Here is a 72,089-nt window from a genome sequence, read left to right as displayed (position 1 = left end):
AAATAGAACAAGAAATGTTGGCAAGGACATGGGACAACTGTACTCTCAGCTATACCTTACTGCTCGAGATGTAAACTATTCCAACCACTCTGCTGAATGGCAAACAAATTGTGATATATCCATACAATGAAACACTCTTCAGCAACAAAATGAAATGGATTACATCCAACAATGCAAATGAATCTCAAAAATATGCTAAGTGAAAGAGGCCAGACCAAGGGATACATGATATATAATTCTATGTATGTGAAATTTTAGAACTAGACAAATTAATGTGATAAGTGGTTGACTAGTCAGGGAGTGGGATTTGAACAACTACAAAGGGACAAAACAATTTTGGGGGTTAAGAAAATGTTCTATCTCTTGATTGTTTTGGTGTGACATTTGTTGAATTTGTCAATTATTCACTTAAATTCTGTGCGTTTTGTTGTGTGAGAATTTTTCCTCAATAAAGTGTGTCTTAAGAAGATACCATTAACCATAGCCCCAAAAACATCAAGCACCTTGGGAGAAATCTAATAAGTAATCTAATGCAGGTACCATAAAACTATAACATATTATAGAAACATAAAGAAAACCTAAATATATGCAGGAATTATACCACTTTCATGAATTAGAAGCCTTAATGTTTTAAAGATGCATTTTCCTCACATTAGATTTATAGATTCAATGTTATCCTAGTTTAAATTTCTCCAGGGATTTTTATGTTAATTGGAAATCTGATTTCAAAATTTATATGAAATGCAAATAGTCAAGAACAACTAAGGCCTTCTGAAGAAGAAGGATTTAAAGAACTTCTATCACTGGATTTCAAGCTTCTTATAAAGCTACATTAATGAAAACAGTGTGCCACTCAGGCAAGAAGAAACTAATAGACCATGGTGCAGAACAAAGAGTCCACAAACAGAACCAAACATGTGTGGATGCTTCAGGGATGTGGGAGAAAAAAGTACTTCCAATAAATGATATTAGAGCAATTGGATATACATATAGAAAGAAGAAGAATCTTGACTCTCCTCACACTAAGCACAGAAATCAATTCCTTGAGGATTATATGTCTAATTTCAAAAGGTAAGACACTAAAGTGTCCGGAAGATGATGACGTAATAGGATAATTTCATGATTTTGTAGCAGAGAATACTTCCAAAAGAGTACACAGAATCACTAATCATAAAGGGGAAAAAATAGCTATTTATCTATTATTCACCTATTGTCTATCTATCTATCTACCTATCTCTCTCTCTCTCTCTCTCTCTCTGTCTGTCTACCTTAAAATTAGAATCATTCTGTTCATTAAGGGACAATATTGAGTAAAAAGAGAAACCAAAATGTGGGGAAAATGTACAGCAACATGCTTAACTGACAAAGGGGTCTTGCTTCACTCTTGAATATTAGTGTTCCTAAGGACTCCATCCCCACAGGAGCCCCGAATGCCTCCATTCATTCCTGCAACATGCATTGGTTGCCTTTGAATGTTTATTTTCAAATCAAGGTCACTTAAATGACGCTAGACAGAGCACTTTCTCTACACTCAACGTATTCCTCTAGGAGTAAAATCCTGCTGTTTCTATCTTCTTAATAGATCCCATTTGGTGCTTGTTTCTGCTGCCAGTAACCCTCGCTTGATTCAGGACCGTCTGTGTTCTTGCCTAGATGAGTACAGTAACCTTCCAACTGATATTCTCTAATCTAGTCTTACTGTTGCTCAGTAAGTATTTTTTTCTAACTTAAAATGCATCATGTTATTCCTGCACAGTCCTCATTATAATGTAAATCCAAAACTATGGAAGTCCATGATCTGACTCTTGCCTATTTCTCCAACTTAATGCCTCTACACTCTCTATACTATTCAGCATATAGAACTACTCCTAATGTATTACTCTCTTAATACCTCCAGGCCTTTGCATAAATTACTCCCTCTGCCTGGAGTCCTCATGCCTCCTGTCTTTGTTTAGAAAACTCTCACTCATTTTGTACATAGTAAAAGACTTTCATTGGCTCTCCTATCTGGGTACCTTCACAGTACCTTGTGCTTCCTTCATTATATAACAAACCAGAGGATTGTAATTACCTTTTCTGTCTGTTTCTATTTTATCTCTCCGCTGTCAGCACCTATGCACATTGCCTGGCAAATTGTAATTGCCCTGTTAATGCTTGTTAAATGAATGAATAAGTGGGAGTAGGCACATATAGAAGAGACCCAGATGATTGGCGTTAAATTTATGAGCAAAGAACTTTGAGAAAACCCAACTCTAATTAAACTGACTTAGGTACAATATCAGGGATTCCAAACTGAGAAATGCTTTTAAACGAGAAAGCTTAGCTTCTTGACAAGTCTGTCTCTCAGTAGAAAATTATTTCCATAGTGAGTCACAGATTTCCTGCTTCTGTATTCAGCTGCATGGAAAATGGATGGAAAGCGAATGGTCATCTCAAAGGCAGGTTTGGAGTAGGGCCAAGGAAGACTTTGTTGGTGTTTTCATAGTTCAGGGATTCTCAATTATAGCTAAGATTAAAATTATCTAGGAAGCTTTTAAAAAATATCTATGCCCATGTCCTATCCCTGATCAATTCAGTCAGAATCTCTGGGAGTGCCTAGGTATTGATAGTTTTAAAGTTACCCAGGTGGTACTGATGTGCAGCCATTACTGAGTACCATTAATTATGCCACTGAGAAATCAGAGCCATGGATTTTGCAACTTCCAATATAATCACCAGGTGGTGCGCTGTTTTACGGTATTTTGAACTCATTCCATGATTTCAAGTTGCGTCTGATCAAATCTTTTTAAAGGCAGCTTAGAATAAGCTCACCTGTCTCAAAGACCTCAATTTTCAGTTTGCAACTATCATTTGAAAAACTCTTCTGAACATGGAGAGACGATGGTCTCATGGAATCTGCATGACCAGGGAGCGAACTTGAAATACTTACTTGTTGACCTGATGAAGATATTGTTAACCTATTTTAGTTGTGCATAAAGCTTAAAAACATGTTCAATGCTGGGAATTTGAGTACCCGGGCACATGTTGAAGGCCTAGAGTTTAAGGCGGTAGTTTTCAACCTTGGTTGCAGGTTAAAAATCATCTGGGGACCCATTGCAAGACATTCCAGATTATTTGGTGTGGGATGAGGCATTACATAAGTACTTTTCAAAATCGTCCAGATGCATCCAAGGTTGAGAACTGCTGGTTTAGGAGTGTTGTCCTCTTCTTTGTCTCTTTTTGTTGTTGTTGAAATGTATTTATTTTATATTTTTCTAACTTTTATTTTAGGTTCAGGGAGTACATGTGCAGGTTTGTTACATGGGTAAATAGTGTGTCACGGGGGTTTGTTGTACAGATTATTTTGTTACCCAGGTAATAAGCGTAGTATGTGATAGGTAGTTTTTCAATCCTCGGCCACCTCCCACTCTCCACCCTCAAGCAGGCCACCGTGTCCATTGATCCCTTCTTTGTGTCCATGTGTACTCAATGTTTAGCTCCCACTTATACTGTAAGGTTGTGCTATAAGACTACAGTAAGTTATTTTTAACAAAGTCTTAAGAAGTCTTAAGAAAAGTCTTAAAGAAGTCTTAAGGCAAGTACTTGCCTGCATTTGGCTGTTTCCAGTGCTGATGTTTTAGTTGTATCAAGAGTTTCTTTATCAATTTAAAAGAGAAAGGAAACTAACAAAATTAAGGTATCTTTGCATTTCTTTAGTATATTTTGGTATTCAAAGTTTTTTTGTTCTTTTGTTTTTTTGTTTTGTTTTGTTTTGCTTTGAGTTTTCTTTCATTACTCCCCCTATATTTTATCTTCCACCTTCTTTTGAGTCTCTCAAGTTTCTTGATTTGAAATTCCTCATTTTTATTATTTAGTCATTTCATGATTCTCTTCATATCTCTTATGTCTTATTTTAAATTCTCTCACAATTTTCTGGTTTATCATGATCTAGTTTTTCATAATTTAAAACTTTATAAATTCATTATTTGTTTGGGCCTCTTAACTTTTAGTGTCTCTGGTATTAGCTTTCTTTATCCCTTTTTATTCTTAATTATTTAAAATGTCAATTCTTACTTTTTAATCACTTTTTAAAATGTTAATGAATTAAGATCTTGGTTTCCTGAATCTTTTATTACAAATATTTTTACTTTCTTTTGCAACTTTAATACTTTACCATTTTATTATTATTTTATTTTTAAATTAAATTTTATATTTTAATTTTTAGTATATGATTTGTCTTTATAATGGTAGGTAATAAGTATATATACAAAAGTCCCAGCCCACACCCAGAATAAGATATGAAACATCTTCATTGTGGCTGTCCCTTCATATCCCATTTATGGATTTCAACCTGGTTAAATGTTGGTTTTACAAAATATCTTTCCTCTAGTAGCTTAGGACACTCAAGACAATTCAGTTACTCACAACAGTCATAATTCTACCTGTTTAATGTTTCTGCAAAATACCAGAACGATGCTTTTGATGTCTTAACATTAACCAATCTTTTCATGAGGCGCTACCTTTTGGAAACTGTGATCTTAACATCTAAAACTACTCAACTTTGGAGGAAACATGTTATCTAAGAGGAGGGGGAGAGAGGCAGCAGCTTGAATACATGTCAGTAAGAACTCCTAGGCCAAGTCTTCCTGCTGGTTTTCATTGAGATTCCCAACCAGTAAATTTTTCTAATGGGAGAAAGGTATTCGGTTCCTGGCCCTTGCTCTGATGAATTCACTTCCTTTGCCACAGATCTCATTTTGTTATTATCCTTTTTCTGTGGAAATACGGGAGAAGCTTTCTGGTGTGTGACTCTTAGCATATCCATTTCCTAATATTCATGTGCTCAGAATGCTGGTTATTGCCAGCAGAATGTGGTTTTAGATAGACACAGCTGTACTTCTGAAGGGTGGCTCTCACTCCTCCATATTCTCCTTAGTGGAGATTCCAGGCATGATTAGATGGCTGGAGTTCAGGGAGAAGGGAATGACCATCCAAGTCTTTGGCCCTGGGTCATTGTCACCTTTGGAAAACATTTTAAGATGTAAGGAGGTGGCTGAGTCGGGCTTCTGTTTGTTCCCCTTTCTCCCAAGGAGGAAAATGATGGCATTTGGGAGACATTGAAGTCTTTAAAGGTAGACTCAGTCGGCCTTCAGGATTTGGGTCATTTTATTGTGTGTTGTGGAACCCTTCTTATTAATGATGTATGTCTCTTAGTTGAAGAGTTATGTTACAGTTGAGAGCACACAGCCCAGCAACAAAAACTAATTTTAAAGTACTTGAAATCTCTTACTAACATTTTATATAAACCACAAAGAAAATCAAAAGACATGATTAACAGCAACACAGCTACACTCTTACTTTCTCCTCCTTCCAATACCCACCACACTCTATAGTTGCTTGGACCAACTCTCTCTTTCATGGTCTCCCAAAACCTCCTTGCTACTTGCTCTTGATTCATTTATATTCTCCCTCTTCCTCAACTCCTTGTCCCCATTTCTTTATTATGTGGAAAGGCACGGCCTCCTTTTTTAAGAAGGTAGTGGTATTGGGCTGACAATTATGATTCTCTTTTGGCAAACCAAAGGGAGTACAAAAGAGGGAGGCTGTGAACATTCAAATGTGAGTCACTTTTACCCTGTCCCAGCTGTTTTTATGTCTTTGTAATTTGGTTACAGTTTGTTCCATTGGTAAGCATATGTGAGGTTGCTTCCCCCCACCTGGTGACACCTTCTTTTCAACTATACAATATGAGGAATGAGATATCTCACCCTGTCTCATAAAGCCACCCCTCCCCAGTCTCTTCCTGATTGAAGTCCTCACCTCGTTTCATTTCCTGGGGGAAGTCTGTGAGAACCTCTTTACTTGGCTGACTAATAAAAAGACCCCTGCCCTGTGCAGGCGTCTAGATCTTCTTTCACTTTGAAAAGCTGGTAGATGTGCTTTACCTTTGCTAAATTCATTTACCCACTCAACTGGCAAAAGTGGATTTAACTGATGCTATGCTCCAGAGGAATGTGTGTTATATTAACCAGAACCTAGTTCATCATAAGAAGACCATGACTGTAATATTTTTTGTCTAGTAGTATCTCTGGAACATCCTTCCTAAGGACTAAGACCTCTCCCCAACAAAGTAGTTTTTTAGACTGAAAGAGTGGGATGGCATTTCCCATTTGAGGCAGAGTCGTTGATAGGGACATTTCAAACGAATGATCTTGATGGATTATTCCAATCATTGATGAAATTTAGTCTGTATTATTGTTATTCCCATTTTCAAGTAAGAACACTGAGGCCTAGGGAAATTGAATGTGTCTAATGTTGTGAGTGTCAACCTAAATAACAGAGAGATTCTCTAAAGATACTGAGTTTATTTGGGAGTGTGCAGGGGATACTCAAATCTGGAATATGTGTCGTACTGGGACTACAGGCGTATCCAAAGAGGTGGAAGAAAGAGGAAGCTTTTAAAGGCAAAGGAAAAAACTTATGTAATTTGTTTTGAAACAACGAGAACATTGGTTACAGGGGCTTATCACAGGAGTTGATACCAGTTCATATGTGAAGGTGAGTATGTCAGGCAGGTGTTCTTGTACATCAGGCTAGCAGTCCTTGTGACCAATGTAGCAAGCTACAGTTTAAAAAGTCCTTGGCAAGAGTTCTTGTTACATGCATATGTGTATAAGAGCCCTTTAGAAAGTCTTTGTAAAATAGTTCTTATTGTAGGCATGTATGCATGAGTGCCCTCCGTCCTCAGCCTTTTGGCTTTATTTATTTGTTTGTTTTTGTTAGAGTTTGACAAAAGTGAATCCATCTTGATTCTGACAACTTTCACATTTCTCCCTTGTGGTTAAAGTCCTTCAAAAGCATTGCTGATCAACCATCTTGTAGTTGGGGTTTAATTTTTCCTCGGTGCCACGATGGCTTGCCCTGGTTGTTTGTCTGGTCCCACATCAGGGAGACGGCCAGCAATTTTGAGATTTAGCCACCTTTGAGCAACAAGTAGATTTTGAAGGGCTGATTCTCAGGCTAAGTTTGCCTGGAGTTTATTGCTAAGTTCAATGTTGTCAGTTCCAAAGGTGCTGGTTATCATTTTGAAGCACTGGACCAGTATTATTTTGTTGAGAGTATTGTTTCTGCAGAGGTTGGATAGGCAACAAGTATGAAATTTAAAGAAAATGTTATTAAACAAAACCAACAACAATATAAATCTAGTTTGGATTGGTCAGTGATTCTGGATCAACAGCCTTAGCCCAAGGATAACCAACTAGACAAATTAAAATGCCATGGGGAATTGGGTGAGTCCTGTTGGTGTCATTGAGCCTGTTCTTTTATTTTATGTAATTGGGTTAACAATTTTATTATTTAATACTCCATGGTTGGATTAAATTAAACCAGAGAGAGAGTGCAGCAGTATTAGGGATGGTGCTAGAGTTTCCCATTAGGTGGGCTAAAGGATTTTTTAGGCCATGTTAAAGTGTAGGTTTGGCATGACAGATCCAACATTTTGTCAAGTTATATGTAGAAGCTACTGACTGTGACAACTTAATGACACCATTATCCTATCAAGTGAAAAATGTAGGCATAAGTAATGAAAAGTTAAGAGGAACAAGGGTCTTATTACAATGGGGAGTATTGTTGTGATGTCTTAGGAAAAGATGTGTACATCGTGAATCCATCAACTTCTCATCCTGGTATGCAGTTTGAATGTCTCTGGTTGTGACACTGGGCAATCCAGTGAACTCTTGGTGTGTCCCATATATTAGGCACAAGGTTTGGCCCTTGAAATTTACCTCAGATTATCTAGCTTGTAGGGCTTCAGGAACAGAGCAGTTTTTGTTTATAGCTGGACACTTGTAGCCAGATATTGAAGGAAGCTGGGAGAATTCAGGATCTAGTCCAGTCTACAGGTAGATAACAAAAGCTTGAAAACAACATACAGGGTTACGATCTAATAGCAGGGGTATTATAGCTTTTCTTTGGAAATATAGCTTTTTTTCATCATCATCCTGATTTTTACCAGAGGTAATCAGAGTAAAATAAATTCATTTGTAAAATAAGTTTCATAGCCTGATCACTTATTAATCCATAAATGCAGCAAGAATAGTGATTGGCCACTTAGGAATCTCAAATGTATAAACTTCTTGAGGCTAGGAAGGCAAATCTAGGCAGTTTGCCTGCAGTATCTATAAACAATTTAAATATGACATCCCAGTTAAAACCTTGGTAATATAACCTGTGTTTTCAATTATATTCTGTGAGAAAGAGAACAGGTATTTATTGAACTTATGCAAACAGTTATATTACCATACACATTAAGAATACTCATGAAGAGTTTCCAAATTTTGAAAGCATTAGATAGGGAGAAAAAGTAAATGTTTCTACTTTTTTTCAAAAAAAGAATACTTAACCAAATTACTGTAAACTATAAATAGTTTAAAAGATAAATTTTCCTTAAATCTGAAAAGCAAAATATTTAAGTAAAGAACCGACAATGTTTTAAATAAAACTCATAAAAATATTATCTTCATCATTTAATCTCACATAATTAATTTTTGTTTCATTTGATTTTTATCACCAGTTTCATGAACACTTCAGTATCTTTATTAGCATTCTGACAATTTGTATTTAATCCTTTGATCTTAACTCAGAAATATGTATTCAAGAATAGTTACTAGGCTATTTTCCATGAACTGATTGCAGATGCTGTCAGAAAAAAACTCAGTACAATAACTGTGGATGAAAAAATTTAGAATAACCGTGTTTAAAATCTGATGAAACTTCACTATAATTAGCAGTTGATAAGGAAGTTTGTTATTTTTGTGGATTACAACGTAACCATTTTAGATTTCTATAAGTTTATAAAACTTTTGACACGTATTAATAACAAATTCATAATAAAAAATAACAAATGCATAAATGTAACAGAGAGGATCAAGCATCACTTATCATTTGACCTTGCTTTCCATATAATCTAATATATCAAAAATCCCAATTATTTGACATCTCTACAAGATGAGAAAGATATTCTTTGATGTTCTCCAGAGGCCCATCTGGAGAATCTCAAAGTTATTTCTAAGTCAAAAAGTTCTATCTTAGAACTTGATTCTGGGAAAATCTACCAAAGATGTCAAAAAGTTTAAAACACTTGGTAAAGCAAGATTACAGGTTGCTGTAAAATAATAGTTATTTATTTAACCAGGTTGATAATCAAAAGACTTAAAAAGCAATACAGAAAATTACATGGAAGTAAAAAATCTTAACCCTTTCAAAGTTCAGTTTTCTGAAGTAATCAAAAAACCAAATAAAGACAACCTGAAACCAGAAAAATATTTTTATAACACATAGAGTCTTTGTTTCTTAGGCCAGTCATCAAAAAGGTAAAATAAAATGAAAATAAAAACCTTTTGCAGTGTGATAGCTTCTACTTACGGTATGCCTAGTTAGATAACCTGGAAGTTTAACCTGATAAAAAGGTACTTGAATTTAATCAGAAACTGGAAGAGTGTGTATGTATCTATATAAGGTTATAAGTATATATCATATTATGGAGGAACATAAACAAGAAAACTAGTACCTTGAGCAGGGAATACCTGGCTCTTAGTAAAAGCATGAAAAATTTCCTGGTTATATGAAACAACTCAGACACATCAGGAAATAGCAAGAGCACAGAATCAAGTTATACGAGAGGAAAACATTGCTCTAAGCTGTAAAAATGCAGTACAGAAGATGGTTGAAATTGTAAAGAAACGGATTTCAAGTTAAATTAAAACCTCATGCAAATTTTGCGAAGAGCAGATCAATATTTCAAGAAAACCTTATTGTTCTAACATAGGGAGTCAAAATCTTATTTTTTATATCAGTGTATACATTTCAAAATCTAAACCCAAGCTTTAGAAAGACTTATAAATAATTCTAATTGTAGCCAATTTGATCACGCACAAATTTCTTTCATAAATATATCTTTTACAAACCTTAGACTTTTTCAGACCATCTATGGCAAACTTAGAATTCTAGTTTTGTCCTATACTTCATCTTGCTTAAATAACCCGTCATTTTATGTTAGGACAAAAATTTTCCACATAAGATTCTTTCTCATACAAAATTTATTCTCTTTTCTTCCTTTCTCTTCTCGTCCTTAACAAAAGTACATCTTCATACCTAAAACTTTCCTCACATCTCTCACTCCTACTATTCGTTTCTTTCTGCTTTGTTTTTATTTTCTTCCCGTTTCCTTTTCGAAACAACGTTTAAACAACCTCCAAGTAGATTAAATTATACTTCTTAACGAAAGACATATTCTGTTTTCTTTATAATTTTTCTCATCAAAAACACATATTGGCTGGTACGATGGCTCATAGTGCTGTAATCCAAGCACTTTGGGAGGCTGAGGCAGGTGGATCATTTGTGGTCAGCAGTTCGAGACCAGCTTGGCCAACATGGTGAAACCCTGTCTCTACTGAAAATACAAAAAAATTAGCTGGGCATGGTAGTGCACACAGCTACTCAGGAGGCTGAAGCAGGAGAATCACTTGAACTTGAGAGGTGGAGGTTGTAGTGAGCTGAGATCACACCACTGCACTCCAGCCTGGGAGACAGAGCGAGACACTTCAAGAAACACACACACACACACACACACACACACACACACACACACAACCCTTAATTTTCTTTTTTGAACTTTTCATATAGAATTGCACATATTAATTAAAATTTTTTAATTTTGATAACCTTAATTTCTAGTGGAAACCTAAGAAGTAAGCAGTTTTGAATTGTTTGTCATATATGAACAGCTTATGGATGTACATCTTAATTAATAATTTTTGGAAACATGAGCTTCTTTATAGAACAATTTTTCAATGTGAAACAAGACGGATCTATTAATAGACTCAAATATATTTTGTTTCTTTGTAATAAGAAGCCAAAAGTAGATGAATTTAAGCCTAATGTTCAGCAATTTATGTTTCAGTATTTTGTCTTAATTGGAAATGACCTAGGCATTTAATGAATATCTGTTAATTCAATAAATCATAGCTTTAAGATTTCAAGTTTCATGAAAAATTTATTTGCAAACATTTACTCAATTTACATTTACCTAATTATTTCTTGTAGTTATGCTTAGATTTCTTATGAAAACTGAGGTATTAGACAAAGCTAGTCATTCTTTCTATTATTTTTCTGCTAACTATTTTTATAGCCTGTGAATATCAGGTATTCACCTAAGTATGAACGTTAAAGTTAAATATCTGGATATTTTGCCAATAACTCAGAAGATATAGCTGTTTTCACTAAACCAACAATGTTAAACTAGCTTTCCTTATCAAAGAGTTATATTAACACTGATCATTCTGTTTTTAAACATTTAGCAGAGACAAATATCACTCTGCTTGACCAGCAAGTCCAGGTGAAAGAAAATACATGCTAACAATTCTGAAGACATCTTCATTTTTATTTTGCAAACAAAATTAAAGCCAGCATATTTGTTACATATTTAGTTAAGTCACATAAACTAAAAGGAATTTGGGTTAGTTACTATACATTTTTGCTGTTTCAAGTATTAATTTATAAGAGTGCTCATTTATCTTAAGCCAGTTTGAATGGAATTTCTTAAGGGATTTCTGGCTGACTAAGCCAGATTTTACCATGTAGACACAAAATACGACATGGGTAAATGCACATGAACACATACACACACAAACAAAAATCTTCTAGCGTTCGTTTTAAAAGTTTAGTCATGTGACAGTAAAACACAGTAATATAAATTCATCAGTTTATACAAAGACAGTTGGATCTAAATTATATTTCTGGTAAAATTAGACAAGTGAAGTTCACCTGTTCATATGTTAAAGCTTCTTACCAATGATTTTGGAGAAGACCTTTAAGATTTTCCTTTTGTCCTTGATAAATAATCTTATGAAGGCTGAGGACCAAATTTGGGGCAAAGTAGTTTCCATAGCAATGTAAAATAAGTCTCTTTTACCCTTTTCTTCTCCCTCTTTTAGGCTCAAAGAAGGTTAGGGGTTAATTCCTTGGTATATACATTTCATTGAAATGACGTAGGAAAAACGTTGTTCAAGCAGGCTTTGACTTATTTTTGTTTCGTTTTCTACCAACTACAAGGTCAGTTACAGCAGTGACATTTTGTCTTAATACAAAGGAAAAAATGTCAGCAAACTCATAGTATTCAGGGAAAAAAGAAAAATGGGGAAGTTAGAAGCTTCTACATGCCAGCATTTCATTCAGACTTTAAAACTGTATAGTTGTTGTTCCTCAGTTTGAATAATGATCATTTAAGCTCTGAATTTTTCTTGATGAGATTTGCCCATCAATTTAAACATGAGCATGAGGATGGGCCATAATATGTAGCTAGCTGGAGTGTCAGAAAACCTGGCATGTCTTAATATTTGAGAATCCCATTCCATTTCTTATTAATCTCTCAAGAACAATGAAGATCCTATTTCTTGTTGCATAGAAATGTAAGGAATATACTCACCAAAGGTCCTTTATTATTAAGATGACCTTATCCACATCAGATCCTATATGAAGTCAGCAGGGAGCTTACCTAAAAGAGGGAGGATTGGCCTGAGAAAAGACCACCAGCACAGAAAAGGCAGGCCATGGAAATGGAGAGCTTAAAGGGCTCTAGTGAGTACTGTACACTGGCTCCAAGAATCATCAATTCCTTCCGAAGGTGTTGTACATCAGATCCCACTTATGACACAAGAAACATCAACCTAAATAACAGAGAGTCTCCAAAAATATTGAGTTTATTCAGAAGTGCACAAGGGATTTGCAAATATATGCAGGCTACAGGGACTATAGACATGTCCAGAGACTGAGGTAAAGGGAAAGATCTGGGAACCACCATATAGTGTTTACAGTATTTGTTGTTCTCAGCACTACAGAGAGCAAGTGAGTACCATCAAATCTGCATGTGCTAATTATAGACACTTGGCTGATGATGTTTTATAGAAATTTCTCCTTAAACCCAACTAAGAACCAAGGTCCATTACAACATTGAACAGTATAATTATAAGTGATGATTTCTAGCCTTTATTCTATCCTATTGATGAAATATTTTCAGTTACAACACTCTCATTCCCTTCTCCTCCACCTCAGGAAACTCAACATATTTAACACTATCTTGCTTTGTCTCCTATGCTCCTAATCTCAGTGAAAGACACCAACATCCACCTTCAAAGAAGGAAACCATGTTGGCATCTACACTTTCCCTTCCCCAGCTACACTTCCCATCTACACTGATGGCTAAGTCTTGTTGATTTACCTTCCTTTAAAAGCTTATATCTATCCCTATCACTTCATCCTTGGTGGTATTCGCTTATTTCATCCCCATATATAGACTGATGTAAAACTTTCCCATTATTGGGTCTTCCTGCAGCTACTTTTATCTCTCTTCAGTGGACCTTTTTTATTGCTGCAATAATTTTTCTAAAAAGACAAATCTGATTCTCTCACTCTCCTGCTTAAAGCCTCTTGGTGGCTTCTCACTGTCTATCTACTGGTTAAGTCTAAATTCTTTAGTATTGGCCATGCTATCTCCTGGGCTTCATTTCTAAGAATTCTGTGCACTGACCTCTTTTCATCACCGTTACCTGTGCTGTGACCCCTTTTGAACACTGCTGCCAACTACATTGAAGCACTAATAACTACTATCAGAGGCCAGGCTATGCCAGGCTCTTGTTTTTTGCTCACCCTGTTCTTCTGCAAGGAGTCCCTCCTTCCACATGCTTCCCCCTTTTCTACTTATGATTCTTTCTTTGAAATAGACAGATGTGGTATAAATATTAATATTTCAGTAAGCCACTCCATGTTCTTTTTGGAAATGATATAAGCATAAATGCTCTAATGTATTGCTCATGCTCCTCATGAATATTTACTAGAAAAAAATAATGTTTCCCACTTATAAATTGATCAGTAAGAATCCTCGTCCTGAGAGTTAGGATGCAAGAAAGCCTCACACTGACCCTTCATCCCTGTACCACAGAGCCTTCAGTAAGAGTCTGTAATCAGATTACATCACTGTCTTGTCTCTTGATCCAGGCAAGATGAGAAAATTATTATTTTCAATTCAATAAGCATTTATTGAACACTTTTGCTTTGCCAGGCATTCTACAAAGTGCTGATGACACGAGTCAGCTATGGGAATAAAGATATATGCCAGTCAAACCATGTCTCAGTTTGGTTGTTAGCAGGGACAATTAGTGCAAGGAGTGGCAAGTCCTTGAGAAATGCTCAAGTTAATTCAAGAAAGCCCCAAAACATTTTATTACCCATAAAAGCTATCAAAAATTTCCTTTAGAAACCTAGATGTGTATATAAGTTTTGAAATGAATAGTTGGCAAAAGAATACCCATTCATAGTTCCATTCGTAGTTCCATTTTTGTTATTGACAGGGCCTTACTCTGTCACTCAGCTGGAGCGCAGTGGCACAATCATGGCTCACTGCAGCTTCTACCTCCTGGGCTCAAGTGATCCTCTAGTCTCAGCCTCCTGAGTAGCTGTGACTACAGGTATGCCACCACACGTGGCTATTTTTCTTTCTTCTTTTTTTTTTTTTTTATAAGTAGAGTTGATGTATTGCTATGTTGCTCAGGCTGGTCTCAAACTCCTGGCCTCAAGCAATCTTCCCACACTGACTATTTTTATAAACAAAACTTCAATGCAAATTAAAAAGAGTTGTATCCTCCTTGACTCAGTTATATACACCCTTTGGAGAATGTTCTCTTCAAATCACACAGGTCATGTAAATCTCTGGCACCAGAGCACCTAGGAAGAAACAGTTTAAAATATACCCTTGCAAACCACAACTGAAAAATCACGAAAGTTATAGATCTCTTCTGTCTAACAGATTTTGTATCCTTTGACTATCATCTTCCTATTACTCCCCAACCTCTGTAACCACCATTCTACTTTCTGTTTCCATGAGTTCAATCATTTTAGATTCCACATGTAATTGAGAACAAGTAGTATTTATCTTTCTGTGCCCGACTTATTTCACTTAGCATAATGTTCTCCAATTCCATCCCTGTTGTCACAGATGACAACTTTCTTCTGTTTTTTAAGGCTGAATAGTATTTTTTTGAGTTCTATTGAAAAGTATGATGAATATAACTAATAATAAAGTATTGTACATTTCAAAACTGCTAAAAGAGTAAATCTCAAATGTTCTCAACATAAAAATATTAAGTATTTGAGGTGATAGATATGTTAACTAGCTTGATTCAATTATTCCACATTGTATTTGTAAATCATAACATCACTTTGCACCCTATAAATTTATACCATTATAAATTTTCAATTTACAATAAAAAAGGAGTCATAGATCTTTGCCTCAGATCCCAATGCTTATTCTTTGCATAGCACATTTTGGTCTAAACATTGACTGTTGTGACAGTAATTCAGGGCATTGTCTCTCTAGCATTAGACTTCAAATGTTCTCTATATACTTTCATCCTTGTTTTCTATAATGCCTAATCATGTGTAATTTGTGATTCTTTCCCATATATTGAGCATTGTCCCCTCTGACAGACACTTGAGTGTGAGTTTTAAAATGTTCTTCCATTTAAGGTGAAACCCTGGAGAAAATGAGGTCATAGGTTCCTCGCCTGAGACAGAGGAAAGAAGAGAAGAGTGACAGAGCCACAGTGGGCAGAACCAAAGTGCAAATCATCATCAAGGGGTAGTTGGGGACAAAAGGCAGGGGACCAGGCACCAAAAGTCAGCATCTCCTCTCACATGGGCAGAACTTGTTTCTGAGAGTCGTGTTTCCATCTGTACTAAAATTCTAACTTACCCAACACAAGATTTCTTTCAGGCTTTGACTCAGTGAGATTATAGTCTCATAAATAAAGTAGAAGGAAAAACATATTGATTCTAGCTTTACATCATGAAGTAGAAAAAACATCAGTAAGAGTATCAAGTAAAAGATCTCTAAAATATTCATTGTTAACAGACCAAAGGGAAGAAGCTGGGATAACCATAGCAACACTGAAATATAAGCCATAAATTCTGCAAAATAGACAAACCAGCAGAAGCTGATTACAGTGGAGGGAGGAAGACCATTATTCTGAACTATACTGTTAGTATAAGATTCTGGCGTTGATTCCTTTCTATGAATACAGTGATTAATTTAAAAAGTAACCAGGTAGAGTATTCATTATACTATATTTTTTCAAAAAGTAAAGACTTTACAACCTGTGTGGCTCGTGGAAGAGACATGTAAATTAGCCAGTTAACATTTATTTTCTTGGCTAAATAAACTGCAGTTAGGGATTAAAAACTCAGCTTAATAAATTCATTATCTCTGTGTCCTGATTCTCCTTCCATATCAAGGAGGGCAGAAACACAAATCTATGGAAAGATTAAAATGAAGGAGGAATTGTAAATAGTAAATTTGCTTTGTGTGAATCAACTTTAAGTCTTCCATGCTGAATAATATTTTGCCCATGTCTCCGTGTCTTTTGAAACCTTTTACTATTTTTAACTGGTTGAAATCCTACCTCTTGCATGAAATTCCTCAATCTACTAACCCACCTGAGGTCTCTTCTTTCTAAACACTTGTAGTATGCACAGTTCATTCTATTTGAAGCAGCATTAATTACACTGTATCTTGGGGTGGGGAGGCTTGCAGAAAAATGAAAGGAGAACACTGGACTCATGGGAGTAAAAGAATTCAGAAACTATTTCAAATCTCCTCCATTCTCACCCCTCCCACTCTCAGTTTGTCCTTGATTTGTTTCCCTTTTGTTTCCTAGAAGAGTATCTCTTAGGATAACTGAAATATTCTCTAACACCCTATATTCTTGGTGAAATTCTGCATCTTGCTTAAAAGTAGAAAATTTCATAGTCTGATGCATGACAAGCATATAACCAGAAACAGGATGTCTGACTTTCTCATTATTCTGGTCAGAACTGTGTACCTAAGGTATCTGTCTTGTGTGTTGATGCTAGCCTTGGGGAGGGAGATTTTTCTAAGAACAGAATCATTGGCACCAAGCTGTCAGTGGCACCTGCTTTGGATGAGGGCTACTCAAATATGACTCCAGGTCTCCACTTATCAGGGCACCTTGAAGTCCCCAAATTAGATCAACACAGCAAACACCAATGTTTTCTTCTCTCTTTCCGGCAACGGCCTCTACTGCTTATTATGAGATATGGGTCATGTTATAATGGACAGGGGAAGCTATTGAATTGGAAGGATAATATAAAGAAAATTAAGATGAAGAGAAACTCTTGGTCTTTATAAAAATTCTAAGGTTTATGAGTCTGTAGAACTTTGTACTCTTTCTCACCTTCACCTTGTGGTGCTAGAAGATTACCATTACTGTAAGACAGTACAGAAGTAAGAATGAGGCCTGGCCTATGGCTAACAACATTTTTCAGCATTCTTCTAATAAATATTTATTCCTTTTGTATTTCTTATGGATAATATACCTTCTGATCCTGATCGAAAGCTTTAAAGATAGAAATTCTGTCTCCGTTATTTTAATAGGGGTCTTATTCTTAGCAGAGCACAGGAAACATAGTAGGCACCCAAGTTATGATTTGATGATGCAGAATGGGATGATAGATTCTTAACAAAAACAACAACAAGTTAAATCTGATTCCCAAGTTCTCATTTTACATTTTTCATATACACCAGTCATAATTTTGGAAGTGTTTAAGTTTTAATGTGGACCTGCTGATAGGGTATAAACAGAGTTACAAAATTTTCCCCATTTTCTCGCAGGAGTGGTCTGGCTTTATTGTAGAGAATAGAAGAATCCCTATGTGAAGTTGAACCATTAAAATCTAATGGTGACCTAGAAAGATAAAGATCAATGGAAGATCTCATAAAATCCATGTAATTATGAAGATTAAGTGCATAGGGTAACTTCTTCACCAAATCTCTGAAGAATAGAGTATTGAGATCAGTGGGATAATGTATTCCCAGTGATACAGTATTGATCCCATTGATAATATACGCCCATTAAGCTTAAAAAATGAGACTTCAGAAAAACATACAGAGAAATATTACTTTTCAGAGTGAATAATAAATGGAGAGAAGGGTTTGATATTTGTTAAATGCTTCATAATTTTTCATTTAATTACAGGACAATTTAGAAATATTTCTCTAACATTTGGAAACAAGAAAATAGAGATTCATAGAGGCTAAAATATTTGTTCAAACTGGTAGTGGAGAACAATTTTAATTTTTGATTTAGTGATTCCAAGTCCAATTTTCTTTGTGACAGGTATGCCTACCAAAAAGTTGTTGTCTCAAAAAATGGTTCACCCTACCAATATAATTATGTGCAAAAAGGTTTTAGATAATTTTCCAAAACATAATTCCAAAATTTGTTCTTGAAAAATTTAGGAATATATATAGCATTAATATATGCCCTTAACATTTTGCAGTTGATGTCACAAAAGGAAGCTATCATTTTCCATAAAGCACGGCTTGGTGCTACTAAAAAAGGCTGAGTAGCATGACACCATTGGTTCATCACAGGATGACATTTCTAATGTTCTTAGAAAGGATCACTAAAAAATATCTTTAGAACTTTTTCTAGATGAAGTCAGAATTAACTTCAATGTCACTTTAGAAAATTCCATGTATAAGTCTAATAATCAGAAGAAAGGGCAGGGAGGTAGTAGTGAGGAAGGATTTGGAAGGAAGGGTGTAAATTGGAGGGATCATCTCTTCTGGACATTGATTTGCGTTTGCTCTTTCAGGCAACGTGGATGTGGCAGAGCACTTCTTAATAGCTATACTAGGTTGCCAGATTGCAGATTGTTTCCTATTGTTTCTGTTATATTTTCTAGAGCCTCCTGGGGCCATGAGATTTGGAATCATCTTATTCCCCACACTTTCCATTTATCTTTGGTGCTTACGTTTGAAAAATGTCCAGTCTCTGTCTCCCAAAGCCTTCATTTTTGTTATATTTGAAAAACCCTTACAGATGGTATTACAAAACCTAATGCAACATAGACAATAGTTGTTCTATTATTTATTTTGCACTTACAATATTGCTTTAGGGGATCTTTTCCTATTCAGAGCTCTCCCTACACCCCCCACACACCCACTCCTCTGCTATCCTTGTTCTGTTCATGAAAAACTCTGTTTGGAACCTGGATTTACTCAGTTTTAAGCTCCTGAAGCAGTCCCAGGATGGAGCTCACCTCCTGCAGAATCCCCAGGGTAGAATACCTCCTGGTCACATGCCTCTTAGGGTCAGAAGATGCTTAGTTCATTTAGCAGTATTTTTTGTTTGACATTTTTTATTATATAAGCAATGCATAATCATTAGGACATTTTGAAAATACTAAAAATAAAGAATAACATTAAAACCGTGCATAATCTCACCGCCTGGAGGTAATCACTGAGTTTGTTGATGGATGTTTATCTAGTCTTATTATTGAATATAATGTACATTTTTTCTACAAAATTGAAATTTACATATTATTCAATATTATTCTACAACATAAATTTTAATGGCTATTTAATATTCCACTTTTTGGAAAATGCACACAGTTCATGTCATCAAGCCACCTAGCATAAGACATTTAGTTGGTACGACAGGGTGTTGTTTTAACCCTGTAACCTTTCCCCACTAGGGCTTGCCAGGTGTATTAGTCCATTCTCACACTGCTAATAAAGACATGCCAGAGACGGGGTAATTTATAAAGGCAAGAGGCTTAATTGACTCACAGTTCAGCATGGCTGGGGAGGCCTCAGGAAACTTACAATCATGGCAGAAGGGAAAGCAAACACATCCTTCTTCCCGTGGCGGCAGCAAGAAGTGCCAAGCAAACTGGGAAAAGCCCCTTAAAAACCATCAGATCTCATGAGAACTCACTCACTGTCACAAGAACAGCAGCATGGGGATAACCACCCCTCTAATTCAATTACCTCCTACCAGGTCCCTCCCATGACATGTGGGGATTATGGGAACTACAATTCAAGATGAGATTTGGGTGGGGACACAGCCAAATCATATCACCAGGTATGAGAAAGGAGGCATCATACTTAAGACTACTATTTTCGAAAGACTTGGCCCAGGTACATAGAGTGCATGGAAGAAAGATATTGAATGGATACTTTTGAATCAGTTTTTACTTTCACTCTTCCCCCAACAACGCTCCCTACCCCAGCTCAAGAAAAGGACCAGAGAAGTTAGATACTGGTGAGAGTTGAGAAGGGGCTTTTCTCCTCCCCCTCACCTCACAGGCTGTTATTAGGCTCAAGTGAGGAAAGCAACAGAATAATTTTTGGGGGTGATATGAGAATTGAGGAGTCTGTGTTCGTCACTTAGACTAGCAGTGGCAGCTCTGCTGGGTTTCTCAGAGTCACCCTGGCCGCAAGTGTTGGGGGCAGAAAAGCCTGAGGCAGGTGTCTTCCCTCTGCTCTGAAAAGGGAGTGAAATACTGCTGGTAGGGAAAGCTAGTATATCTGCTGGGTTTTGCTCTAGGGTGAGGGAAGGCAGGGAAGAATGAAGCAAGGATGCAATGACCTGGGGCCAGTTGAGGTCAGCTGGAGTAATGGTTTTACCCAAGGACTTGATGGTGTGAAGCAGGCCTCCACGGGTGAGGGCATGAGCACACTAATCAAGGACCAAGAGTCTTCTCTTGCCAACAATCTGTGTAAAGCCTTGAGGACATAGATATCATTTTAGGGAGAAAAGAGAGAGGGGAGGAATCCTAAATTGCCCGAATTTAGTCCTGAAAAAAATGAGTTAATCAGAGTACACTGTCTTTGGGCAGAATGGGGGCTCAAAACAGAAACTTTTGGAAAATACAGAATGGTTTCTTAGTTGCCCACTTGAGTATTTTCTTAACATCTTAGGATATACTTCAAATATCATAACTTTTTTTAGTATAGTCACTAAATTGTACAACTGTACCCATAATCTAATTATAGAACTTTTTATTGTCCCTAAAAGAAACCCATACCAGTTAGCAGTTGTAGTCACTCCACATCTTCCATTCAATCCCATTTTCCTTGACGTAAGAAATTGCTAACCAACTTTCTGTCTCTATAGATTTGCATATTCTGGGCATTTATATAAATGGAAACGTACAAGACATAGTCATTTGTGGCTGACTTCTTTCACCCAGCATACCTATTTCAAGGTTCGTTCAACCGTGTTGTAGCATCTTATTATAGGTTGAAGCATTTAACAAATGTCAAACCCTTCTCTCCATTTATTATTCACTCCAAAAAGTAATATTTCTCTGTACTTTTTTCTGAAGTCTCATTTTTTAAACTTATTGGGAGTATATTATCAATGGGATCAATACTGTATCAATGGGAGTACATTATATCCCACTGATCTCAACTCTTTATTCCTCAGAGATTTGGTGAAGAAGTTATCCTATGCACTTAATCTTCATAATTACATGGATTTTAAGAGAGTTTTCATTGATCTTTAGCTTTCCAGGTCACAATTTGATTTTAATGGTCCAACTTCACATAGGGATTCGTCTGTTCCCTCCAATAAAGCCAGAGCACTTCTGGGAGAAAATGGGGAAATTTCTAGAACTCTGTTAACACCCTATCCACAAGTCCACATTAAAATTTAAACATTTACAAAATTATGACTGTTGTACATGAAAAGCATAAAATGAGAACTTGGATATCAGATTTAACTTGTTGTTCCTGTTAAGAATGTATCATCTCATATACAGAAATTAGCCAGGTGTGGTGGTGGCACACACCTGTAGTCTCAGCTACTCAGGAGGCAGGAGAATCACTTGAACCCAGGAGGCGGAGGTTGCAGTGAGCTGAAATGGCAACACTGCACTCCAGCCTGGTGACAGAGTGAGATTCCGCCTCAAAAAAAAAAAAAAAAAGAATAAAAAATGAAGTCCTTCCTTGCCTTTCAATAGGCATGTGGCCTAGGAAAATAATGTATCATCTCATTCTGGATCATCAGGTCGCGTCTTGCGTGCCTACTGTGTTTCCTGTGCTCTGCTAAGAATAAGAGCCCGATTAAAATAACAGAGACAGAATTTCTATCTTTAAAGCTTTTGATCAGGATCAGAAGGTACATTATTCATAAGAAATATAAAAGGAATAAATATTTATTAGAAAAATGCTGAAAAATGTTGTTAACCATAGGCCAGTCCTCATTCTCACTTCTGTACTGTCTTATCTTCTAGTGCCACAAGAGTAAGGTGAGAAAGAGTACAAAGTTCTACAGACTCATAAACCTTAGAATTTTTATAGAGACCAAGGGTTTCTCTTCATCCTACCTTTCTTTATATTATCCTTCCAATTCAATAGCTTCCCCTGCCCATTGTAACATTACCCATATCTTATAATAAGCAGTGGAGGCCGTTGCCAGAAAGAGAGAAGAAAACATTGGTGTTTGCTGTGTTGATCTAATTTGGGGACTTCAAGGTCCTCTGATAGTTGGAGGCCTGTTATTCCGGTTAGTCATATTTGAGTAGCCCTCATCTAAAGCAGGCGCCACTGACAGCTTGGTGCCAATGATTCTCTTTAGGGACTCGGGGGAAAGGGTGGGAGGGGGATGATAGATAAAAGACTACAAATTGGGTTCAGTGAACACTGCTCTGGGTGATGGGTGAACCAGAATCTCACAAATCACCAGTAAAGAACTTACTCATGTAACTAAAAACCACCTGTTTCCCAAAAACCTACGGAAATAAAAAATTAAAGATAAATACAGGGATTATGGAGAAATTTTTAAAGGGGAAAATTCTTCTGTCTGGTTTGCCCTTCTTTTTCAAGAGGCACTCATCTATTATTCTAGATGCCATTGAGAATAACTTTGGAAGTTCATAAAAACTCAAACTTGGAGATGATCAAGTCTGGGGGGAGGCTGGGGAAGTGTCGAGGATGAAGACTAGGATCAGGACTTCTTCCTTCCTGCTCCTCCCTCCAGCTTTCCTCTCTTCAGTTCTTGCTTGCCTCCCTTGCTTAAAAGTGCAACCTCTGAGTACCCACAAAAATAAAGCAAAAGCTAAATGTTTAAAATAATTTACCAAGTAATTCAATAGGATGTGGTGGTGGGTTTCCCTCTTTCCAGGCCCACCTCTTATGTAACTTTTACATTTTCTTCTTCAATTATCGCTCATTCATATATTTAAGGTAGTAAAAAATGCCCATGTTGGTGTTTTAAGTATTTTTCAAAAATATAATTTTATTATAGTTTTGGATTGATTGTTATTCAATTTCATGCTAATATTTGATAATTTTCATTTCTTTTATGCCATTGTTCTTTGCCTTCCTAATCTCTAATTTTTTTTTCTTCTTGATAAAAATGGCAGGGGCTTTACCTTTCATACTGGTTTCAAATAATAAATACTTTTAAATAATTATGAATCTTTTTATCTCATTGTTTGTTTTAATAGCAGTATTTCATAACTTCCATGTTATTTTTTATTGTTTTATTTTCTACTGTTAAGAAAAATTATTATTCAAAAGCTGTCATGAGGCAAAAAGATGACCTGATATCTTTTTAATGGCATACAAAAGCATTGAATAACAGACTTACTTAAGGATTATTTATTTCTCTAGGGTATTATACCTCTATTTCACTTACTATTTGCTGTTGGTCAGGGCTCAGACTCTGTGAAGTTACACATTAACTTGTCGATGCCTGTCATACCTTAAATTGAAGTCTTAATTCATACATTTTCTCTTTTGATAGTGTTGAAAGTTGGCTTTTATCAGATTGCTGCTCCAGTTATATCTTGTAGGTTTTGCTGTGATGGTGATTTTACTTCTGTTTTCAGCAATTGTTCTAAGTGAATGCTTCAGCTTGGTACCTCTGGTTGCCATGCAACCCTCGAATGCTCATCTTTTTTACCCAAAAGGCTTTGGGGATAATGTCTGTTTCCTTTGCTGTCTCCCATTTTCTTCCAGTTTCAAACTTTCATTCTCTTCTAGTTTGCCCACGAAAATACTATTCCCTCTCTGCAGAATGCCTGAAAAATACCAGCTGACTTACAGAGGAAACTAAGACTGCATGAATTCATTAACAATAGTCAAATTCAGGTTACCAGTTCTTCCCGTTTCTTCTACCCACAAGGGATCTGGATTATTTCATTAGCAGTACCAAGACACCTTGGGCACATATTTAAAATTACCAATTAAAAGACAAACCAAACAAAAAGCATTCTATTATACTTGATTCAAGAGTAATCCAGTGCATTGACAACTGGCTGTGCCACCAGTGCTTTTGAAATATATCTCACAAAGCAGCCCATGGCACAATCCTAATCTTTAAGTTAAGTTCAGTGCCAACTTAATAAAAAGCATGTTCCTTGTGCAATCTTGGACTACAGAGTCAGACAGACCTGGGTGAAAATCTTGGCCTCATTACCTATTACTTGTCTTTTAAAGGTTTGAATGAAAACTACATAGCTTAGTACCTGGTTTTTACAGGTGCTAAATAAGTAATAACTATGGTTGTCTTTATTCTAACATTAGTGTATATAAATCCTGTATATATAACATACGCCCTGGAGAAAGTTAAGTTCTATGTCATGGATTTCTTTTACAAATGGTCATGTGACTCAAACTCATTTTATAATAATGAAAGGAAATTTTCTGATGTGCTTCTTTCATTTAATCAGACCTCAACTCCCTCCTATACAAAGTTAAAATAATGACAGTTAAGATGCCTCTCAATTGAAATAGAAAGGACATGCAACAAATGGGTATCCAATCAGATGGGGAAATTATTCTCTTATCTTGTTCTAAACAGCAGTAGCTATTAGGACTACAAAGTAGTTGTTCATTAGGCAGAGAAGAGGTCTCTGAGCTGATCTGTCATTCAGAACTTGATTCTCACAAAAGGGTCATGAGAAAAGTGCCCATGTGGCTGCTTGTATTTGAGCTGTTTTGTCTCTGGAATAAGTTGGAGTGCTGCTGTGATAGGATCTATGTGACTTCAGAATGCCTTTGGATCCCTTAGAGGCTATGGTATCTCTATTCACACAAAAGTTTCTGGCATGGAACCATATTTGGGTCAAGAAAGACATCCTAGTTCAATTTCCTTATTTTACATACAAGAAAGATAAAAAGTTAAGAAAGTTTCCCAAAGTCACACAATTAACTCCAAAATATCTCCACTATTACTACCATCAATGTCTCACAATTTATCTTTTTTTTAAATTTTATTATTATTATAATTTAAGTTTTAGGGTACATGTGCACAACATGCAGATTTGATACATATGTATACTTTAGAGTCTTTCTTTTTGCCTTCATTAAAATGCAGGTATACTTAGGAGGTATGGCAATGCAATTTGCATAATTGAAGGGTGGGTATCAATGAAACATTCAAGAAAGGGAATAGGCTCTGTGAAATGAAGGACAGACAATTTGGGGTAAAGAGAAATACAAAACTGGAGGTGATACATAAAGGGAAAGAAGAAAATGGACAGAAGTCTGAATGTAGGGAGAAGCACAACATTAATTAGGATTAATTAATGGATTAAAGGATTAATTAATCCTCATGAATATCTGCTGCTATCACTGACTCCTTTGAAAAAAAAAATAGACTGTTGTGATAGTGACTGTGTGTAACGTCCCCGCCTACATCAGAAAATACAGATTATCTTGGGATACATACTTTGAGGGAAATCAGCAGCTATGTAAGAAAATTCTCTAAACCAAGACTAAATACTGGGGATATCATATGCAGGTGCTGCAGCCCATAGACCCAGCTGAACTCCCAGACCACAGCCAGCACTAGCTGCCAGCCACCTGTGCCATCTTAGATTTCTAGCTCAGTGGCACTTTCAGATGACTGCAATGTCAGCTGATATCTAACTCCAACAGCAAGAGAGATACTGAGTGAGAACCACTACGCTGAATCCTTCCTGAATTGCTGGCACACAAAATCATAAACAAGTTGTTTAAACTACTATACATCGGTGGTAATTTGCTACAAAGCAAAGTAGTTGAAATAGATGTGTTTCTTTGAGTGAGCACTTTAGTACACTTAGGTTTCTGTGTCCTTATATAGGTAAGGAGATGACCACTGACCTAAAATATTTCCCTACATGTTTTTTTTCACTTGTTCCTTTCTTAGGGTACTTTTTTAAACTAAAAAAAAAAACACACAAAATAATTCAACTCTGTACATATTATACTTTCCATTCACAATAAAGCAAATGAAAAATCATCAAAAATTAACACAACGAAATTTACTTTTGAGACTGTAATCAAGAGGGAAAACAACTTTCAACAGAAAGAACCCAGGGAAGAATCCCTAGAATCCCATGGCATTTTATCTGATGCTTGGATGTTATTTTAATGTTCATTCAGATCCCAGGTGATGCTGATATGCTGAGTCCTGAACCACACTTTTAGTAGAAAGTTTACAAAAGCGCTGTCCAATAGACTTTCTGCAATGATACAAATGTTCTCTATCTGCACTGTCCAATTCAGTAGCTACTGGACACATGTGGCTATTGAGCTCTTGAAATGTGGCCTGTGTAAATGAGAAACTAATCAAAATTAAAATTTAAATAGTCACATGTGGCAAGTGACTACTTTATTGGTAGCAGCTTTCTTGAACATTCTTCCTAACTGAGTCTATGATCCAACACCTACAGTGATAGGGAAATTCCCATCTTCGGAAGCAGCTCACTCACAACATTTATCATTTTAATCAAACTGGTAGTAGATCTGTATCTGTAACTTTAAAGAATGTGCATAGTGTGAATGGCAAAACAATGCCTTCCACAGAAAAACAGAAGGCCACTTGTTAATTCTCAGAATATACCAATATGCAGTGTTACAGAGCACAGGGGAATTAAGACTGTAAATGGAATTAGGGTTTCAAAGTATATCTCCTTCCTTTGGAATTATAAATTATATTCCAATATACATCACTTAGAAACTGTATTTAGCTCCTGGTTACTGGAATCAGAAAAATAGTGACTTTAAAATGGTGAAACATTTTCTTTTTCTCATGTAACTAGAAGTCTGGGAGAGGCTGCTCAGGGCTGTTGAAACAGTTTCATGATCTAATCAGGGACCCAGGCTTATTGCTTCTTTCAACTCAGCCACCTTTGCCTGTGCTTGTCTCTTCGTGGTTATAAAGGGGCAGGTCCATGCCCTTGCTCTAGGTAGGAAGAAAGAAAGGAGCCGAGTAGGGGACAAAAGTTTCATGCCAGCTACTTTAGTACCCTTTAAATAATTGTTTCCCCAAGCTCCGGGGAACATCTTCCATTTGTATCTCATTGAGCAGAACTTAGTTGCTTAATCACTTTTATCTGCAAGGGAGGCTGGGAGATGTAGTTTTTTTTAGTTGGGCATATTTCTACCACTAGCCACTACCATCACAACCCCTCAATAATTAATTACTATGTAGTTAAAAAAAGAAGTGGGAATTAGGTATTGGGGTAAACAATTAGCTATCTAAACCTGATCATCTCCTCTAAAATTGTGATCTTATCTCCTCTCTGGTTCTACCTGTTCTTCTCCATGAAATCTCTCTTTGTTAAATGCCTTATTGAAATCTAGACATGCAATATCAATGAGATACTACTAATCTACTATTGTAATTATAATCCTATTAGAAAGACTTGCAGGCAAATCTAGCTAAACTTACAGGATTTGCATGAATTTATGAATGAACAGAATGGTGGTTTCAATAAATGGGTAGTTGTCACTTAACATTTGCAGTCTGAAAAGAGACATAAAGTCATTGAATTATTTTTTATTACTCTTTTTTTGCATTTCCTGCTACATTTGCTAAGAAAGAAAGCAGCTACTAAAGTTATAATTAAGCATGTAAACATTTTAAATTACACATTTAAAGAGAAAATAAAGGCATTTTATTAGCCTATTATGAATAATGTTTATTATTTCATTAAATAGAAATATTGTTCTGCATACAGCATTTCTTTGTGGTTAAGCTAGCACCATTCCCTTCAACTGTACTCTCTAAAACAAGGATGTTTCTTGACCTTTCTGTGAAAGCTGGAAAATTATTTGGTTATAAAATGCCAAGTAGATTAACTGAAAGCTGCAGTCCATGGGCTTGTGCCATTTCAACACTTAACTAGGGGTTTTAAAGCAGTGCTGTTATAACTAAAAGGCTTGCTATGTGGACCCATTTAAATTACACTTGTCATGTTTCAATTGGGGTTAAAAGCACAGTAGAGGAAGAGATGGTGCAATATAATTCCTGGACCTCTTGTTCCCACAGATAAACAAATCCCTTACAATCTACATCTAATTTAAGTAACGTACTCAGGTAAGTATGGATACTACTGCTACTAATAACTATAACCATCATTTATTTCAATGTCCCAGGCATTGTGCAAGGAATGTTAATCCATCCTCTCTAACCCTCATGGCAAATGTATGGCAGAGACGTTATAGTCACCATTTTACAGTTAAAGAAATTAAGGTCAGAAAAGTTGTGTAATTAGCTCAATTCCAGGTTCAAACTGAATGTACCCAAGTCTCCAAAGCCTACCTTGTCCTTCTAAAACCACTTCTCTGTCTTATCCAAAGGTCCTGTGAGAGCCTCTCAGCCACCAGATTATTTGCCATTTCTCTTTTATCATCATAAAGTCCTGGATTCGGAGTTAGAAAATTCAAATATGAATCTTTACTTGATTTGCTACTTACCAGCTGTGTGACCCTGGATTTGTCTTTTCACTTCTGTGAACCTCAGTGTCATCATCTATAAAATCGGTATTGTAATACCTAGGAAATAATGTTTTTATGCTTTTTTAATTTTGAATTTTTGTGGGTACATTGTAGGTGTATATATTTATGGGGTAGATGAGATATTTTGGTACAGGATACAGTGTGTAATAATCCCATCATAGAGAATGGGGTCTGCATCCCTTCAAGCATTTATCCTTTGTGTTACAAATAATCCAATTATACTTTTAGTTGTTTTAAAATGTACAATTAAGTTATTATTGACTACAGTCACCATGTTATGCTATGAAATAGTAGGTCTTATTCATTCTTTCTATTTTTTGTACCCATTAACCATCCCCACCCACCACCTCTCTGCTGTCCCCCAACTACCCTTTCCAGCCTCTGGTAACTATCTTTCTACTCTATGTGTCCATGAGTTCAATTGTTTTGATTTTTAGATCCCACAAATAAGTGAGAGCATGAGATGTTTGTCTTTCTGCACCTGGCTTATTTCACTTTATAGTAGTGTGTGCCATGTAGAGTTGTTGGCAGTATTAAAGAACATAACTTACATTAAAGACGATGAACGCAGCAGGTACTTCGTAAATATTGCTTGAATCATGTACTTGTCATTACAGGTGGAAAAGAGAATAACTATGATCCATTAAAAAAAAAAAGAAAGAAAGAAAAGAGCAGGAAAGACACGGAGCCAACATTGACAGAGTGTGTAATCCAGAACAATGACTTATTAGGAAAGCCAACATAGTGGAGGTTAATTTACGGACTTCACTTATTTAAGCTTATTTGGGCTGCTATAAAAGAGCACCATAAACTGACTGGCTTATAAACAACAGAAATTTATTTCTCACAGTTCTGGAGTCTGGGAAATTTAAGAGCACGGTGTCAGCAGATTCAGGGCTGGTGAGGGCCCACTTTCTGATTCCTAGACACTCATCTTTTTGCCATGTCCTCATATGGTGGATGAGGTGAGAAAGCTTTGTGGGGCCTCTTTTATCATGGTACTAATCCCATTCATGTAGAGTCCACCCTCATGACCTAATCACCTTCCAAAGGCCTGACCTCCTAATACCATCACCTTGAGGGTTAGAATTTCGAATATGAATTTGAGGGGGCCATAAACATTCAAACCATGACATTTGTTAACTGTCTATGATATCAACGAACTTTAAAGAAATGGTATTTAGGAGAGATGAGTTTTATTAGGGCTGTGTAGCATAATGGAAAATTCCTGTCTTTTGGAATCCATGGGTGGGAGGATCCAAGATTTGAACTTAGGGTGTAAACTGCAGTGTGATCTGCCTAGGGTGGTGGGGCAACTGGTGGCAGCATGAAGATGCTGGCCACCTGGGGTTTTGGAGAGGCAGTAATTCTGAAAGACAGCATAAATAAATGCTAACCTTTTAATATTTTTAAAAGAGACAGAGTTAATAGAAGTTTGGGTTCTCCAGAAACAGGCATTGAGAAAAAGTTTGGAAGGAAGCAAGCTATTTATTAAGGATCAATAGCAGGAAGAAGAAGCAGGATTAAACAGAAGATTAGGTTGAATTGAGTTCAACTGAGCTCAGAGTGTTGGCAAACCCTGCTAGTATGGCTTGTCCTATTGTTCCATATCAAGGACAGTGGCAAGGGCTTTATATCTCCCACCAAATAAAAATAGCCCTGGGAAGGGTGTACCTCAGTTTATGTGGTTCTGTATAGACTCTAACATAGTTGATGACTGTAGGTTGCCTGATGATTATAGAAATGTTTCCCTGGGGTGGGACCTGGGTGGCCTGTCTTAGTTTTAAACTCGGGACCATATTGGGGTTTGAATTTATGAGACCAAGAAGCCAAGAGCACGGGGCTGGCATTATGAGATCAGATATGAGTGCTGGACACCTCTACACCATCCGGCCATCTTTGACTTTGAATGTATCACTTTGCAATCTATGCCTTGTCAGTTTCCACATCTATAGAATAGGGGTTTGGCCTCCATGACTTCTGAAATACATCCAGTCTCTAATCTTCTACAATTCTATGGTTTTATTTATTAGTTTATTCAACAAATATTTATTGCAAGCTACTACTGTGCCAGCCACTTCTAGGTATGTACAATAAACCACTGAAGAAAATGAACAAAGCCCCCTGCCCTTGTAGACCGTACATTCACGTGGTTTGAAGTTCTCTTTATTATAAGAAAAAGCAATGAAGTATGAATTTAATCAGTAAAATTTTTAGCTAAATCACTGTAACATTCTGTGATACTGCTTACAAGCAGAGGAATTTGATATAGAGGGTGTCAGGGAGAATATATCATATCCAGAATGTAATTTGACAAATTATTTACTGGGCCACATCATAGCTTCCACACACTGTACAAACAGTAAGATATTCTTTCCACCTTTTGCCTATGAGAGGTAATAAAATTACTGACAGTCTTCCTTACTGGCAAGGGCCAGGAAGAAAATTAAAATCCAGAGGGGAGAAAATAAAATATACTTTCGGAAACTTGGATGAAAAACACGTCAATGCTCTTTTCAGTGATTCAGCCAAAAAGTTATTAAAACTGTGATCATAACACAAGATATGGGAGCAAATAAAGAATATTTCAGCTCATATCAAATGCACTTCAATATCACATTTTGTACTTCTGCTATTGTGATGGGAGGTGGATGAGTAGAAAACATTCCATGTGGCTGTCATTTTAGCTACTGCATATCCCATTTAAATTCAACCACCAACCTAATGTGCTAACTAGTTGATTACAACATTTGGTAAACCCAAGAATATATTTTGAGAAAAGGGGTCTTGATTTATTAGGATTTAGTCACTCAACTTAAATGAATATCAAATTAAGAAGTGAATTTTTGACAGAATGATTATAATGTGTGATTCAGTAATAACAGTCAATTCATTTTTTTCAATAAGAAGATAAAATCTCATTATATAAGTTATGAATTAGATTTAGGAAAATCATTGTAGCATATTTCAATATATCACTGAGTTTTGTTTTCAAGATTTAGGAAAATCATTGTAGCTTATTTCAACATATCACTGAGCAGAGGGGATAGCATAAACTTCTCACAGCGTAAACTTTACATGAATACGAGGGCCATTTCCTTGGTACATGCTCCAGTGAAACACATTATCTCTGGGCCTTCAAGAACTTTCCTCCAGTCCCCCATATTGCCCTTCTCCAGTAGCAATACATCCATATCTGAGGCTGACTGGGTCTCCAGTCCCGTCCATGATTCTTAGTATGCAAGGAGATGTGACATATTAAGGGTTCCAATTCTAGAAATGGCAGACTAGGTCATCCAGACTGTCTGTCCTGCTGAGAACAAGCAAAGTTGAACAACAACCAAAGTCAAGTTGAAGGCATTAAAGATTTCATAGAGCAGTGAAGAATTATGGAGCCAAGAGCTGAGAGAAGAAGGAAACCCAGCGAGGTGTGCCAGGCAGGGACAAATTTCACCCAGAGGTATCTGCTGGTTCCCAGGGGGACTGAGATGACGATGAGAACTTTAGACAGAATCATAGGGCTAGCAGATCGAAATGGAAGTTCAGTTTCACCGAGGAGCAGAGGCCAGGGAGAAATACCCAGTTTTGTGGTTAGAACCACATGGGGTTATAACATGGGAAAAAAGGAGACTGTAAATAGAATAGTCCACAGAGGATGAACGGTTGTTGAAATTATTTCCATCGATGAGAGATTGCCAATGCCTTTCTGCACCTTACAGAAACAAACTTACACCACAGAAGACACTGTCTGGGGTTTCATTTACATAAAGCCCCCACACAGAAAAAACTAAAATCCATTGTATAAGAAGACAGCATAGTGGTTATCTTTGAGGGGGATGGTGATTTGGAGAGAGAACGAGAAGCACTTCTGAAAAGCTGGTTATTTTCTATTTCTTGACTTGGGAGATTATTACATGAGACTTAAGTATTTTGTGATAATTCTCCAAGCTTCCAGATCTTAATGATTCCAACAGGAGTCCATCCAGCTGAATAGATGCAGTTTCCTGCAAACCACTTCTACCTGGAGTATTTGCACAAGGTTACCATTTTGCTCTCCCATGAACTTAATGCCTCTCAGGCTTCTCCTGTTATCAACAGGAACTGCTCCTTTCTCCAATACTTAAAGAACATCAACATCTCCAAGAAGCTGATCGCATGCCCCCTCCCACTAGGGATGCAAGATTTAGCAAATAGAAATATAAGATGCCCAATTAAATTTGAATTTTAGGTAAACAACAAATAATGGTTTAGTAAAATGTGTATTAAATGTCGCATGAGGGAATGTAACTGTCCCAAAAAATTATGTGTTGTTTACCTTAAATTTAATGCGACATCTAGTATTTTATTTGACAACCCTATTCCCAGATCATTTCCTTTGCTCTTTGGATTTAAGGAGGTGGGGCAAAGAGGGAGGAAGAATAAACCAGCTGAAAAGAAACCAAGAGCCAATGTCACTTTGCTTTGCTTTTTATATGTTCTAGTCTATATTCCACAGATAAAACCTTCCTTTCAAAGAATATATAAGAAAATTTGAATACAGGTTTGAGACTCAAATCCAATGGCCTGTGTTTCCATCAGCATCACGACCCAAAAGCAGCAGAAGTCTTTAGCTCTGAAAGAAGAGAGTGCTGTTTCTCTTTTATTCCTCACCCCACTTTCGAAAATGGACAAGATCCCCCTGTGATCTAGGCCTGTGCTGTTCAATGTGGTAGCCACGGGCCACAGGTGACCATTTAAATTTAATACCAATTCAACAAAATTAAAAATGGAGTTCCTCAGTCACACCAGCCACATTTCAAGCACTCAATAGCTTCATGTGGCCAATGGCTACCATATTGGACAGTGCTAATTAGAAAGCATTTCCATTAATGCAGCACATCCAACAGGACAGTGCCACTCTATACTATCTATCTTATTAAGAAATAGATGTGAGGAGAGAAATGACAAAGCATTGTCAAGCAGTGGTCTTGAGTCTGCTCAAGGAGGAGGCCTTGCCATTGAGCTGAACCTAGCTGCATCTGGCTTCTCACTTGGGGATTTTCCTTCATCACCCATGGTTATGAAGCACTATCTTGATTTAGCACATATTCAAACCATTTTTAACTGAGCTTTTTTTCAGAACTCACATATGTATTTAAAGTCTGTGGTCTGAGTCTTCTGCAGAAGGGCAAGGATAGGGTTCATCTCTGGGGTAAGGCAAGAGATGAGGGTTCTAGTAGCTTTTCTACCATCGTCTATCCTGAGACCTGGATCCAGGCACTTCCCTCTCTGTTTCTCACATTTATTTCCATAAAGGCACATTTTGTTCTCATTAAAATTCAAAACTGAAGCTTGGAAAAAAGTACTATAAACTCCAGAGTGAAATTCAATCTGACTTCTTCACTGTGTGATTATCTCTAAAAAAACATAAGGTCTCTCCAAATGTGAATTCCCCAAAAGTAAAACACTATTCATCTTTAGGACAGTAATGGCCTCAGAATTCAGAACTGGGAATGGTACTTTCAGATTTGGATTTTGGTTGATTATTTGGGTCTGGCTGGACTTTCCTGGAAAACAGCCTGGAAATGCAAATGAGAAGATATTGATTTAAATCCTGGTTGCGTAATATTGAATAAATTACTTAACCACTATAGACGTCGGTTTTGTCTTTAGTAAAACAGAGATAATAACATCAGCATCATACAGTTATAAAGAAGACTGAATTAGGAACATAGGAAAAGTGCAAATGAGGATAACAAAGAAAAAGAAAATGTTAAACAAATAGTATCTGTTACTGATAATAGCTTTTCTTTATTTTTGAGCTATATAATGGAAAGGAAATAGTATTAACTCTATTAATTTTAACTCAGTTATATGTGCCACCCAATATTATATACTATTTGCTGTCTAATTAGAAAAGCATTTTTATATTTAAAAATATATATTTAATATTGATCAGGAAGGTATATAGTATCTTTTTGTTCATCCACCAATGGACATTGTTGATAGAAATTTGCCACCTTCAAAAAAATTTTCAAATAAAAAGTATATCTATTACAAAACAAACCACCTGAAAACGCAGTGGTTTATAATAAAAAATTATCATTTTTCATAGCTCTAGAGATTGACTGCCTCAACTGGGAAGTTCTCACTTTGGGTTTCTCATGGTGCTGTAGTTAGCTGGAGTAACAGTCACTTAAAAATTTAATTGGGTTGGATGTTATTAAAGAAAACCAGAGCTGAACAGTATTAAAATGGTAAAATAAATAAATAAAATCAGAAACTATCATAATTGGGGAAAATAGACTTCAGTGTAGAATTGAGCTCAATTCTGAATACAACAATATACAGGGATTTATAGCCAAGAAACAGAATGAGGGCATTGGTAGATGAAAAATTACTAAGAGGATACATCAGGGAAGGGGAGATTCTTATTAGGCTGATCACACAGGACCTTTGTTGAAGGCAAGCCAGGATGATCAAATATCAAAGATAGTGAAGGAGAAATTTGATTAGCTATAAAATCTCTAAACGGACATAGCAGGATTGTTGCTAAAACTTGTCTGTGCAGGTCTGGCAAAGATGGGTCTAAGATTGAGGCATTAGTCAAGAATAGAGCTTAAAAGAGCCTGACTAAAGTTAGGTTGAGAGTCTGTCAACATCCAGGATGGGTCATTTGAATGACTATCAGTTGGTGCTGGTTGGGAGTCCAACAGAGGCAGTTAGATCACCAAATGTGGCTTCTCCATGTGGCTTGAGCTTCTCTCAGCACGGCAGATGGGTCTGTGAGTGTCCCAAGAGCAGCATTCCAAGAGACTCAGGTGGAAACTGCAAGTCTTCTTATGATCTGGCATCAGAGGTCTTAAAATGTCACTTCCAGTGCATGTTACTGGTCAACATATCACTAAGACCAGCCTGGATTCAAGAGGGAAAAAATTATACTCTACCTCTTGATATGAGAAGCAGGGGAAAGGAACTGATAGCAGGTATCTTTGGAAACAATCACAATATCCATATGTCAAGTTGTACAATGCCCAGTGACTTCTCAAACATAAATGTCTGGAAATGTCATAAACAGAAGGATAGAAAGCTCAGAGAGTTTATCTACATGCCCACAACCTGGTAGGAAGTATTCTAACCATGTTCCTCTTGGTAAATGATTGTGGATGTTCCCATGAGAGTTAAACAAAGGTGAAAACATTCATAAAGCTGCTCACTACATCAGGAGGATACTTCCAACATCTTTGGCTGAAGTTACAAATATGTCTAGTAAGTTTAGAGAAACAGCCAAACATATGACAAAGGTGTCTCATTCCTTGTCCTTATACAAAAAACTACTTTAAACATGAGGTGCTTTTATACTTTTTTATTTTTTTATCCCCAAATAGCATTGCCAGATAGAATACAAGATATCAAGATACCCACTTACATTTCAATTTCAAAGGAAGAATGAGGCGTGTTCTAATATAAGCATATCGCAATTATTGAATTGAATATGCTTATACTAAAAATAATTCACTATTTATCTGAAATTCTAATTTAACTGAGCATCCTGTGTTTTTATTTGCAAAATCTATAACATTACCCCTAAACAAAATTGTAATTTTTTTGTTTTTTTGAGACATAATCTCACTCTGTCACCCAGGCTCGAGAGCAGTGGTGCAATCTCAGCTCACTGCAACCTCTGTTTCCTGGGTTCAAGCAACTCTACTTCAGCCTCCTGAGTAGCTGGGATTACAGGCGTGTGCCACCATGCCTGGTTAATTTTTTGTATTCTTAGTAGAGACGGGGTTTCACCATGTTGGCCAGACTGGTCTCTAACTCCTGATCTCAAGCAAACTGCCCACCTCAGCCTAAATTGTTATTTTATTTCAGACATTTTTCTTTTTTTTTTTAATTAGACTTTAAGTTTTAGTGTACATGTGCACAATGTGCAGGTTTGTTACATATGTATACATGTGCCATGTGGGTGTGCTGCACCCATTAACTTGTCATTTAACATTAGGTATATCTCCTAATGCTATCCCTCCCCCCTCCCCCCACCCCACAACAGGCCCTGGTGTGTGATGTTCCCCTTCCTGAGTCCATGTGTTCTCAATGTTCAATTCCCACCTATGAGTGAGAACATGCAGTGTTTGGTTTTTTTGTCCTTGCAATAGTTTGCTGAGATTGATGGTTTCCAGCTTCATCCATGTCCCTACAAAGGACATGAACTCATCCGTTTTTATGGCTGCATAGTATTCTATGGTGTATATGTGCCACATTTTCTTAATCCAGGTATCATCGTTGGACATTTGGGTTGGTTCCAAGTCTTTGCTATTGTGAATAGTGCCGCAATAAACATATGTGTGCATGTGTCTCTACAGAATGGGAGAAAATTTTTGCAATCTACTCATCTGACAAAGGGCTAATATCCAGAATCTACAATGAACTCAAACAAATTTACAAGAAAAAAACAAACAACCCCATCAACAAGTGGGCGAAGGATATGAACAGACACTTCTCAAAAGAATACATTTATGCAGCCAACAGACACATGAAAAAATGCTCATCATCACTGGCCATCAGAGAAATGCAAATCAAAACCACTATGAGATACCATCTCACACCAGTTAGAATGGTGATCATTAAAAAGTCAGGAAACAACAGGTGCTGGAGAGGATGTGAAGAAATAGGAACACTTTTACACTGTTGGTGGGAGTGTAAACTAGTTCAACCATTGTGGAAGTCAGTGTGGCGATTCCTCAGGGATCTAGAACCAGACTTTTTTCTTAAGCGTATCAAGTAAAGAGTAAATTTTGCATTTGGTTTCAAAATTATAGTATTTTATCAATCATTTAATTCTTTCCTTTGCTGCTAGGTAACCCATACCTAATTAAAAGTTATCAGAGTCAAATTGATTATAGACTTTCTGTAGGAATGAAGGCAGAATGATAGACATCAAGGGCATACACAATACTTTCTTATAGATATTTTGGCAAATATGTTATTTAACATTTCTCAGTAACTTTAGCATCATGGTACATTTGCAGAATTGGTACAGACCCTTTTTCTCCTTTGGCCATCATTAATTCCATCTTGTTACAATTAATACTATTTTCTTCTTTTTTGAGTAACGATGAAAACATCTGGTAACCACATGAAAACACTTCATCTGTTTAAAGGCAAATGTTATCTCCAAGCTTTCTCTTCTTCAGGCCAAATTATATCTGCTCATTTTTCTTCTTTGGTTCTAGTTCCAACCCTTTTATCATTTCTGTTTTTCCTCTCCTGGCATTCTATGAAGTTTCCATGTTTCTGAAACTATACGGGTTGAAATAAATTCAATACTCTAATAAGACCGCAATAATAAATATAATGAAAAATACTGCTTTGATCATATAATTCCGTTTTTTTTTTTTTTTGAGTTGGAGTCTCACTCTGTCGCTCAGGCTAGAGTGCTGTGGTGTGATCTCAGCTGTCTGCCTCCTGGGTTCAAGCAATTCTCCTGCCTCAGCCTCCCAAGTAGCTGGGACTACAAGTGTGCACCACCATACCTGGCTAATTTTTGTATTTTTAGTGGAGACAGGGTTTTGTTGTGTTGGCCATGTTGGTCTCAAACTCCTGACCTCAGGTGATCCACCCACCTCGACCTCCCAAAGTGCTGGGATTACAGGCATGAGCCACCACGCCCAACCTGATCATATCATTCTAATCACTAAATATGTTATTTTAAATGCATTAAATATATTTAAAATGCATTGACAAAATTTGGCTAAAATCCAACACACAAATTAAAACGAAATTTTAAAAAGTATTCAAATAATCTAAAAAGAAGTCAGTAAAAGGGGAAGAGGGAAACAAAAACAGAAGAGATGGCTGAAAATAAATAATAAACCGCCTAAAAACAATAAAATAAAAAATAGCAGCTGAATCCAACCATATCAATAACTACATGAATGTTAATGGACTAAATACTCCAATTAAAATGTAGAGACTCTCAGAATAATTTAAAAAGCAAGATTGAACAATATGCTATCTACAAGAGATGCCCTTCAAATGTGAAGACACAGGTAGATGAAATAAATGGTTGGAAAGTTATATACCATGCAAACAGTAGGCATAAGAAGGGTGGAGGAGGTATATTCATATCAGATAAGTCTTTAAAATGGATAGTATGACCAGGTACAAAGAAAAATATATTGTAATGATAAAAGGGTTAATTCTTCAGACAGAACTAGAAACCTTAAATTTTTATGCACCTAAAAATTAAACCTTAATAAAAACAGAAACTTAATATATGTGAATCAACATTTAAAAGACATACGTCTTAAATGACAAGCTACAAGATGGTCAAGTCTTTTTCACCCTGGGTACCTGAATGACTATGTGGAGTAGAACTCCTCATCAACCCACAGTGGACACATAATCATAAGAAGAAATATACCTTTGTTTTGGTAAATTTATTTATTTGCTGCTAATCTTTTACTGTAGCATACTTTGGCCTGTCCTTAATAATACAATGTTCTAAATCCTTCTTTTCCAAATATAATTTATCTATCCTTCAAACCTGGAAAGTTGTTTATAGTTTTCTTATGCCATGACTTATTCCTTATATGATAGTTATTTGTTTAGTTGTATAATCCTCCATACTAATAAGCCCTACTGGTCAAGGGACTGCGCTTAATCACTTTTTGTTGAATATTTAGTATATGAAAAGCACCAAGCTACCTGCCAATGACTCAACATCCAGTGCATGCATAATCATGTGTAGTAGACAATTAATAAATAATTCTCAAATTGAAAACAATGTGATACTTGGGGAAAAGAGAAGACGGATGCATCACTTATTCTGACAAAGTTACCATAATTTCATAAAACTTAAAAATGCGTTGCCTATTTCTTTTCCAGGCTACTGCTTATAGTCAATGAAACCAAATAAATTATACATAAGTATCACAGTTTATATATAAAAACATTTGCATACTACCAAACTTATGCACCTCCACAAATTCAAAATCTTTCTTTTACTCTCTAGAATTTAACAAATAATCGTCACCAGTGAGGTGGCAATCATAGTGAGGATCATTTATTACATAATACTCTATTAAATCTAATAGCTATTAAATCTAATAGCTATTAAATCTAATAGCAATTAAATCTTTGCTATTAGATAGCAAAGACAAAATGAGACAAGGAGCCAAAGGTAATAAAGTAAACAAATCACTGTAGTTTGAATAAGATCCTGAAGTTAATAAAACGTATATATGACGTTTTCTTAAATGACCTCTTTGATTTTTAAAATTTTTAAAAAATATTTTTTATTTCAAAGCTTTGGGGGTACAAGTGCTTTTTGATTATAGGTATGAATTTTATAGTAGTGAAATGTGAGATTTTAGTCAACCCATCACCTGAGTAGTGTACATTGTACCTCATATGTAGCTTTTTATCTCTCAACCTCCTCCCTCCCTCTCGCTTCTGAGTCTCTATAGTTCGTTATACCACTCTGCATGCCTTTGCATACCCATAGTTTAGCTCCTACTTATAAGTGAGAACATACAGTATTTGGTTTCTCATTCATGAGTTACTTCACTTACAGTAATGGCCTCCAGCTTCACCTAAGCTGGTTCAAAAGACATTAATTTCCTTCTTTTTTGTGGTTGAATAGTATTCCATGGTGTATATATACCATACTTTCTGTATCCATTCATTAATTGATAGGCACTTAGGTTGCTTCCATATCCTGCAATTGTGAATTGTGCTGCTATAAACATACATGTACAGGTGTCTTTTTTATATATTGACTTCTTTTTGTTTGGGTAGATATGCAGTAGTGGGATTGTCATAGTGAATAGTAGATCTACTTTTGTTTTTTGTTTGTTTGTTTGTTTGAGATGGAGTCTCACTCTGTTGCCCAGGCTGTAGTGCAGTGGCTCGAGCTCAGCTCACTGCAACCTCCACCTCCTGGGTTCAAGCGATTCTCCTGACTTAGCCTCCTGAGTAGCTGGGATTACAGGTGCCCACCACCATCCCCAGCTAATTTTTTGTATTTTTAGTAGAGATGGGGTTTCACCATGTTGGCCAGGCTGGTTTCGAACTCCTGGCCTCAGGAGATCCACCAGCCTCAGCCTCCCAAAGTGTTGCGATTACAGGCATAAGCCACTGCGCCCAGCCTACTTTTGACTCTTTAAGAAATCTCCATACTATTTTCCATAGAGGTTGTACTAATTTACATTCCCACACATTACATATGTGTAATTACATTACACACAGCAGTGTGTAAGCATTCCCTTTTCACCACATCTATATCAACATCTACTGTTTTTTGACTTTTTAATAATGGCCATTCTTGCAAGGGTAAAATGGTATCTCATTGTAGTTTTAATTTTCATTTTTCTGATGATTAGTAATGTTGAGGAGTTTTTCATATGCCTGTTGGACATTTGTATATCTTCTTTTGAGAAATGTCTGTTGATGTCATTTGTCCACTTTTTATGGAATTTGTTTTTCTTGCTGATTTGTTTGAGCTCCTTGTAGATTCTGGATATTAGTCCTTTGTCAGATGCATAGTTTGCAAATATATTCTCCCATTCTGTGGGTTGTCTGTTTACTCTGATGATTATTTCTTTTGCTGTATAGATGCTTTTTAGTTTAATTAGGTCACATTTATTCATTTATTTTATTTTTGTTGCATTTGTTTTTAGGATCTTAGCCATAAATTCTTTGGCTGGGCCAATGTTTAGAAGAGTTTTTCCTAGGTTATCTTTTAGAATTTTTGTGGTTGCATGTCTTAGATTTAAGTCTTTTTCCATCTTGAGTTGATTTTTGTATAAGGTGAGAGATAGGGATCCAGTGTCATTCTTCTACATGTGGCTATTCAGTTTTCCCAGCTGCGTTTATTAAGTAGGATATCCTTTCCCCAACTTATGTATTTATATGATTTGTTGAAGGTCAGTTGGCTGTATCTATTTTGGCTTTATTTCTGGGTTTTCTATTCTGTCCCATTGGTCTATGAGTCTACTTTTATACCAGCACCATGCTATTTTGGTAACTATAGTCTTGTAGTATAATTTGAAGTGAGGTAATGTGATGCCTCCAGATTGTTCTTTTTGCTTAGGACTGCTTTGGCTATTCAGGCTCTCTTTTGGTTCCACCTGAATTTTAAGATTGCTTTTTCTAATTCTGTGGAAAGTGATGTTGGTATTTTGATAGGAATTGCATTGATTCTGTAGATTGCTTTTGGCAGCATTGTCATTTTCACGATATTAATTCTTCCAGTTCATGAGCCTGGAATGTGTTTTCATTTGTTTGTGTCTCCTGTGATTTCTTTCAGCAAGCACTGTTTTGTAGTTCTCCTTGCAGAGATCTTTCACCTCCTTGGTACAGTATATTTCAAGGTATTTTATTCTTATTTTCCAGTTATTGTAAAATGGATTGAGTTCTTGATTTGATTCTCAGCTTGGTTGTTGGTGTAGAGCAGTGCCACTGATTTGTGTACATTGATTTTTATCTAGCAGTCTTTTGGAGGTGTCTTTAGGATTTTCTAGGTATACAATATATCATTGGTGAACAGAAATAGTTTGACTTAATCTTTTTCAATTTCTGTGATGCCCTTTATTTATTTCTCTTTTCTGATTGCTCCAGTTAGGACTTCCAGTACTATATTGAGTAGAAGCAGTGAAAGTGGGAATCCTTTTCTCATTCTAGTTCTCAAGGAAAATCCTTTCAACTTTTCCCTATTCACTATGAAGTTGGTTGTGGGTTTGACATATATGGCTTTTATTATTTTGTGATATGTCCCTTCTATGCTTAGTTTGTTGAGGGTTTTTCATCATAAAGGGATGCCAGATATTATTGAATGCTTTTTCAGCATCTGTTGAGATAATCATATGACTTTGGTTTTTAATTCTTCATGTGATATATCACATTTATTAACTTGCATACGTTAAACTATCCCTGCATCTCTGGTATGAAATTCACTTGATGATGGTGTATCATCCTATTGCTGCGCTGTTGGATTTGGTTAGCTAGTATTTTGTTAAAGATTTTTGTATTTTTGCTCATCAGGGATACTGGCCTATAGTTTTCTTTTATTGTTATGTCCTTTACTGGCTTTGGTAGCAGGGTGATACTGGCTTCATAGAATGAGTTAGGAAGGATTTCAACTTTCTTAATCTTTTGGAATAGTTTCGGTAGGATTGATACCAATTCTTCTTTGAATATCTGGTAGAATTCATCTGTGAATCTATCTGGCCCTGGGCCTCTTTTTGTTGTCAGTTGTTTTGTTACTGATTCATTTTCACAGCTTGCTGTTGGTCTGTTCAGGGTTTCTGTTTCTTCCTGATTTAGTGTAAGAAGGTTGTATGTTCCCAACAATTTATCCCTTTCCTCTAGATTTTCTAGTTTGTGTGCATAGAGGTGTTCATAGTAGTCTCAAATGATCCTTTTGTTTCTGTGAGGTCAGTTGTAAAGTCTCCATTTTCTTTCTAATTCAGAGAAGGTCTGAATGTTCTCTCTTCTTTTCTTGGTTAATCTAGCTAATGCTCTATCAATTTTCAAAGAATGAACTTTTTTTCATTGGTCTTTTATTTTTTTGTTTCAATTTCACTTATTTCCTCTCTCATCTTTGTTATTTCTTTTCTTCTGTTAGCTTTGGGTTTCGTTTGTTCTTATTTCTCTAGTTCCTTGAGGTATAAAGTTAGGTTGTCAATTTGTGATCTTTCAGACTTTTTGATGCAGGCATTTAGTGCTATAAACTTTCCTCTTAGCACTGTTTTTCTGTATCCTGGAGGTTTTGATAACTTGTATCACTATTGTCATTCATTTCAATAAATTTTTAAATGTCCATATTGATTTCATTGTTAATGCAAAAATCATTCTGGAACAGATTGTTTAATTTCCATGTATCTGTACAGGTTAGGGGGTTCCTTTTGGAGCTAATTTCTGGTTTTATTCCACTGTGATCTGGGAAGATATTTGACATGATTTGAATTTTTAAAAATTTATTGAGACTTGTCTTGTGGCCTATCATCTGGTTGATCTTTAAGAATGTTCCGTGTGCTGATGAGAAGAATGTATATTCTGCATTTCTTGGGTAGAATATTCTAAAATATCTGTAAATATTTATAGATATTTAAGCTATACAACTAATGTGTTCCAGAGTATAGTTTATGTACATTGTTTCTTTGTTGACTTTCTATCTTGATGATCTGTCTAGTGCTGTCAGTGAAGTGCTGAAGTCCCTCACTATTATTGTGTTGTTGTCCATCTCATTTCTTAGGTGTAATAGTCATTGTTTTATGAATCTGGGACCTCCAGAGTTAGATACATATAAATATAGGATTGTAATATCTTCTTTTTGGATTGATTCTTCTATCATTTATATAATAATCTTGTTTTGTTTTACTGTTATTGCTTTAAAGTCTCTTTTATCTAATATAAGAATAGTTACTCTTATTCACTTTTGGTTTCCTTTTGCATGGAATATTTTTTTGGACCCCTTTACCTTGAGTTTATACGAATCATTACATGTTAGATGAGTCTCTTGAAGACAGCAAGTATTTGGTTTGTGATTTTTTTTTTTACTCATTCTGCAATCTGTATCTTTTCAGTGAAACATTTAGACAATTTAGTCTATGTTAACATTGAGATGTGAGGTATTGTTCCAGTTATCATGTTGTTACCTAGATACTTCGTTTTCATCATTGTATTATTGTTTTATAGGTCCTATGAGTTTTATGCTTTAAGAGGTTCTATTCTGGTGAGTGTTTATCTTTTATTTCAAGATTTAGAACTCCTTTTTTAATTTCTTGTAGGGTTGGTCTGGTGGTGACAAATTCCCTCAGCATTTTCTAGTCGGAAAATGATTTTATTTCTTCTTTGATTATGAAACTTAGTTTTGCTGAATACAAAATTCTTGGCTGACAGTTATTCTGTTTAAGGAGGTAAGGATAGAACCTGAATCCCTTATGGCTTGCAAGATTTCTGCTGAGATTTCTGCTGTTAGTCTGATAGGTTTTCCTTTATAGGTTACTTGATGCTTTTGTCTCACTGCTCTTAGAATTCTTTCCTTCATATTGACTTTAGATAGTCTGATGACTGTATGCCTTAGTGATGTCGTTTTTGCAATGAATCTCCCAGGAATAATTTGAGCTTCTTATATCTGGATGTCTAAGTCTCTGAGGGAAGTTTTCCTCAATTATTCCCTGAAATACATTTTCCAAACTATTGGCTTTCTCTTCTCCCTCAGGAACACCAATTACTCAGCTTTGGCCATTTTACATAGTCTCATATTTCTTGGAGACTTTTGTTCATGTCTTTTTATTCTTGTTTATTTTTGTCCACTTGGGGTAATTCAAAAGCTTTGTCTTTGAGCTCTAAAATTCTTTCTTCTACTTGGTCTAGTCTATTGTTAAAACTTTCCACTACATTTTATAATTACCTAAATATGTCTTTAATTTCCAGAAGTTCTGATCCTTTTTTTAAAATAAATATCTATCTATAATTTAAAAAAACTATCTGGAAAATTTGTTTTTTAAAAAGTTTCTTTATGTTGGTATTCACCTTTCTCTGGAATCTTCTTGAGTAGCTTAATAATCAACCTTTCGATTTTTTTTTTTTTTTTTTTTGTTGGAGTGTCACTCTGTTGCCCAGGCTGGAGTGCAGTGGCATGATCTCGGCTCACTGCAAGCTCCACCTCCTGGGTTCACACCATTCTCCCACTTCAGCCTCCCGAGTAGCTGGGACTACAGATGCCCGCCACCATGCCCGGCTAATCTTGTTTTGGTATTTTTTTTTTTTTAGTAGAGACGGGGTTTCACAGTGTTAGCCAGGATGGTCTCAGTCTCCTGACCTCGTGATCCACCCACCTCAGCCTCCCAAAGTGCTGGGATTATAGGTGTAAGCCACCATGCCTGGCCCCTTTTGATTTTTTTTAATTTGTATTTCTGAGATTTTATCTTGAGTTGTATTCATTGCTGGAGAGCTAGTGTGATCTTTTGGGGGTGCTATAGAACCGTGTTTGTTTTGTCATATTACAAGAATTATTTTTCTAGTTCCTCCTCATTTGGGTAGACTATTTGTTATAATTATTCTTGAATTTATTTTTTATTTGTGACTTTTTTTGTAAATTTATTCTTTCCCCTTAAGGATGAGACTTTAATGTTCATAGTTTATTGCAACTTTTTTATTGCTGGTACTTTAAGGACTGAAGACTCTGCGTGGGTTCCTTGGTTATAGAAAGTCTTCGTATAATGGTGTTCTCAGATGCTGGTTGTAGTAGCAATGCGTTTGGTGTGTGACCAAGTTCACTGTTAAATGACCTCTTTTCATTCGTTTCTCCATTTTTCTCAGAGATAGGTGTGTTGGGTGTGACTCAGGACAGAATCTAATAGAATCGTGTGTGCCGGTTCAATCATCCAATGCTGTAGTTGTAAACATTCATCTGTTTTGAATTGTCCAGAATTTATTTAGCTGTTAATAAAAGGTAACTTGCTATGTCAAGTCTGTAAAGGAATTGACTCCAGATAATTAAAACGTACTAGTGAATTAACAGCTTTTAAAGAAAAGAGAGTAAAGCCTCAAAATAAATTGATAAGCAATTTTTGTGGTGAAGAGAAAAATCTGTTGAGATAGATGAGAACATGGTGTCCACAGATATTAATTGGGTCATATTTTCTGTTAAGAATAAAAAAATAAAAATCTTCATAATAAAGTGTCAACCTACTATTCTAGGGATAAATCAGAAAGTTTAAGATATTGAGATAAAGCAAGTACCTTAAAAGATCAGTTATAAAGTATGTCTACAAAACTTAAAAAGTGTTTAATGTAGGTCCTTGAGAATTATGAGACAGCCGTGTTACCTGCTTCCAAAATCATGAAAAATGTTTAGCTGTCAGGGATCAGGATGAAGAGAACTCTAGGGCAGCTTCCAGGGTCACAGAAGCAGGAACTCAGGGAAAATTTCTCTAGAACCCTAATGGTGGAAGGAATACTAGCTTGGTCACACCAGCTTCCATCCACTAGTCACCGTGGAAGTCTCCTTAGTCTCTTTTGGGTCTGGGCTTGAGCAGTTAGGGCATTCATCTGACCTCCCTCTGGATATTTTGGTTACCAAAGAAGGATAAAGGGGGACACTTAGAGTCCCCCAAACCCATTGAGCCTGAGTTTCCACACCTTTATTTATTTTATTTATATATATATTATACTTTAAGTTCTAGGGTACATGTGCACAACGTGCAGGTTTGTTACATATGTATACATGTGAAATGTTGGTGTGCTGCACCCATTAACTCATCATTTACATTAGGTATATCTCCTAATGCTATCCCTCCCCCCTCCCCCCACCCCACAACAGTCCCCGGTGTGTGATGTTCCCCTTCCTATGTGCAAGTGTTCTCATTGTTCAATTCCCACCTATGAGTGAGAACATGCGGTGTTTGGTTTTTTGTCCTTGAGATAGTTTGCTGAGAATGATGGTTTCCAGCTTCATCCATGTCCCTACAAAGGACATGAACTCACATTTTTTATGGCTGCATAGTATTCCATGGCGTATATGTGCCACATTTTCTTAATCCAGTCTATCATTGTTGGACATTTGGGTTGGTTCCAAGTCTTTGCTATTGTGAGTAGTGCCACAGTAAACATATGTGTACATGTGTCTTTATAGCAGCACGATTTATATTCCTTTGCGTATATACCCAGTAATGGCATGGCTGGGTCAAATGGTATTTCCAGTTCTAGATCCCTGAGGAATTGCCACACTGTCTTCTACAATGGTTGAACTAGTTTACAGTCCCACCAACAGTATAAAAGTGTTCCTGTTTCTCCACATCCTCTCCAGCACCTGTTGTTTCCTGGCTTTTTAATGATGGCCATTCTAACTGGTGTGAGATGGTATCTCATTATGGTTTTGATTTGCATTTCTCTGATGGCCAGTGATGATGAGCATTTTTTCATGTGTCTGTTGGCTGCATAAATGTCTTCTTTTGAGAAGTGTCTGTTCATATCCTTTGCCCACTTTTTGATGGGGTTGTTTGTTTTTTTCTTGTAAATTTGTTTGAGTTCATTGTAGATTCTGGATATTAGCCCTTTGTCAGATGAGTAGATTGCAAAAATTTTCTCCATAGTGTTGAAAATTCTGGCCAGGGCAATCAGGAAGGAGAAAGAAATAAAGGGTATTCAATTAGGAAAAGAGGAAGTCAAGTTGTCCCTGTTTGTAGATGACATGATTGTATATCTAGAAAACCCCATCATCTCAGCCCAAAATCTCCTTAAGCTGATAAGCAACTTCAGCAGTCTCAGGATACAAAATCAAAGTGCAAAAATCACAAGCATTCTTATACAGCAATAACAGAAAAACAGAGAGCCAAATCATGAGTGAACTCCCATTCACAATTGCTTCAAAGAGAATAAAATACGTAGGAATCCAACTTATAAGGGAAGTGAAGGACCTCTTAAAGGAGAACTACAAACCACTGCTTAACAAAATAAAAGAGGACACAAACAAATGGAAGAACATTCCATGCTCATGGATACGAAGAATCAATATCGTGAAAATGGCCATAGTGCCCACGGTAATTTACAGATTCAATGCCATCCCCATCAAACTACCAATGACTTTCTTCACAGAATTGGAAAAAACTACTTTAAATTTCATATGGAACCAAAAAAGAGCCCGCATCGCCAAGTCAATCCTAACCCAAAAGAACAAAGCTGGAGGCATCACACTACCTGACTTCAAACTATACTACAAGGCTACAGTAATCAAAACAGCATGGTACTGGTACCAAAATAGAGATATAGACCAATGGAACAGAACAGAGGCCTCAGAAATAATGCTGCATATCTACAACTATCTGATCTTTGACAAACCTGACAAAAAGAAGAAATGGGGAAAGGATTCCCTATTTAACAAATGGTGCTGGGAAAACTGGCTAGCCATACGTAGAAAGCTGAAACTGGATCCCTTCCTTACACCTTATACAAAAATTAATTCAACATGGATTAAAGACTTAAATGTTAGACCTAAAACCATAAAATCCCTAGAAGAAAACCTAGGCAATACCATTCAGGACATAGGTATGGGCAAGGACTTCATGTCTAAAACACCAAAAGTAATGGCAACAAAAGCCAAAATTGACAAATGGGATCTAATTAAACTAAAGAGCTCCTGCACAGCAGAAGAAGCTACCGTCAGAGTGAACAGGCAACCTACAGAATGGGAGTTTCCACACCTTTAAAGCAAAAAGTCTGAATTAGAAGAACCCTTGGATCCTTTAAGTTCTCATGTTTCTCAGTTGTTTTCATTGAAGCCAGAATATCCCACACCTATGGTATATTTTTAAAAGGTGTGTCAATCAATGACGCTTGAAAGAAATACCCAGATTTGAAAGGACTAAAAAGGCCACATACTATATGTAGTATTTTTTTGTCACTAATTAATCCCTTGAAAATGTCAAGGTATTCAACTGAAGTATGAACATCCTAAATATACTGATATAAAGCCCATTACTAATGTAAGATACTATATCAAATCTATATAACCTTAACCATAAATACCTGACTTCCTATAGGGCAGTCCAGAGTAAATTTTTCACTGCCTAAGCCATTTGTTATCCTGATCAGATTTTAAGCGCTGTAATTTACATCATTGTTTAAAATATTATAAAATTATTTTTTTATAACCACTTTTTTTTCTAACAAAATAAGGAATGATTTTCTTATGTAGGTAAAAGCTGTGATCTACACAAGCAGAGTTTTTTAAACACAGTTTTTAAAGAGAATCTGGCCCTAGGTAGACCATGCACCTTAAGTATATAACATCCAAAAATAGCATTTAGATCCACAAGGAGAGAGGTTTGATGTTTGCTAGTAAAACATCAGAATATATTTTGAGCTGCATAATGTCATCTGTTCCACATCAAACAGCAGTAAAATGTAGCATTTTGATGTTCTTATACTGTGTTCACTCATCTTTTGTCTTCAAACTGTCTCAATTATAATGTTCCTTCCAGAAGCAGGAATTGTTCTCTCCTTTTCATTCTGCCAGGCCTATTTTAGGCACTGTCTCTCCACGAGGAATTATTTGGCTGCTTATACACCCCAGGTTCATTTACTAGGTTTGAAATTAGCCTTCAGGATAGTGCTTTATATTTTTGTTTAAAGGATAAATTACCTGTTTTTGTGATTGTAAAACAGGTACTCATAAGAAATTTGGAAAGCAAAGTAAACATCAGCTGATATTAATTACCATTTATAGTATTTTTATTTTCTTATAGTATTGTAAAGGGAAATAAACAACACGAGTATTGTATAAGTATGTATAATACTTTAAAGTTAGATCATATAAGATGTAGTTTTTGTGCTTTTAATGGCTGCATGGAATTCCTTCCTAAGAGTCATAACTAGATTTCAAACTGTTTTTACATGCATTCTCTTTCTTGATCTAAGAAATGCTTCTTTATTCTTCTTTGGCAGACCTTTCTTGGCAGTATAAAATTGATTTTTAAAAAAGCATTACTTCTAAAACATGAGCTAAATATATATGGAAATTGATAAAGCAAAGCCTCCCTATACTCCTCAGTGAGTTTTGCAGTCTCTGCCTAGAGATGAAATGTCTCTTCTGCTAATAACATTTATGCCAAACATTTGAACAACTCTTACTGTAAAAAGCAAAAGCAAAGTAAAAAAAAAGTATGAATATGTCTTGTAATCTCTTTAGACAGCTGCTAATAGATGATAAATTTACATTTTAAAATAGGTTTTAGACAAAGATCTGATTTGGACTGAAAATGCTGGGTATTTCTGCCATGCCGCATTATGCTTAAGCTACCTTTGAATGCATCTATAGGAAAAAACAAAGAAAAATAACTTCTGATCCTGAAAATTAGAAGAAATTCCCACCCCCCACCCCTGACCCGCAACACGTACACACAAAGTCAGCCCTCCGTGTCTGAGAGTTCTGCATCCACAGATTGAGCCAACCACAGGTCAAGAATAACCAGAAAAAAAAAATTAATGGTTATGTCTGTACTGAGTGTGTACAGACATTTTTCCTTGACACTAGTCCCTAACAATACAACATAACAATTATTTATATAGCATTTACATTGTATTAAGTATTATAAGTAATCTAGAGATAATTTGGAGTGGTTAGGAGGATGTGCATAGGTTATATGCAAATACTATGTCATTTTATTTTTTATATATTTTATTGATTGATTGATTGATTGATTGATTGAGAGAGTGTTTAGCTCTGTCTCCTAGGCTGGAGTGCAGTGGTGTGATCTTGACTCACTGCAACCTATGCCTCCCGGGTTCAAGCAATTCTCCAGGCACAGCCTCTCGAGTAGCTGGGATTACAGGCGCCCACCACCATGCCTGGCTAATTTTTGTATTTTTAGTAGAGACGAAGTTCAACCATTTTGGCCAGGCTGGTCTTGAACTCCTGACCTCAAGTGATCCGCCAGCCTCAGTCTCCCAAGGTGCTGGGATTACAGGTGTGAGTCACCGCATCCAGCCTGCTATGCCATTTTATATAAGGGACTTGGGCATCTCTGGATTTTGACATCTATGGGAGCCCTGCAACCAATTTCCCATCGATGCTGAGGTACCAAAGATATTAGCAACAAGAAACAACTCAACAAGACCGTCAAGAAATGAAGATCAATGTGCAATCATTTCTGCAGAGGTGTGCACTAAAGCCATAAGTGACATTAATGACCAATGGCCATTTTACATGTGACACAGACAAACTTAATTTTTATTATAATCATCTTTACAGGGATCACCACTTTTTGCCACTTTTGGGGAGAATTATTGCTCGCTTTATTTGTCTACAAGGATAATGGAGAGATTGGGGTAGAGTTTTAAATAGATGATTGGAAACAAGACTTCCGTGATGTTCTACTTTGTAGTGTGTGCTATAATTCTCTTCTCCCTTTGTGCCCACCTAAACCAGATCTTCAGTAAAGGTCTACATTAGCCCTTAAAGCTTTTGGACTCCAGTTATTATTCTTCTGGAGGCATTGGTGTAGTGAAACTCACTTTGACACAGGAGCAAGTATTCTCTGCCTACAGATATATTCTTATAAGAATACTTAGTGAAGTTTGGATGGTTAAAAACTTCGGGTATATGTGTAATTCTGTCCCCTGGGAATGGTGCAGCAAAATACAAATAGAAATCAAAAGTAAAAATCACTGAAAACTTAGTCCATTTGAAAATTTGGTGTCTATATTTGGGCATCTCACTTAAACTCTGTTTGCTTGAGGTTCATTATTTATAAAATTGAGAAAATAATCTTTTAATTTGGCTTTACTATGTCTTTTTTGGAGTGTTCAATAGGAAATACTTTTAAATGCTTTGCAGACTTCTGAGTGCCTCATATGCATGTTTATAATTGTGTACAATGAAGACTTTCTATTGTTGGCATTGCCAAATAGGGATCTCTTTACTTGTCTGATAGTCTACTACTAAAGTCTGTTATGATGTCTGCCTTGCTTATAAATTGGACTAGAAATGAGAAATAAAAAGTCTTGGCTAAATATTTTCTATTGGAAACCTCTTCCCCTGAGCCATGCTGTATATTTTCTGCTCACTCCATGCCCTGGGAGGTTGAATCATATGGAAACCTCAGGGAACTCCTTTGTCTTCTCTTGGTCTCTGATTTTCTAGAGGTACTAGCAGAAGATGAAAGCAAGGGAAGAAAGTGAGGTGACAGTGTCCATTCTCGGTTGTCCTGAGACTCGGTCACTGTGGGTTGCCTGTGTCTCTTCATCAAAGGCCAGGTCCTGTCCAAGAGCCTTCTCCATCCCCCTCCTCTTTCCAGATTCCAGTCTCTGCCTCCTCCACATGCTTCTTCAGACCCAGTATGTTTGCGGCTCCTCACTTTCTTCAGCCCAGAGGTCTTGCACTGCACCTTGTTTCCTTGAAAGCTTGTCCATGCCTCTGTAAGTAATGTAGTCTTTTTCTTTTTTAAGTAAACTCACCTTAAATTACCCCATTTGAATATGCCATCTGTGTTCTTACCCAAACTCTGACTGGTATGGGTCTCGTTACCAAACACATTTATATCGCCACCTGTTTTTGCTTATTTAATATCTCATCATCACCTCTTCCAATCTGAGTTTACGTTGTTTTCCAGATAGTGTTCTGGCTTGGATTTTAAAAAAGACTATTTTATGCTTATTTTATAATGAAGAAACTTATGCTTTTCTTTCTTATGACACAAAAGTATACAGAGGAAAATCTATGAAGAATATACACAAAATATGAAATATTCTGCAAATGCAAATAATTAAAAGTGTCCCTCACTAGGCAGACAACCATACCCCTCCCGTGACTTCCCTACACTCGTTATGACTATTACAAGCACACACACACACACACACACACACAAATTCCAAGTAGGTGACAGGCCCAGACAGTGGCCTCACTAAGTTGAAACCTTGGTTGACAATAGATATGGCTGCTGCCTCACCAATCTTTCCCAATGCTCCAGAAATGACGGGATGAGGTCCTGCCAAGCTAGTGTGTAAATACAAAGTCCAGAGAATACAGAGGAAGATACAGGATAGGAAGACAGTTGTGGATTCCACTTGTTTGTGATTATATACCACAAACAAGAAATTCCCAGAAATAACTAGGCAGAGAGCTTTTGTTTTTAGGAATCTAGATTTTCTGCAAAAAATAGAAGATTAAGGCTATAAAAATATCAACTTTTAACTTGGAGAACATGAGTTATATAACTTTGAAATGGCAGAGGAAAAAGAAAGAACAAAAGAGAAAAATAGAATAGACATTATTCCTTCAACACAAAAAGCCTTCAGAAAGGAGAGAAGGGAAACTGTTCTGTGATAGGTACAGAAATTAAGCAGAATCCTCCCCTGAGTGCTTTATGTTGAGAGGAGAAGGGCACATGTTTTCTCCAAAGCCCACTGATGAATTATTTTGAGGCTTAGGTATCTTGGTCAGACTTATTCTCAAGGCTAATGTAATGATGCGTCTGAGGCATCTAATGTTTTCCATTACATGTTCAACAAGTACAAAATTCATCTTTTTTTGAAAGGCCAAGGGTACACAGAATGTCTACAACTTGATTAATGAAAAAGACATAATGAAAATATTTTTAAAGCCATTGAGGGAAAATAAGTTAACAAGGATTTTTTGTTGTCCTATTAAAACTCAGGACATCGTTTTTCCAGTTATCACAAGAATAGGACTGATCACTTTCAATTTCTCTTCTTTCATTTGGGATATGGGAAATGGGCATGGTGGCTCAAATGATGTTCCATTTACCAAAAGAGGGAACAGCTCCAAAAAAGAAACAAACAGGCCTTGGGTAAAATGGCATGGTGATTGGGAATGAGAGCAAGCATACATACTCCGAATTTAAAAATTTATGAAACTCATAATGAACATTCTCAAAATACTTGAGTTTCTCCTGCTCGTATGCATCCCATGTTGCACCTCTTTTCATCGATTGTCTGTATTATGCATTGTACACTAATCAGAATTGACCCTGAGGTTGCAACTTATTGCTGACTCCAGCCAAATGTCCTCACCCTTAAGCCTATCTCAAAATATATCTCAACATACAGAATCTCGATGACAGAAATGCCTATTTTCAAGCACTGATGGCTTGGGCTAAGCACTGTGTCCCTAGGGGTTCACAATTTAAATGGCCCATGAAGCCCAGGAAAACATTTTTCTCAACAAAATCATTGGCATATGTGGAGACAAGCAAACTTGTTAATGAAAGGACTGGAGCCCCATGGCTTTCCTTCCCTCCAAGCCCCCACCTCCACCCCCAACCTCCACAGAGCTCCCATGGCTCACAGCTTGAAAATCACTTCTCTAAGCCATTAAACTATTAGCTTCACATATCATCCAAGGAGACATTAAGGACATGAGCATTAGGAAGTACAACAGACAAATGCATTAGGGAGTAGAAATAGAAAATAAAGATAAATATCAAGAAGAAAATGAGTGTTTTTAGGTTTCCAACATATGCCAAGTATTATACGACACACTTTACATGCATTATCTCATTTCATCTTAACCTTAACTTCATCAGGCAGGGATTTTGATCTCCATTTTCCAAATAAGGAAACAAACTCAGAGGAATTGGGTAAACAGCACCAAAGCCCTTAGCTAGTAACTAGCGTGACTAGAAATTGAGGCCAAGGCTTCTTCTTTCCATGACACCCTGGAGCTTCCCAAAGGCTTTGCTGTTCCTTCCAGAGACTCCAACAAACCAAGTACCAGTCTCATTTCGGAAAATATTCTTATCTAGTTTAATAATTAGTTAACTGAAAATTTAAAAAAATGATTTTAATTTGAATTAGACTTTTAAAATACTTAATCAAGTTGGCTCATAGATTGTTCTTTTGAAAACTAATACATAGTTTAATTTAGGATTTAATGTGTTTATGGTAGTTTAAAGAAAGAGAACCAAGTTGAGAGCCAGAGAGCTGGATTCTACACATCGTGCAGGTTGTGTGACATCATAAGTAACTAGCTTCCCTCAATCTTCGTTTTGTGTATGAAAAATGAGGATTTGACGTACACCAGAAGAATTTCCTGAAGCTGGGTGATCCTGACTCATGGCAGTGCCTCACCAATCCAAGACATGACTTTCAATAAATCCAATGCTCTTTTATTTAGTATAAGATGATGATTGCCAAAGCAATGGTGTATAAACAAACAAAAAGGAATATATTACACCAACATATCTAAAAGTAGAATATAAATTCCTAATAATTTGATATATATCATTGTCTATTTGTAAATACACAAGGAAGTTTGTTCTATTACTATAATATTATGTGGTTATTTTTCTCTTTGGACTCTTACTTCCATTCTACTTTCCAAAAAGAACTTCATCTCAAATGAATGTATTTTTATACTTATAAGTCTTTTACTGATGATTGTATAACTTTCTTCTACAATAACAATATGCATATAAAAGTTGAAACTTATTTTCTCCAATGGCTATAATGCTCTATGTGATAATTTTTTCCCTCTAGATTGAATTGTCATTGCAATTATTAGAAATACACAATTAACCAAAACATATAACATATATTGTTATATGTTTATATTTACTTTATATGTTTAAAATTCCCATAATTGTTAACGTGTAAATTATACTCAAAATTTTTTTTTTTTTTTTTGAGAAGGAGTTTCACTCTTGTTGCCCAGCCTGGAGTGCAATGGCACAATCTCGGCTTACTGCAACCTCCGACTCAGGGTTCAAGCGACTCTCCTGCCTCAGCGCCCCATGTAGCTGGGATTACAGGTGTCCGCCAACATGCCCCTGCTAATTTTTTTGTGTTTTTTTAATAATATACTTTAAGTTCTAGGGTACATGTGCACAACGTACAGGTTGATACATAGGTGTACATAAGCCATGTTGGTTTGTTGCACCCATCAACTCATCATTTACATTAGATATTTCTCCTAATGCTATCCCTACCCCAGACCCCACCCCCTGACAGGCCCCAGTGTGTGATGTTCCCCACCCTGTGTCCATGTGTTCTCATTGTTCAATTCCCACCTATGAGTGAGAACATGTGGTGTTTGGTTTTCTGTCCTTGTGATAAGTTTGCTGAGAATAGTGGTTTCCAGCTTCATCCATGTCCCTGAAAGGACATGAACTCATCCTTTTTTATGGCTGCATAGTATTCCATGGTGTATATGTGCCACATTTTCTTAATCCAGTCTATCATTGATGGACATTTGGGTTGGTTCCAAGTTTTTACTATTGTGAATAGTTCTGCAATAAACATACGTGTGAATGTGTCTTTATAGCAGCATGATTTATAATCCTCTGGGTATACACCCAGTAATGGGATCACTGGGTCAAATGGTATTTCTACTTCTAGATCCTTGAGGAATTGCCACCCTGTCTTCCACAATGGTTGAACTAATTTACACTCCCACCAACAGTGTAAAAGTGTTCCTATTTCTCCATATCCTCTCCCGCATCTGTTGTTTCCTGACTTTTTAATGATCACCATTCTAACTGGTGCGAGATGTTATCTCGTTGTGGTTTTGATTTGCATTTCTCTGATGACCAGTGATGATGAGCATTTTTTCATGTGTCTGTTGGCTGCATAAATGTCTTCTTTTGAGAAGTGTCTGTTCATATCCTTTGCCCACTTTTTGATGCAGTTGTTTGCTTTTTTCCTGTAAATTTGTTTAAGCCCTTTTAGATTCTGGATATTAGCCCTTTGTCAGATGCGTAGATTGCAAAAATTTTCTCCCATTCTATAGGTTGCCTGTTCACTCTGATGGTAGTTTCTTTGGCCATGCAGAAGCTCTTTAGTTTAATTATATCCCATTTGTCTATTTTGGCTTTTGTTGCTATTGCTTTTGGTGTTTTAGTCATGAAGTCTTTGCCCATGCCTATGTCCTGAATGGTATTGCCCAGGTTTTCTTCTAAGGTTTTTAGGGTTTTAGGTCTTACATTTAAGTCTTTAATCCATCTTGAATTAGTTTTTGTATAAGATGTAAGGAAGGGATCCAGTTTCAGCTTTTCTACATATGGCTAGCCAGTTTTCCCAGCACCATTTATTAAAGAGGGAATCCCTTCCCCATTTCTTGTTTTTGTCAGGTTTGTCAAAGATCAGATGGTTGTAGATGTGTGGTGTTATTTCTGAGGCCTCTGTTCTGTTCCATTGGTCTATATATCTGTTTTGATACCAGTATCATGCTGTTTTGGTTACTGTAGCCTTGTTGTCTAGTTTGAAGTCAGGTAGCGTGATGCCTCCAGCTTTCTTCTTTTTCTTAGGATTGACTTGAGAATGCGGGCTCTTTTTTGGTTCCATATGAACTTTAAAGTAGTTTTTTCCAATTCTGTGAAGAAAGTCATTGGTAGCTAGATGGGGATGGCATTGAATCTATAAACTACCTTGGGCAGTATGGCCATTTTCACGATATTGATTCTTTCTATCCATGAGCATGGAATGTTCTTCTGTTTGTTTGTGTCCTCGTTTATTTTGTTGAGCAATGATTTGTAGTTATCCTTGAAAAGGTCCTTCACATCCCTTGTAAGTTGGATTTTTAGGTATTTTATTCTCTTTGTAGCAATTGTGAATGGGAGTTCACACATGATTTGGCTCTCTGTTTGTCTGTTATTGGTGTATAGGAATGCTTGTGATGTTTTCACATTGATTTTATATCCTGAGACTTTGCTGAAGTTGCTTATCAGCTTAAGGAAATCTGGGGCTGAGGCTATGGGGTTTTCTAAATATACAATCATGTCATCTGCAAACAGGGACAATTTGACTTCCTCTTTTCCTAATGAATACCCTTTATTTCTTTCTTTTGCCTGATTCCCTGGTCAGAACTTCCAATACTATGTTGAATAGGAGTGGCAAGAGAGGGCATCCTTGTCTTGTGCTGGTTTTCAAAGAGAATGCTTCCAGTTTTTGCCCATTCAGTATGATACTGGCTGTGGGTTTCTCATAGACAGCTCTTGTTATTTTGAGATACATTCCATCAATACCTAGTTTATTGAGAGTTTTTAGCATGAAGCGCTGTTGAATTTTGTCGAGGGTCTTTTCTGCATCTATTGAAATAATCACATGGTTTTTGTTGTTGGTTCTGTTTATGTGATGGATTACGTTTATTGATTTGCATATGTTGAACCAGGCTTGGGATGCGTATGTTAGCATCCCAGGGATGAAGCTAACTTGATCGTGGTGGATAAGCTTTTTGATGTGCTGCTGGATTCAGTTTGCCAACATTTTATTGAGGATTTTTGCATCTATGTTCATCAGGGATATTGCTCTAAAATTCTCTTTTTTTTGTTGTGTCTCTGCCAGATTTTGGTATCAGGATGATGCTGGCTGGCCTCATAAAATGAGTTAGGGAGGAGTCCCTCTTTTTCTATTGATTGGAATAGTTTCAGAGGGAATCGTACCAGCTCCTCTTTGTACCTCTAGTAGAATTCAGCTGTGAAACCATCTGGTCCTGGACTTTTTTTGGTTGGTAGCCTATTAATTATTGCCTCAATTTCAGAGCCTGTTATTGGTCTATTCAGAGATTCAACTTCTTCCTGCTTTAGTCTTGGGAGGGTGTATGTGTCCAGGAATTTATCCATTTCTTCTAGAATTTACTAGTTTATTGGCGTAGAGGTGTTTATAGTATTCTCTGATGGTAGTTTGTATTTCTGTGGGATCAGTAGTGATATCCCCTTAATCATTTTTTATTCTATTTGATTCTTCTCTCTTTTCTTCTTTATTAGTCTTGCTAGTGTTCTATCAATTTTGTTGATCTTTTCAAAAAGCCAAATCCTGGATTCACTGATGTTTTTGAAGGGTTTTTTGTGTTTCTGTCTCCTTCAGTTCTGCTCTGATCTTAGTTATTTCTTGCTTTCTGCTAGCTTTTGAGTTTGTTTGCTCTTGCTTCTCTAGTTCTTTTAATTGTGGTGTTAGGTTGTCTACTTTAGATCTTTCCTGATTTCTCTTGTGGGCATTTAGTGCTATAAATTTCCCTCTACACACTGCTTCAAACGTGTCCCAAAGATTCTTGTACATTGGGTCTTTGTTCTTATTGGTTTCAAAGAACATCTTTATTTCAGACTTCATTTCGTTATTTACCCAGTGGTCATTCAGGAGCAGGTTGCTCAGTTTCCATGTAGTTGTGCGGTTTTGAGTGAGTTTCTTAATCCTGAGTTCTAATTTGATTGCACTGTGGTCTGAGAGACAGTTTGTTGTGATTTCTGTTCTTTTATATTTGCTGAGGAGTGCTTTACTTCCAATTATGTGGTCAATTTTAGAATAAGTGTGATGTGGTGCTGAGAAGAATGTATATTCTGCTTAATTGGGGTGGAGAGTTCTGTAGTTGTCTATTACGTCCACTTGGTGCAGGGCTGAGTTCAAGTCCTGGATATCCTTGTTAACTTTGTGTCTCATTGATCTGTCTAATATTGACAGTGGGGTGTTAAAGTCTCCCATTTTTATTGTGTGGGAGTCTAGGTCTCTTTGTAGGTCTCTAAAGACTTGCTTTATGAATCTGGGTGCTCCTGTGTTGGGTGCATATATATTTAGGATAGTTAGCTCTTCTTGTTGAACTGATCCCTTTACCATTATGTAATGGCCTTCTTTGTCTCTTTTGATCTTTGTTGGTTTAAAATGTGTTTTATCATAGACTAGGATTGCAACCACTGCTTTTTTTTTTTTTTTTTTTTTTTTTTGCTTTCCATTTGCTTGGTAGATCTTCCTCCTTTCCTTTATTTTGAGCCTATGTGCATCTCTGCATGTGAGATGGGTCTCCTGAATACAGTACACTGATGGATCTTGACTCTTTATCCAATTTACCAGTCTCTGTCTTTTAATTGGGGCATTTAGCCCATTTACATTTAAGGTTAATATTGTTATGTGTGAACTTGATCGTGTCATTATGATATTCGCTGATTATTTTGCACATTAATTGATGCAGTTTCTTCATAGCATCAATGGTCTTTACAATTTGGCATGTTTTTGCAGTGGCTGGTACCGGTTGTTCCTTTCCATGTTTAGTGCTTCATTGAGGAGCTCTTCTAAGCCAGGCCAGGTGGTGACAAAATTTCTCAGCATTTGCTTGTCTGTAAAGTATTTTATTTCTCCTTCACTTATGAAGCTTAATTTGGCTGGATATGAAATTCTGGGTTGAAAATTCTTTTCTTTAAGAATGTTGAATATTGACCCCCACTCTCAACTGGCTTGTAGGGTTTCTGCCAAGAGATCTGCTGTTAGTCTGATGGGATTCTCTTTGTGGGTAACCCGACCTTTCTCTCTGGCTGCCTTTAACATTTTTTCCTTCGTTTCAACCTTGGTGAATCTGACAATTAAGTGTCTTCGGGTTGCTCTTCTCAAGGAGTACCTCTGTGGTGTTCTCTGTATTTCCTGAATTTGAATGTTGGCTTGCCTTGCTAGGTCGGGAAAGTTCTCCTGGATAATATCCTGAACAGTGTTTTCCAACTTGCTTCCATTCTCCCCCTCACTTTCAGGTACACCAGTCAAATGTAGATTTGGTCTTTTCACATTGTCCCATATTTCTTGGAGGATTTGTTTGTTTATTTTTACTCCTTTTTCTCTAGTCTTGTCTCCTAGATTTATTTCATTAATTTGATCTTCAATCACTGATATCCTTTCTTCCACTTGATTGAATTGCTATTGAAGCTTGTGCATGCATCACGAAGTTCTCATGCCATGGTTTTCAGCTCCATTGGGTCATTTAAGGTCTTCTCTACACTGTTTATTCTAGTTAGCCATTTGTCTAACCTTTTTTCAAGATTTTTAGCTTCCTTGCTATGGGTTAGAACATGCTCCTTTAGCTTGGAGAAGTTTGTTGTTACCGACCTTCTGAAGCTTACTTCTGTCAACTTGTCAAAATCATTCTCCATCCAGCTTTGTTGCATTGCTGGTGAGGAACTGTGATCCATTGGAGGAAAAGAGGTGCTCTGGTTTTTAGAATTTTCAACTTTTCTGCTGTGGTTTCTCCCCATCTTTGTGGTTTTATCTACCTTTGGTCTTTGATGTTGGTGACCTACAGATGAGGTTTTGGTGTGGATGTCCTTTTCATCGATGTTGATGTTATTCTTTTCTGTTTCTTAGTTTTCCTTCTAACCATCAGGTCCCTCAGCTGCAGGTCTGTTGGAGTTTGCTGGAGGTCCACTCCAGACCCTCTTTGCCTGGATATCACCAACGGAGGCTGCAGAACAGCAAATATTGCTGCCTGATCCTTCCTCTGGAAGCTTCATCCCAGAGGGGCACCCACCTGTATGAGGTGTCTGTTGGCCACTACTGAGAGGTGTCTCCCAGTTAGGCTACACAGGGATCAGGGACCCACTTGAGGAGGCAGTCTGTCCATTCTCAGAGCTCAAATGCCATGCTGGGAAAACCATTGCTCTCTTCAGAGCTGTCAGACAGGGACGTTTAAGTACTTCTGCCTTTTTTTCAGCTATGCCCTGCCCACAGAGGTGGAGTCTATAGAGGTGGTAGGCCTTTCTGAGCTGTGGTGGGCTCCATCCAGTTGGAGCTTCTCAGCTGCTTTGTTTACCTACTCAAGCCTCAGCAATGGTGGATGCCCCTCCCCCCGCCAGGCTGCAGCCTCACAGAGCAATCTCAGACTGCTACGCTAGCAGTAAGCAAGGCTCCATGGGTGTGGGACCTGCCAAGCCAGGCACAGGAATGAATCTCCCAGTCTGCTGGTTTCTAAGACCATGGGAAAAGTGCAGCATTTGGGCGTGAGTGTACCGATTTTCCAGGTATAGTCTGTCACAGCTTCCCTTGGCTAGGAAAGGGAAATTCCCCAACTCCTTGTGCTTCCTGAGTGAGGTGACTCCCCGCCCTGCTTCAGCTCGCCCTCCATGGGCTGCACCCACTGTCCAACCAGTCCCAATGAGATGAACCAGGTACTTCAGTTGGAAAGGCAGAAATCAAATCATCCATCTTCTGTGTTGATCATGCTGGGAGCTACAGATGGGAGCTGTTCCTATTTGGCCATCTTGGAACAGAACTGTTTTTGCTTTCTTTTAGTAGAGATGGGGTTTCACCATGTTTGCCAGGCTGGTCTTGAACTCCTGACTTCAGGTGATCTGCCCACCTCAGCCTCCCAAAGTGCTGGGATTACAGGCATGAGCCACCATGCCCAGCCAAATTATACTCTAAATGTATTTGCTGACAATATAGGTGAAGCCTTTTTCCTGTAATTACTTTATGTATTTGCAGATGAGAATTGTTCAATTGTAGAATGAGTTGTGGTTGAGCATCAATATTATTTGTATTTTTCATTTTTAAAAATAGGAGCCCTGAGAAACATTGTTCTCAAAAATGTGTACCTAGAAATGCACATTTTATTAGAGCCATTTGGTCCATCTCTTTAAAATCCACCATGACTCCATGCTAAAATCACAGAGTGATTTTCCATAAAAAATTATAAATTATGTTTATGTTCAGCCAGGTGCAGTGGCTCATGCCTGTAATCCCAGCACTTTGAGAGGCCAAGGTGGGCAGATCATGAAGTCAGGAGGTCAAGACCAGCCTGACAACCATTGTGAAACCCCATCTCTACAAAAAATACAAAAATTAGCCAGGTGTGGTGGTGCACACCTGTAATCCCAGATACTTGGGGGGCTGAGACAGGAGAATCACTTGAACCCAGGAGGCAGAGGTTGCAGTGAGCCGAGATCACGCCACTGCACTCAAGCCTGGGTGGCACAGTGAGACTCTGTCTCAAAAAAAAAAAAAATTATGTTTATGTTCAATTAATTGGCAACTCAGGTCCTCCTTCATTATTTTTTAAAGTATTTTTAAAATTAGGAAAAAACTAAATGACTTGTTAACCATCTTTAGAGTCATTTCTCAGTTACTGCAGAAGCTTTACTAAGATTTATAAAATGACAATTATACTGATGACTTGGAGAGATATTCAATGTTAACTTGTAAGACAAGGAATCAACCAACACAGAGTACTGGACCCTGGTCTTTGTGCTAGAGCAGGTCCTGCAGACCCCTGTAATGCAAGGTACCAACCTTACAGCTGCTAGATTATGAAGTCTGACAGGTTCCAGGTCCCTGGGAAGGGGCTAGGGCTCCTAGGATTCAGGGCGATAAACATTTACCAACCATTGAGAAAGTATGTCAATACTTTAACAAAAAAAAGTTCCTGTTATGCTTTTCCTCAGTGACAAACTGTATTACAATGCACTCAGAAAGAATGGGGAAAATACAAGTATTTCAACTCACCCGTGCCAGTACAAAATTTTTTATAAAATCTATTTGTCTCATTATGTGCCTTAAATATATTTTCATCATAACCTTGGAGCTGCTGATTTGGCTCATTCAAGTTATAGACAGCATCCATCATCTAATCTAATTGAAAACGCCAGTCTTCATTATCAGTAAAATCAGATGAGTTTTCTGTTAGGAAAAGTCTTTTCAATTTAAATTGCTGTGTTGAGATGCATTCCCATGACAACCATCTCACTTCTTAACACTAATCTTAACACTAATGGGTAAAACATGGTACTCAGGCACAAGGAAATAAGGCACAGTGGACTTCAACAACCTCATCTTTGCTTTGCTCTCAAGGGAACCTCTTCCCCTAAAGGGACACATTCTGTAGCAATATCCAGGGATAAAAGAGAGAGGTCATTAAAAGGAAATTGTTGGTAGTCCTGCCTTTTCCTTCAGTGTACATGAATTCCGAACATCTTAGCACAAATCAAGATACCACATGTCTCTAACTCCATGCTTTGCCCTTAAAAAGGCATAATGGTTCTTTTAAGGGCAAAGCATGGAGTCAGGCATCCAAGAAAAACCACAAAGCTGGCCATCAGTGTTTTGAGTTGGCCATTTGTTTTTGCTCTACAGGTTCGTACACACAAAATAACAATACATCATAGAAAAATGCTGCTTGTGTGGGAGGTACACCATTTTCTTGCAAAGTGACGGGAAGGAGACTGAGATGGGAAAATGAGAAAGCAGAAGCAATGCAGGTTTATTGTAGGATGTAAGTTAAGGATCTGGAAATTAATTTCCTTAAAAATGTGTACACTTAGGTATCTTTTGTGAGGTTTTGTATACCTGTAGGGGTATGTGGGCCTCAATTTGAAGGCTACCAGACAAAATGGTCTTTAAGACTTGTCCTCTTTTCGATCATGCTCTAGATAAGATCTTGGTCATTTTATTGAATGTAACTATAATTTAAAAATTGGGGCCGGGCGTGGTGGCTCACACCTGTAATCCCAGCACTTTGAGAGGCCAAGGCGGGCAGATCACAAGGTCAGGAGTTTGAGACCAGCCTGGCCAACATAGTGAAACCCCATCTCTACTAAAAAATACAAAAATTAGCTGGGCATGGTGGTGTGCGTCTGTAGTCCCAACTACTTGGGAGGCTGAGGCAGAAGGATTGCTTGAACCTGGGAGGCAGAGGTTGTGGTGAGCCAAGATTGCACTACTGCACTCCAGCCTGGGCAACAGAGCAAGACTCTGTTTCAAAAAAAAAAAAAATTGGAGCAGAAGATTCCATCGGGTGCTATGTTGACCAAAGTAGGCTACTCTGCACCCAGACTTACACTATTGATTCATAGCTACTTGGGCTGATGCTGTGAATTGTTTTCAGTGGTGAAGATAGCTTTTCCCTGGGTCATCCTCATTCTTCCTCTTCTCCTTCTGACCCCTACAGAGCACACATTTGTCAGGTGCTGATGGAGAGAAGGGTAGCCTCTGGGAGTGCAATAGAACGAAGTTCTATGGCAAATGTAGTGACAGCATGAACCTCCTGATATTTTGGATCAGACACAGAAACATGAATAGGGTGCCATAATATCAGGAAGGGAGACCTCTATTAAACCCTGATGGTGTGTGTGTGTGTGTGTGTGTGTGTGTGTGTAGCAGGGATTGGGTGAGAAGATAATTAGTCCTTGCAAATAATTTATATAATATTCCAGATAAAGCCTCAATAAGGCCATTCTATTCCTGGCCTCACAAATATGATGAACCTTAATGAGGTCACTAATATCCTGGATTAAAAATCTAAATTTTATTTTCTCAAAATTACTTTATTTCATGGGATCCAAAAAGTTATTGATTTTAACATGTTAAAATGTGAAGAATTAAAAGGAAACTGGGTATGATTTGACAGTTCACTTGTGGTGTGGGGTTGACCAAACTGTGTGCATGATTTATAATAAGCCATCTCACAAGGACTTGAGAGATAGGTCAGAAGGGCAATATGAACACTTTCCCAAGAATGGCATATTTGTGTCCATATACCAGGAATGACCTCCTCATGAATTTCGTAGATGCCTACGAAATTCTATCAGGCTTCAGAAGATTGCTAAATGATTAAAAATCAGAGCAAAGGGATTTGGCTGATCTTGGAAGATCTTTACTTTTGGATAGAAAGAAGTCTGATGCATGAGTTTTGCTTCACTCCTGGGACCTCATTCTAAAAACTAGCATACCTGTGTCTGAAAGATCCATGGTTTTAGGTATGTCTTAGACAGGCGTATGTCCTTGAAAAATACATGTACATTTTTGGGTAGGTGTATCCTTAGTGTTTTTTTTTTTTTTTCTGACAGAGTCGTGCTCTTGTCACTCAGACTGGAGTGCAATGGCACGATCTCGGCTCACTGCAACCTCCGCCTCCCAGGTTCAAGCAATTCTCCTGCCTCAGACTCCTGAGTAGCTGGGATTACAGGCACCTGCCACCATGCCCGGCTAATTTTTGTATTTTTAGTAGAGATGTTTCGCCATGTTGGCCAGGCTGGTCTCGAACTCCTGACCTCATGATCCACCCGCCTCTGCTTCCCAAAGTGCTGGAACTACAGGCGTGAGCCACCGCGCCCAGCTGGTGTATCCTTAATTTTCATAAATTATGCTATTAATTTTAAAAATTTGTTAAATGGCAATGTAAAATGGTGCAGCCACTATGGAAATTAACTTGGCAGCTCCTCATTAAATACACAGTTATATGACCCAACAATTCTACTCTTGAATATATACCCAGAAGAATTGAAACAAGGTGTTCAAACAAACACTTGAACACAAATGTCCATAGCTACACTATTTACAATAGTCAAAGGTGAGAACAATTCACATGTCCATCAACTGATAAATGGTTAAACAAAGTGTGGTATATTCCTGTAACGGCAAGTTATTCAACCACAGAAAAAATGAGGAACTGATACATGTTACCTTATGTATGGACCATGAAAACATGATGCTAAGTGAAAGACACCAGACACAAAGACCACATACCAGATGATTTCATGTATATGAAATATCCAGAATAGGCAAATCCATGAGACAGAAAGCACACTGGTGGTTCCCAGCAGCTATGGGAAGAGGAGATGAGAAGTGCCTGCTTAATGGTCATGGGATTTCCTTTAGGAGGGATGAAAATGTTTTGGAACAAGACAGTGGTCATAGTTCCTCAACATTGTGAAATACTACATGTCACTAAATCGTGCACTTTAAAATGGTTAAAATGCTAAATTTTATGGTATGTGTATTTTACCACAATTAAAAAAATTACATACACACAGGTGCACAAACTTGCTAGCCATCTCAACACTTTCTCCTGTTACTCAAGAACAAATTTTCAAACTCTTCACTTTGTGGTGCTTTGAAAATGGCATTTGTGTTAAGGGCAGCATTACTTCTTTTTTTATAAAAAGGAAAAACAAAAAAACCCCCTGTATCACCCCAATTAAAACCCTATAGGGAGTAACAGAATATCACAAAAAGATAAGTAGATCTATAAATGCCTATTACCAGGGGATAGAGAAGCTCAAACTCTCTCCCTCTCAAGAGAAAGATGTGTTACATAGAAACTTTCCTGTTAAAAGCAGGATCTGCCTGTCCCTTCTACGTAGCCTCTCTTCTCCCTTTAGCTCCATTATATATTAAATAGCTTCCTGATGAGATTCTTCCTTGGGTTTCATTTATGTAAATTATTCTTTATGTAATTTGCTTAAAATTACATTAAAAATTTTGTAATTTTTCCTTGAGTTCTTTAGTATATATTTTTAATTTGCTTGACTTTAAAGCAGAGCAGAATCAGTCAAGAGAAATGTAAGACAAGACAAATACTTCTTTGCTGTCACGGAGCTTTACTATATCTTGTTATCTCAACAGTACCCTGGGATTATGTGTGGAGCAAGTGTTAGGTGTGTATGCATTAGACCAACATCAGTCCAGGGTCTCAATGAAAGACAAAGACAGAAAAGGTGCTACCCTACATACTAGCAATCTCAAAGGCACAAAAGACTGTAGAAGACTAAAAACAATACTCATCAACAGGCAGGTTATAAACAGAAGCAATTCAGATTGTTGAAGGCAACGTCACCTTTTATTCTGAATTATGAATTAAGGATGACAAAAAAATAAAAATAAAATAGAAAACCTCATGAAGGAAATAATGAATCTGAACAGTCTTCAAATAAAAATAAAATAAAGTCAAAAACTTCTTGGCCTTATTATAAATTCTTGTTCTTTACTTTTCCAATAATACAGAAAACTGAAACTATTCTGAACAAAAAGTATATTTCCCTTCTCTTAAAGGAGTCAAATCTTTCCTATTTCTATGAAGATGATAGTTCACATGTTGTCTCCTTCCATTTTAGCTGAATTCCCTTTAATGAGTTACTTAAATTTACTATTCCTGTTTCTTTGTCTGTAAAATGAAAATAGGAAGAGCTCACTGAGTTATGGAAAGTGTAAAATAGTAATAACTGCTGACACTTTTGAATGCTTATTACGTGCCAGGCACAATCCTAAGTACTTCATGTGTTATTCCTCCTATTAGCCTTACTAGGCAGGCAGTATCCACATCCCTATCTTTAGAGGAGAAAACAGAAAAATCAAGAGTGAAATAGCTTGCCCAAGGCCACACAGCTAGCTAGGGGCTGGCCCGGAACTTGAACTAGACAGACTGGCTCCAGATTTAGTGCTCTTGAAAATAATGCTGTACCGCATAGCCCCCTTGCAGACAGGAGGGACTAGGCGCTAATAGCTCCCTTCTTCCCTATTTGTAGAATTGTGACAACAGCTTTGCAGATGCAGACCGTCAAAGTAGCGAGGACAGAATCTTAAAGAAGAGGAAATAGCACTTCTCTGACTGTCATAAGTAAAACCAGAAATTGCATTTTTTCCTGAACCCCATTCTGAAGGAAAAAGATTATTTTACACTATCCTGCAGCTGAAAGAGGTCTGGTTAGCCAGGAGAGGAGAGCTGGTGGGAAGGCAGTCACAGGAAGGGGTTGCTGTTTCCTGAGGCTGCCCCTGCCCCCCATCCCTGCCTATGCTGCAGGAAAATGCGGGCAGTCCACCGTGAGCATCGAGGCAGGGAAGCAGCAGAAGGTGAAAAGGTATGCCCTGCCCAGCCATAGTGGAGCCAGGAGCCAGCTGCAAAAGGAAAAGTCACAAATACCAAATCTCTCTTCATTTATGCTTTTGTGATATATATATATATATATATACACACACACACACATATATATACACACACACACACATATATATACACATATATATACACATATATATACACACATATATACACACATATATACACATATATATACACATATATATATACACACACACTAGCAATTTCAAAGACACAAAAGACTGTAGAAGACTATGCACTAGCAATTTCCTATGCACTAGCAATTTCAAAGGAGGTAGACTACACCAAATATTTATATATATGTATACTTTTTCTTTTTCTTTTTTTATTTTTATTTTTTATTATTATACTTTAAGTTTTAGGGTACATGTGCACAACGTGCAGGTTTGTTACATATGTATACATGTGAAATGTTGGTGTGCTGCACCCATTAACTCATCATTTACATTAGGTATATCTCCTAATGCTATCCCTCCCCCCTCCCCCCACCCCACAACAGTCTCCGGTGTGTGATCTTCCCCTTCCTGTGTCCATGTGTTCTCATTGTTCAATTCCCACCTGTGAGTGAGAATGTGCGGTGTTTGGTTTTTTGTCCTTGAGATAGTTTGCTATCTAGAATGATGGTTTCCAGCTTCATCCATGTCCCTACCAAGGACATGAACTCATCCTTTTTATGGCTGCATAGTATTCCATGGGGTATATGTGCCACATTTTCTTAATCCAGTCTATCATTGTTGGACATTTGGGTTGGTTCCAAGTCTTTGCTATTGTGAATAGTGCTGCAATAAACATACGTGTGCATGTGTCTTTATAGCAGCATGATTTATAATCCTTTGGGTATATACCCAGTAATGGGATGGCTGGGTCAAATGGTATTTCTAGTTCTAGATCCCTAAGGAATCGCCACACCGACTTCCACAATGGTTGAACTAGTTTACAGTCCCACCAACAGTGTAAAAGTGTTCCTATTTCTCTACATCCTCTCCAGCACCTGTTGTTTCCTGACTTTTTAATGATCGCCATTCTAACTGGTGTGAGATGGTATCTCACTGTGGTTTTGATTTGCATTTCTCTGATGGCCAGTGATGATGAGCATTTTTTCATGTGTTTTTTGGCTGCATAAATGTCTTCTTTTGAGAAGTGTCTGTTCATATCCTTTGCCCGCTTGTTGATGGTTTTTTTTTTCTTGTAAATTTGTTTGAGTTCATTGTAGATTCTGGATATTAGCCCTTTGTCAGATGAGTAGGTTGCAAAAATTTTCTCCCATTCTGTAGGTTGTCTGTTCACTCTGATGGTAGTTTCTTTTGCTGTGCAGAAGCTCTTTAGTTTAATTGGATCCCATTTGTCAATTTTGACTTTTGTTGCCATTGCTTTTGGTGTTTTAGACATGAAGTCCTTGCCCATGCCTATGTCCTGAATGGTATTGCCTAGGTTTTTTTCTAGAGTTTTTATGGTTTTAGGTCTAACATGTAAGTCTTTAATCCATCTTGAATTAATTTTTGTATAAGGTGTAAGGAAGGGATCCAGTTTCAGCTTTCTACATATGGCTAGCCAGTTTTCCTGGCACCATTTATTAAACAGGGCATACTTTCCCCATTTCTTCTTTTTGTCAGGTTTGTCAAAGATCAGATAGTTGTAGATATGCAGCATTATTTCTGAGGGCCCTGTTCTGTTCTATTTGTCTATATCTCTGTTTTGGTACCAGTACCATGCTGTTTTGGTTACTGTAGCCTTGTAGTATAGTTTGAAGTCAGGTAGTGTGATGCCTCCAGCTTTGTTCTTTTGGGTTAGGATTGACTTGGCAATGTGGGCTCTTTTTTGGTTCCATATGAAATTTAAAGTAGTTTTTTTCCAATTCTGTGAAGAAAGTCATTGGTAGCTTGATGGGGATGGCATTGAATCTATAAATTACCTTGGGCAGAATGGCCATTTTCACGATATTGATTCTTCCTACCCATGAGCATGGAATGTTCTTCCATTTGTTTGTATCCTCTTTTATTTCATTGAGCAGTGGTTTGTAGTTCTCCTCGAAGAGGTCCTTCACATCCCTTGTAAGTTGGATTCCTAGGTATTTTCACTCTGTTGCCCAGGCTGGAGTGCAGTGGCACAATCACAGCCTACTGTAGTCTCGACTTCCCAGGCCCAAGAGGTCCTCCCACCTCAACCTCCCAAGTAGCAGGGATGATGGGCACAAGCCACAACATCCAACTATTTTTTTTTCTTTTCTTTGTCTTGTTTTGTTTTGTAGAGATAAGGTCTCACTATGTTGCCCAGGATGGTCTTGAACTCCTGGCCTCAAGTGTTTCTCCTCCCTCTGCCTCCCAAAGTGCTAGGATTATAAGCATGAGCCACCAGGTCCGGGCCACTTTTGATAATTTTGATTTTTAAAAATATTGCAGTTATTTCCATCACTGAATTTTGTGGAGCATAAGGGCTGGGGTAATTCAGTTGGTAGAGTAGCAGACTTTTTATCTGAGGGTCCAGGGTTTAAGTCCATGTCCAGGCACTAAAATCTCCCATTGCAAAATATTCTTCTCTAAAAGAAGGAAATTTGAGTTACCATTCAGCATTTACAGTGGTACCCCAATAGGACCACAGGCACCAGAAACAAAGCAGGAAATCCCGTGATGGGAGATGAGGAAGGCCTGGAAGAAGAACCTGCTGCCCCTTTCTGTTGAAAGTGGACATATTGGGCCAAGGGCTCCTGCCTCAGTGGTTATGTATCTTTCTCTCATTCCTTTATAGTTCTGGCATATTCTCCAGGTGTGTGACCAAGGCCCCTGATCCCCAGCCAGTAAAGGAAGTAGACTGCACCAAATAAAAATATTAAAAAAGACGTAAGTCATAATCCAACACCCTTGCATTGCTGGACTTACAGTGGAAGGGTGACTCATCCGATGTTTCTTTCTGCCCATTTTAACCCCGTATCTCAAGAATTCAAGGCTATGGACCTCAATTTTCCTTACCACTTAATTTATTCTCTTACAACTGCTTTCCTTGGTAAACTATAAGAAAGGAAGTTTGAAATGAGGGCAAAAATAGTTAAACAAGGAAAAAATGTTTTTAAGGATAAATACAACGTCTGCCTTCATCATATTGTCTCCTCATTACTCTGAGATGACTCATGCAGAAAGCCCAGTTAAAAAAATCATGCTCGTGGTGGTTCATGCCTGTAATTCCAGCACTTTAGCAGGTTGAGGCAGGTGGATTACGAGGTCAGGAGTCCAAGACCAGCCTGACCAAGACATTGAAACCCCATCTCCACTAAAAACACAAAAATTTGCAGGACGTGGTGGCAGGTGCCTGTAATCCGAGCTACTCAGGAGGCTAAGGCAGAAGAATCACTTGAACCTGGGCAGCAGAGTTTGCTGTGAGCCGAGATTGCACCACTGCACTCCAGCCTGGGTGAGAGTGAGATTCTGTCTCAAAAAAAAAAAAAAAAAAAAAAAGTCATGCTGGGCATGGTAGCTCATACCCGTAATCCCAACACTTTGGGAAGCCAAGGTGGGAGGCTCACTTGAGGCCAAGAATTCAAGACCAGCCTGGGCAACATAGTGAGACCCCATCTCTACAAAAACTAGAAAAAAATTA

The sequence above is a fragment of the Gorilla gorilla genome, chromosome 11, assembly GCF_029281585.2.
Source record: "Gorilla gorilla gorilla isolate KB3781 chromosome 11, NHGRI_mGorGor1-v2.1_pri, whole genome shotgun sequence".
Classification (NCBI taxonomy): domain Eukaryota; kingdom Metazoa; phylum Chordata; class Mammalia; order Primates; family Hominidae; genus Gorilla; species Gorilla gorilla.
Note: the sequence above shows the minus strand (reverse complement) of the source record.